Genomic DNA, 72,089 nt, shown 5'->3' on the forward strand with positions numbered 1-72,089 from the left:
TAGGATACCTGGTACATGGTGAACGGTCAGATAATGTTGGCTATTTTTTTTTGCTTATTTATTTTTGAGAGAGAGAGAGAGAGAGAGAGAGAGAGAGAAAAGGGCAGAGAGAGAGGGACAGAGAGAATCCCAAGCAGGCTCCGCCCTGTCAGTACAGATCCCGATGTGGAGCTCGAACTCATGAACTGTGAGACCACGATCCGAGCCGAAACCAAGAGTTGGACGCTTAACCAACTGAGCCACCCAGGCGCCCCAATGTTACCTGTTTTTATTACGTATGGAGGGGAGTGAGGTTCAGTATGAATTAGAGAACAAAGGACATGACAGTAGGGAGAATGGGGCCAAGGAGAACCTTAAGTGCCCAAGTTAGTCTGGACTTAATTAAGGAGATAAAGGCCCATTGCAGGTTCCTGAATGGAGGTTGACACAGATTAATTATAAGTTGAAAATGATAGAATCAAACGAGTTCCTGCCATAGCTTTAAATTACATCAGAAAGGGCTGTTCTTGAATAGTGACTCAAGTCTCCTGTCTCTACCCCTCAAAGATGGTATTCTTTGGAAAAAAGGAGAAGGAAAATGGCAGATCATGTATCTGGTCATTTTGCTGGTCTCTCAATTTACAATCCCATGAAGTCACTTGGTCGGCAGGGAGACTGGCACTTGGGGTGTCCGATCATTCTGACTTCTCAAATTAAGTAGCCATGAGCTACTTTCTGAAGTGACTAGGCTCATTGTTTGGGCTGTCTGTCTCAGCCCACACATCCTGCCCTCACCCCCACCCACACCCACCCACACACAGGCAGGCAAAGTCAACTGGGGATCATTCCGCCAATCTCCACCGTGCTCTGCAAGGGCAATGCTGTAATCCCTAGGATCAGCGGAGAAGTGGCAGGAAGGTGAGTGGGCGTGAACACGATTCCCCACCTCACTTCATTCAGATCTAGGCCTCTAGAGATAGGCAGAATCAGAGGAAACGACTGAGGAAAAGCATTCTGCATTCTAGAGATGGTAATGAGAAGGGCAATTAGCATAAATGCAATTTTGACACGCGTGGAAGTTCTCTGTACAGAGAACTCCAAACGCTGGGTCCAGGACAAAATGGGTGCCCACGATCCTGTGAGTGCTTTGTGACAGGAGAAACCACTCGACCACAAACGGTGTGGAGCCAACTCACGAAAAAAATCCAAATGCACATTTCTTGGCCTTCGGGATCCAGAGAAAACGACCACAGACTCTGACAGATGTAATGGGCAATAATTCCTTTGAATCTATGATTTGCTTAGCAGAAAAAAAAAAAAAAAAAAAGGAAGTCAGGTAATCCTTAACTGACCCCAAGCGGTAAAAATACACCAGCCTAAGCGTTCAGCTCTTTGTGGGTATTCACGGTGTGACACTAGCGCCACCTGCTGCACTTACGGGGAAATGGCAAAGCGCAGACCCACGAGAGCCAGTGTGGGTGGGGCCCTGCTGCGTTCATTCAGGGTCATCTTGGAGGAGAGTATTCTTTTGGTGCTGGGTGCTGAGATGGAAGTGGCAAAGGAAGTGATTTGTGGACAGAAGCCTATGACAGAGTTTGTCATGAGAGCCAAGAGAACTAATATTTTAAGTGAACAAACAGTATTTGATGATAGGGCTATGATCCAATGTCTCCAAACTGCTAGCCTTTTGGGAGCCCAACAAAGTACCTCCAGCTCCCAGCCTGTGTGACTGCAGGTTGGCCAGTTCTGTCCCAAGTACATCTGAGAATTCCTGGGAGTTCTTAGACGCTGCTAAACCTGACTGCCACTAAGCCCGAGTGTCATCTTTCTAAGCTTTGGTGTAGACAACTGTTCCGGAGAGGGTTTTTTTGTCCCCCGCCCCCTGCAATTTGCAACCATTTCCCACCGGATGGGGTCCTAACGAAATCCCGCACCCTCCAACATCACTTTGTCAAAACACGGATAGAGCCTTCCCTTTAATACCCAATTCACACTGACAACAAGGTAGCAAACTTTTGAGGATTTCAAGGGGATCCCCAAGTAGAAAAGAAAACCCCAAACTCATTATCAGACCCCGGTGCTCCCACACTCAACCGACCCCATCCCTGCCGGCTCTCCCCCTCTGCCTCCAACCTCCATCTTGGCGATTCCTATTCTGATCAGGATTTCCCAAGCTGGACTCTCTTCCCGGAGACCCTGACCCACCACACACAAAAAAACAGAGAAGCCCCAAACACCCAGTTTTCCACCTTACAGAGAGACGACCTCAGCTGCCTCTTCAAAGTCCTACTCTGGCAGCAGCCAGTACCTGTCCTTTGACGGGGATTTAAGAAAACACACAGCTAACAGCCAACCAGACCTTCTTCTGGTGGACAGGAGGAGGTACCAGGCGGGGGAACGAGATCTGAGGTAAAATGACGGGTTGAACCAATGATTTTGCAGAAGTCTGTAAGGCAGCTGCAAAGCATTAGAAATGCTGTAAGTAAAAACCAAGTGATGTCAAAAACAAAAACAATTAAAAGGCCAAATGAGTTTTGAAAAATGGAAGCATCCTTCAAAGATTTGCCTGAATTCCCAAAATAACTATTTGGAAGGGAACTGAACTCTTCTGGCTACAAAATTTAATTTTAAAATAATCTTCGTTTCTCAAAACTGACATAGGATACCATTTTTATGAAATGCTTTTTCTACAATAACCTCCTCTCCCTAATACAATAGCAAGGGTTCCCTGAACCGAAACTATATTTAACGTTAAGACTCGTATTAGCTTAGGCATGCGCAGAGGGCACACACGATTTGCAACAGGATCAAGAAATCCCCAGAGTCAGGCTCAGTTTAAAGCAGCAGCTCTCCATCCCGGCAGCGTATTGGCATCACCTGGGCTACCCAGGCCCCACTCCAGAACGATAAAACCAGAATGTCTGGAGGTGAAGGACGGACGTTGGGATTTTCTTGTGAAGCTTCCCAGGTGATCCCAATGTGCAGCCAGCAATGAGAAGCACTAACCTAAGGAAAGGAAACAAGGTATCACTTTTCGTACAAAGGCAGCAGAACACCACTGAATGATGATTCTAGGACCTCAAGCCTCTCTCTCAGATAACAGTTTGAATCAATCTTGCCTGAATCTTAGGGTAAAGGATTGCAGTGAGAATTATAGTTCTAAGAGCGATTTCTCTGTAATAGTGTTTCTTGATCTGTGGTTCAAGGCACATGGGTGTCATCATCTTCTGGGGAATTTGTTAAAATGCCTTTCCTGGGTCCCACCTGCGATCCACTGACCTCTGCGTGTGATTAACTAACTAGAAGAGAGTAATGGCGGCCGGGGTCAGATCCGGGCCTGTCCGGCTCCAGGTTCTTCCAAATCCCCTCAACACTTTTCACCAGTGAAAGTGCAACCCCCGTCAGAGAAACCAGAGCTTTAGATGATCTTAAACGAAAGGTAATTATTTAAAACAAAAGAATGGAAAACAACAGCAAAACTTCCCTTGCACTCCTCCCTCCAAAGGAATCCTCTATCAATTACTGTAGAGTAGAAAATACCATCCCTCCCTTTCCTTCCTGTTCCACTACATTTTTTCCCTTCTAACAAATATCCCTTTCTCCCCCAAATAAGGTCATTTGGAAAAATCCCTGGTAGGTGTCAGCATCTGTAAGAAAATAATAAAATGGCTGCGTAAGGGAACCTGCCCCCAGAGCTCAGGATGTATTTCCCTGCACAGCTCTCGAGTCTCACATCTCCCACACGGGCTGCAGGAAAGTGTGTACTTCCCTCTTACATCAGAATAAGGTGAAAAATATAACTAAATGGTTTCGCCCATTTAGAACTGGCTGGGAACCAACTTTTCTTTTTTTTTTTTTTTTTTAATCTGGGCTGTTCTCAGTCACTGCCACATACACTTCTACCTTAAAAAATAAAAAGAAAAGCTAGAAAGAAAGAAAAGAAGAGTTGCACCTTACTTACAGCAAGCTGGGGCCTTGTTTGTAGAACGAGGATGGCGATGAGGCAGGGGTGGGGCGGGGGCGGGGTCAGTACGGAGTCGTGTGCGAAGAAACCTCATGTGAGATGTGGACAACCTCTGAACCGCACTACCGACTCACGCACCGTACAAAGAGACAGTATGGAACCGGACTTTAAATGCAACAGGTACTATCTGTCCAGAAAATAAATCGTACAGAATTCTTCCTATATGGTCAGTGTGAATGGCACCCAGTACAACCCTTGCAGAAAGTGATCCGCTAATGACCCTGACAGATGTTCATAAGCATCATTCATTTTAATTCAACAATCCGGTTTCCAGGAATCCGGTAGAAAGCAATCCAAAGAGAGAACAAGGATGTTCACAGCAGCAAACAGCATAAACACTAGAAAACATGGTAGGAGTACCTGTTATCTGCTGGACTTCGCTGAATGCTTAACATAATCCTGAATGATGAGAGTTATTTTTGCCATTTCTACACACAAAGAAACTAAATCAGAGAGGCTAAGGAGTTGGCCTTCTGTCATCCAGCTCGCATGGGTTAGGGCTGGATTCACACCCACGTTCACACCCTCCTCAATCCCCTCGGTGTTCAAGGGCAGTCAGAATGCAAGTCACATAAATCACAGCACATTCCATGGACTACACAGCCATTATTTACAATAAGAAAAATACTTAGGTCAAATGAAAATACAAAATTGTATATACAATAGGACCTAACCTGTATACCAAAGACCTCAAAGAAAAAAATGAACCCCAGTGTTATTGAGTGATTCCCTCTGAGAGTGGCAACAGAAGTCAAAAGTATGGAGGGTGGGTACAGCTAACCTGAAATTCCCATTTCTGTTTATAATTGGAAAATAGGTATTAATGAGGAAAGCAAGGTTTGGCCAATCTTATAACTAATGCCGCTGGTCAGAGTCCTTGACAATCAGTTCTCTTTAAAGTGGATACATAAATGGAAATAGAGAAGCTCAGCTCAGTTTATTAAAATTTGAAACAGGAAAAAAAGCTCCCCCCCCCCCCCCCCCCAAAACCAGTCATTTTGAAAGCATAACTCTAGGAATCAAAGCCCGAAGCTAGCTTCCAAGAGAATGGTGAGTGCCAGACGAGGCAGACGATGCGGAGGAATGTGCCAAGACTCCCAAACCCCCAGGCCAGGTCTAGGACACGGGGAAGGTGGGGCAAGTATGCAGGGGGGAGACCAACGGCAGAGCCACAGGCACAGGTCTGCGGGTACATCTCTAATCTCTTACCCTTGCGTAGACAGCGCTGAAGCTGTGAGTCAGAAAGACTAACAGGTGATGGTTAATATTTAACATTTTCTCAGTCCTGTATCAGCTGGGGTGGAGGCCTAACCATAGGGTGGCTCAGAGAAGTCAACGTACTGTACCAGGCCGGCCAGAGAGGGTGCAGGTCCCCTACAAGGTCCTCCAGGTTGTCTGGTGGCCCTGCCGTGCCCTAAGTGTGACACTTTCTTAATGTGGACACTGGCTAATACCACAGCCAAGTTCCACCTTGAGAGAGCAGAGAAAGGGCAGGTAGAGGATGTGACCTAGAAGTTGTACCCATCACTCTGACTCGTACCCCACTGACCAGTACCTGGGAAAGAGAGTCTCCAGCGAGGCGATCTGGGACCGACTCAAACTCAGGAGGTGCTATTTCTAAAAGGAATTAAGGGGCAATCAGCATCTCTCGTGGTTCAGTGACCGTCTCTTCAAGGAGACTTTTAACAGTTGCTTACATTCTCAGCATGAATCCAGAGGCCTGAAGGAAAGGGTTTCTGGAAGCAGGCACGAGGAGGAGTGAAGGGCAGGATTACCGATGTGAGGAGAAAGGGCAGGCCGGGCGTCCAGGCCCGTTTACACACAGCTTGCCCTTTATAACCTCTGCTGCCCAGGTCAGGGCAGCGGGACAGTCGTCTGAGGAGGAAAAGCGCAATCGCCCCTCCCACAGCCTCCCAGCTCTTGGCGGCCGTGCTCGCTGGCTTTACCCGCCTGTCCCGGAGGACCACCTTCCAAAAGCACACAAGGAGTGAAAGTTGAGCCCAGGGAAGCCAGGTTGCAGGTCCAGTGCTGCAAACCGGGCCACGTGGACACGCGCTCCTGCAAACTGTGCGGCTGTGCCTAGAAAACGAGGACACGAGCAAGGTCAGCCCTGCCCCGGCTCGTGTATAAATGGTACGGATCTCAGTTTTTCCTTTGCCATTATACTGGTTAAAACCCCCTTCCTAAAGCAGTGATGCATGTGTGCAGACTATAGAGAGCTGTCACCGCATGGCTCCGAGGTCGGCTGGGGTCGTTCTAGGAAATCGCCAAAGAACGTGGTCAAAACCTAAGCGAGAATGGGACCCCCCTCCTCGTTTCACACAGGCCAACTCAATGTACTGGGCAGCGGTTTTCCACTGTTAACGTCTACACTGAGTCTCACTCAAGATTTTGGCTGAAGAAACTATTTTGGGGCTAAGAGGTTTGAAAACCATCACACAAGAAGAACTTAGAGTAGCCTCTGTGCTTAAGGAATCCTAAGGCAGGAATAACACTTTATGAAGACACAAAATAACAATCCAATTGTACATGTTGAAATGTTCCCCTTTCCTGCTGGTATTTTAGGCAAAAGGGATTGAGGAAATGTCTTCCAGAGAACTGTGTTTAATTTTAAAACCTAGAGGGACAGCAGAATAGTTTTATCTTCATGGGCAACTATCATCTGCAAAGAAAGGTTCTTACGAAGAAGGTAAACTGTCCAAGATACATCTTCACTGTCACCATCACAAATCAGTCCTCAATCCTCAGACACAGAACCTTTCTGCCTCTCTGAAAAACTCCAGGCCCCTAAAACTAAGCAAGCTGTCCTTCTGCCTTGGCATCACCCAATTTTCTTTCCTGTTACGAGTCTCCTCTAGCTTCAACGTCCACCTAGACGGCTATAACCATCTCAAGAACGTCTCCATTTAGAACCACTTCCTGTGAAAAATTCTACTCAAGATACCCAGCTCCTCCAGCAAAGTCACATACCCATAAACCTGACTTCATAAACCCACCGTCTTCTTGAAAAACTATCAAGTTACTTTAAAAATAAGACACAAACCTTCATAAAAATATAGTCATCGAATTTATTATTCTCATTAGGCTGCCATTTTATGAAGAATTCCTAACAGAATGTTTCTTGACATGCAAGACTTAGCATTAATGGCTCATGTTACTATAAATAGTGCTGCTTACAAGCAGTACATGGGTTTTAGAGTTTTAAGACTACAGACTTTTATTATTCAAATCTTACTCAGTTTACGTTAAAATCAGAAGGTTCTGAACAGCTGGTTAGGAAGGTAGCCAAGATGCAGGAAAGATGTCTGCGCCTCCTTTTCAAGGGCAGCCAACTCTTGAACGGTAGGTGCCAAAATATCCACATGGCCTTTATAGTTTCCACCTGCATCACACACACAAATTATAAAGTCATGTAAATGACAGGCTTGAAAAAACTTGTCAGCAATACTTTGGCTCAATCACGTCCGTTTAAACATTGCTTCTAGCAATAAAAATGTACTACTGGGCAAGTTATCTCCAAAAGTGAGTTTTAAAAATGTTAAATCAATATAAATAAATGGCTAGGCCTCACTAATAGTGTCCCAATACCCCTAGCAACCCCTCCCCTCTGCTCTTTTTTGGTTTGGAAAGCACTAGCTTGGTAGTCTGAATTTTTTGAAAAAATTTTCAGGAATGAGCTGAGGGCATTCCAGGCGAAAGGAGTAACAGTGCGCTGGGTTACCACTTGAATTAAATCAAAGGTTTTCAATTTTGTTCAAAATCGCCATTATACTTTTGCTTCCTAATAATTCCATAAATGTTCAACTACTCTTTATGACACGAATACCTCAAGAGACACAGGTAAGCTGCTGTCCTTCACTGGCACACAAATCACATAACCAAAGCATGTGACAAGACAGGTACAGATAAACCGCTGCGAGAGTCATAGGAGGAAATGATTAATCTGCTAAAACAGACACTCAGCATGAGATGAAGTTACTTACTCTCTTCTACACAATGAAGCTCAGAAAGGACACATTCACATTCAGAACAGAAATAAAAGTAACTCAAAGCTTACCACCAGCGGCTCTCTTTTGACCATAGGTAACTTTCCCATCAAATTCGTCCACTGGTACCTTTATATCTGGTTCAACCTGAGAAATGGTGCAATTCAGATGTTCTTCTATCTCAGACAGCAACTACGAAGGGAAAGAAAACAAAAAGCATTTTTGAGGAAAAATCTCATTTTGACGGCGTTGAATTTTAATAGCATCAAATAAACCAGGAAGACTATAATACTTAGAATAAGTGGAAGTTAGATTTCTGAAGAGATAAACTCACAAGTTATAATTTACAAACTCTGACGTTATAACAAATCACTACTTTTCCTCATAACCAACAAACCGATAAACGCCGGGGTATAATTTTTATAATTAAATGCAGTCTATTTTTGCCAATTTCATCACGTTTTTACGCGTCTTACCTGCATCTCATTGTACCATATGGTACAGCCACCATCTTCCTTAAGTCTCGTGTTATAACACCCTTTCCCACGGCTGCTACATACGTGGTACCAAACCTACGTTAAAGATGGAAAAATACTAACATGTAGACACGGAAACACACTAGTTATCTTTACTCTCAATTAGTTTTTGCAGTATTTTCTATCCCCGAGGAACAAGAGAAATTGCAGGCGTGACGTGCGGTCCACTCACTGCTGGCACTCAGGAACGCGTTAACTCAGTCTGCTGAAAGAGTTCTTTTGGAGAAAAATCCTGAGGTTTTCCTAGAATGCATATCAATTATAGAAAGGAATTCTCAGATAAAAACAAGGGCGAACTGAATGCTAGAGAATGCTATATTGAGGTTCTATCAAAAATAAAGTCCACATGTTTTCTATAAGAAAGAAATAAAAAGCAAAACGAACGGCCAGTTTGAACACGGAGTGTGTGGGAGCTCCTTATTCTTGCAACTTTTCTGTAAATTTGTATCAAATTGTGTTTCCAGATAAGTCCCCATCCTCTCCCATAAGAGTTTTCTGTAGCATTATGTCAGAGAGGATTTAAATAGTTTTTGGTGAAATTGAGTATATATATTAAAGCTATTAGTGAAAATCACAGCTTGCATTTTCCTTTCTACACTTCATCTCATTATTGGTCCATTTGAAAATATAGGAAAAAAGATGCCATTAAAAAGTTCAATTATACTCCAGGGGCGCCTGGGTGGCTAGTTGGCTGAGCTTCTGACTTTGGCTCAGGTCATGATCTCACCATTTCCTAGTTCGAGGCCTGCGTCAGGCTCTGCGCTGACAGCTCAGAGCCTGGAGCCTGCTTTGGATTCTGGGTCTTCCTCTTTCTCTGCCCCTCCCCCATTTGTGCTGTCTCTCTCTCTCTCTCTCTCTCTCTCTCTCATAAATAAACACTAAAAAAAATTTTTTTAAATAACAAAAAAAATGTTCAATTATATTCCATATGCAAGTGAATTCACTGTAAATGGAAAAATCAAACTGCTTTTATTGCCAACATCTAAAACAACACAAACAGCGAATATAATACAGCGCTGAAAAGATTACCTTTTCTTTCTCTGTTGCCACCAGGGAAATGGCCAGACCCATCCTGAAAGATTTTAGAGTCCTTATTAGACTTTATTCAAGAAGCAAGCAAATGGTAAAAGAACAAAAGAGAAAGTCCAGCGGCACCTTTCAGCTCTTCCCACTCGGCCAATTCGGTGGACGTAGTTTTGCTTCTCATCAGGCAAAGTGACATTTATAACTGAAAATAAGAACAATTATTACCAGTCGCCATTAGTTCTGCAATTTTCAAACGTATTAGATGTTTGATGTTTTAAATATTTCAAACGTATTAGAGGGTTTACTTTGAATTCCATAAAATGTAAACCGCAGGGATCAGAACTTTCTTCTTACCGTAGGGAACACCATGGATGTCAATTCCTCTGGCGGCTACATCTGTGCAAATCAGGAACCTCACATCCCCTTTCTAGAGAGAACGGAGAAGGAACTTACTGGTACGTATACTGAAAAATCAACACGAACATGGTCATCCACTGGATGAGACAGACTTCTGATAACTACTGTGTTACCATCAGACTAGAGGTCCAGATACTCATCATTCACTGGACCATGTCTTAAATTTTTAAGTCATCATCTGCTAAAATAAGACACTGAATAAATCAATAATTGGATTCGTTTTTTACTTTCTTTTTCCCCACACCAAAAATATTAAACTGCTATAATGTGGCTTTATCTTTAGAAATCCTGACTGGTAATTCAAAAGACAGATAGAACAAAATGTTAAAACGTAAGTATTATCTTTACCCTTGTATTAAAATAAACTCAGAATACTAGGTATTTTCCCTTGAGGTTGCACTTTCTGTGACAACAAAAATCCTAAAGAGATAGGAACCTAGAAGGGGCCCCCGTGCTCTCACCAAAAAAATACAAATTAGCCTTTGGATGTCATTTGTGCTCCAAGGCACAGAGTGAGAGACAGGAAGGGGAAGGACACGCTGACCTGGGGCCCAGGGTAAGGTCCAGGGCGGAGAAGGGCACACACGTGGCTCAAGTGTGGCCACGCAGCGCGCTTTACTACCCACGTCACTTCTGCTCAGCATGGAAGCGGAATCCAAAGTCCCTCACCCAGCACTTGCCACCTTCTACTCACATGACGGGTCTGAGAGAAGAGGATATTCACACTCTGCACTGGGGCAAACACGCTGGTGAGCAGTGACAATGCTGTGGCTGGAGGCTCAAGCCCAGCCCACCTCCACCAAGAGCTACACAACCCGGTCACGGGCTGCAAGCATGGAACTGGGACGGTGTGCCCCAAACCATTACAAATAGTCTTAATTCCACAAAACCGTATTCTGATACCTATCCTGATCAACCTATGAACTCTCTATGGATATTACTACAGACTATTAAAAAAAAAAAAAAGACTCCCAGACACGGTTTAACTATCCCATGATGCTTCTCTTAAAAAGATCTACCTGAAAGAATGTGTCTAAAATTCCTTACGTTGAAAATTCTTATTACAGTGGTGTTGTGCTGACAGAGAACTTACAATTTACCATGTGACTGCTAAAGATGACTAAACCCTGCCACGATAAGGATATACCAACAGGGTAAACATCTTCAGAAATTTCTAGGACAATTGCTTTAACGATATTTACCGGAACTGATTAAAACTGGCTACAATTCCCCTCTGAAGTATTAAAGAAATGCAGTCAGCTAAATATTAGTACCTTAAATCTTTCCAAGTTTTGCTTCCTCTCATGAGGCTTTCTGTCACCATGAAGACAAACACATGAGAACTGGTGTCCTTTTTTATCGGGCCCTAGTGAAAAGCACATTCAACAGTTAGCCCTGGAAAACATGACACCTAAGACCGTGTCAAAAAACCAATAGCATTCAGACTACGCTGTTACCACATAATTCCACAGAAATCCATACCCCAATCTGCCATAAACCATGATTAACACAATTTCTATCGTAGGTGAAATGCCACTGAAATAAAGTCTATGAGCATTAAAACTGATCTGCTTTGAAGGACAGTTTTAGTCACTCTTCCTGATCTACAGAAGTAGATGGAACAGTAATACCAACTAACTGTGTTAGTGAAACTGTGTTCACTAACTGTGTTAGTGAAAGGAAAACATGTGTGTATACCAGGAACCTCACCTACTCCATATAAAGCCAGGAACCAAAAAAGTAGATCAGAGATCAATCTTGGAAGAACCAAAACAGGCTTTATGAAGTTGAGGCCCTTACCAAAAGGTCACTCCCATAACCCTACCCTCCTCAAGGTGTCCTAAGCAGCTTAGTTATCCGGTTCCCTGACCGAAGCAGATTAGAAGAACCAAATTGGTCAGATGAAGAGCAACTACTATAAAGTGCAGTGGTAGCCAATCCCGAAAAGAAACTCAAGCAGATACAGTAACAAAAGCAGTATAGTCCAGACTACAGTAAGAGCAAACAACCTTCCAGAACTTAATAGAATGTACAGGCTCCACTATGAGATAGCCCAGGGTAACAAGTATGCCATTACTACTCTCCATAGTAAATTTTAGGTTCAATACGATATACTTCAGAATTCAAGGAAAAACATATTATGAAGAGCTATCCATCCACCCCAAATGACTCACACAAGAACTAACCATGCAGAGGAGAGAGGACAGCAAATCAGAACTTGCAGGCCAACTTACAGCTGGTCTACCACATTCTGAGCTCGAGGGGCTGAGGAAAGTATCCTAGATACACTCCTCCTCCCCGGTGGAGCTGTGTATAGAGAAGGGAGGGATCCTTCATTTTCCCCTCTCTTCAACCTCTGAAGTCTGGTATACGCTGTGTTATTTTGGTTTTAATCATGGTTTGGGAGAGTTGGTTTTTAAGTAAAAGTATCCAGAATATTTAGGGAAGGAAGGTGAAAGGAACTAGGGAAGAGTACTGCTTGATTAACAGCATTCCCAACCAAATAATCAAATCCTCCATTCAAAACCAACATGGACGGGAAGAAGTATTTACTACAAATCAGTCACTATAACTCAACCAACCAAGCAAGTCTGTTTGCCATGACTTGGGGGAAAAAAAGGTACTGAACTATTCACTGTAAGGAACGATGTAACATGCTCTTTATATGACCATTACTTCAAATTTTTCATATTTTCTATTTTCTTTTAGAGTTTTCTGGTTCCTTGATATACAACAATTATAAAAAGAGATATGTTAGAGTTTTCCCCATTACGAAAACAGGATTTACCTGTTAACTTGTACATCTGTCAAATTTTGCTTTATATATTTTTACATTTATTATATTTCTTAAAAATTTTTTTAACGTTTATTTTTGAGAGACAAAGAGACAGAGCACAAGAGGGGGAGGGACAGAGAGCGAGGGAGACACAGAACCCAAAGCAGGCTCCAGGCTCTGGGCTGTCAGCACAGAGCCCGACATGGGGCTCGAACCCACAAACCACGAGATCATGACCTGAGTCGAAGTCAGACGCTTAACCGACTGAGCCACCCAGGCGCCCCTACTGTATTTCAAACACAGCAACAATGAATGAATTCTAAAAGCGAACAGCTATATTTTCACCTCCTGGATTATACCATTAACATTTACTATATTTGCTTTACTCCATATCTGTCCCTCTGTCCTATCAATTCATTTTTATATTTCTGATGCATTTTACTGTAAACTGCAAATATCTACACACAGTTTAGCACGCATTTCATTAACTAGAATGTAGTTATTTGGTTAGGTTTTACTGTTTTCCTCTAACGTGAAATACTACATACAAGGAAATGTATAAATCTTAAGTGTATATTTGCTGAGTTTTGACAAATGCACGTACCTGTGTAGCCCAAAGCCCTACAAGATAGAGAATATGAATGTCATCCCACAAAGAACCCACATGCTTTCCCAGATAACCCCACTCCCGTTGTCCCAGGGAAAACCACCGTTGCGGGTTTTTTCTCCATTAAAGGCCAGTTCTGACTCTTCCAGAACTTCACATAAGTGGAATCATACAGTATACACATATACACTCTTGTGTAAGAAATCCTTCATTCAGCATCATGTCTGAGATTCACCCAGAGTCGCTGCATCCACCAGAAGTCCATTCTTTTGTACTGCCGGGCAGGACTCCACGGTATAAATAGTTCACATCTGGTTTAAGCCATTCCCCCACTGATGTCCACTTAGTGTATTTTCAGTTTGGGCCTATTATAAATAAAGCTGCTATGACCATTCTTGCCCATATCTTTTCTCACTGTGTCTTGGGTAAATTTTACTTATCTTGGGTAAATATTTAGGAGTTGGATTACTAAGCCATAAGACAGCAATGTTAATTTTATTAAAACATGTAAGACCTTTTACCAAGGTGCCTGGACAACAGCAGCATACGAACACTCCAGCTGCTTCATATCCTTGCCAAAATCGGGTGTCGTATTTGTAAGCTAGCTATTCCAATGAGTGTACGTGGTATTACATTGTGATTTTGCATTTCCCTAATGACAGATCACGTTGGGCATTATCTCATGTTGATTCATATATATCATGTCATAAGGAGCATAATATTAGAATCATCATATAGTCATTGTAGATTAGACTTTTTAGTACACAGTGACCTTCTTTATTTCTAGTTGATATTTTTGTCTTAAATTCTATTGCATCTCTTATTAATACAGCTAGACCAACTTTCTTTTGATTAGTAGTTTAGCTAATACATTTTTTCAGCCCCTTTTGATCTTTCCATGACCTCAGGTTTTAAGTATGTCTTGTAAACAGTATACGGTTAGGTTTTATCCAGTCTAACAATGTATGCCTTTTAACAGAAGGCTTTGGCGCACTGATACATACTAGAGCGAGCGTTCACTCATACAGATTTTTCCAGCAGCCTTCTTACTCTGTAATTTCTAACCATTCTCTTTCCCATTTTTTTTTTCTCTTCCTTTCTTAGCCTTTTTCAGATGAAGGTTTACTCCTCATTTATTGGTTTAGAAGACATACACTCTATTGCTTAATAATTACCCTAAAAATTTTAATATTAAATAATACCATTACCTTTCTTCCAAATGACAGCAGCGCCTCAGAACACTGGAATGAAACCGTGCCCGCGTGGGACGCGGTTTTCCTGGGGCTTATCATATGGAAAAGTACTGGACAAGCACAGACACTGACAACGCACCTCCACCGCTTTAAATTCAGCGCACGCGTTCTGGACCGCACCAGCATGAGACTAATAACCGATTAAGTGAGGAAATAAACACAATTTATTTCAAGTGAGGAAACATTACCTCCTCCTTGTTGCATAAAATATTGCTCCAAGTTATCGCAGTCAATTTTGGTTCTACAGAAAATAATTGCTTGATCCATCTTGTGTTCCTTGATCGCCCGGACAGCATACTCCCCCTTCAGGATTTTAATAGCTTCAGACCACATCTCTTGAATACCACCACCACCACAACAACAACAACAAAAAAAAAGAATTTCAATCTAAAATTGTTATGAACACACATAATTACAGTCACAGACTTACTGCTTTGCCCACCTAAAAAAAACTCTGCTTTAATATAAGTAGGACAGACAAAAATAAGAAATATTAAGATAGGATGAAATGGTGAGAATATCCGTTCGCTCATTTTTCTTTAAGTTTTATTTTTATTTATTTCGAGAGAGAGAGGGTGCATGCGTGAGAGAGGGAGGGGCAGAGAGAGGGGGACAGAGAGAATCCCAAGCAGGCTCTGCACTGTCAGCACAGAGTCCAAAGTGGGGCTCAATCCCACAAATTGGGAGATCGTGACTGGAGCTGAAACCAAGAGTCGGACGCTTAACCCACTGGGCCACTGAGTCACCCCAATTCATTTATTTCTATTTCTGTTAGTGTATGTTTATGCCATTTTATATTTTATAGTGTGCCAAAAACACCTATGCCACACCTCTTATGAAGGAAAACAGACATATAAACACACAAATAAACAGAACTTCATATCCACAACAAAACTTTGCTCTTACCTCTCATGGAGATGTTTACTCAATTATTTTAACCCCTTTTAAAAATAATTAATGGACTTTTTAAATCAATCTAACACCAGAAAGTTCATACTTCTCAACGGAATAAAAACTGTATGTCGAACTCGGTAATTTCTTAGTCGTCATCCTCCCAATCTGTATTTTTCAGTGTGAAGCTACACTACAGTTACTCAACTATCTAATGCAAAACTTTAATTCTGTAATCCACCATATTTCTAAAGGCTCTCCGGTCATACCTAATTGCAGTATAAACTAAGCAAAACATTTATAAGAAAAAATTTATTTCGAAGAAGTAAAAATTTTTATTTTATGACATGCATTCCCTAACAGTGGGAGGATATATTATTTGGAACTAGCAAGGTCCCTGCTCTTCTCCAACGATAAGGCTAGTCGAGCATGCACCTTATAAATTTGGAATTGCACATAAAACTGAATTCAAAGGAACTCTATTTAATCAAGATTTCAGAGAATTCACCTTTTAGATATTGGCCATAAACCTACCAATGAATCCAACCATAAAGTAAATGCAGTCTAACCCTTCCCAATGACCCGCCTGAGACACCTGAATCCTCACATCTGAGACCTACTCTAGGCTGGACGAGCACTATCCTTCCAATGCAGCGTACCTTCGCAGATCTTTAACATATGAGGCACCTGAAATCGTCTCTGCTCTGCACAGAAGCATCTTCAAAGAATTAGATTTAATGTTAGACTTTTTAAAAACTGGTAAATATTTCATGATATGGAGTGTCTGTTTAGGAGGATGAAAAAGTCCTGGAGATGGATGGCGGCAATGACTGCAACGTAGGGATGAACTTTATGCCACTGAACGTGACCACATCAAAATGGTTAAAGTGGGCAATTTTGTGTTGGGAATATTTTACTGCACACAAAAAGAACAGATAAGTGATTCCAAGATAATTTCTGTATCTTTCACAAAGTTGAAAACTAAAGACATTTTTCTTTGTTAATTCCCTGAATGAAGAACCTACGTGACATTTCTCCTGGGATTCAGGGCCAATGTAAAATCTGTTGCCAGAGAAATCTGCTGATATCCTCCAATCAATAAGAATTCCATAATCCCAAATACTTGTGACTTAGATGTCAGGAGACTAACATCTGAAATTCAGTGATTAATACTGCTCTAAGTTGACTGACACCAGTCAATTTTCCCCCATTTCTTTATTATTATTTTTGTTACCTTTATTGTCAAAATTCCTGTTCTAATTTTGTAGGTCACCTCAAATCCTTCATGAGAACAGACAGGGCATAAATTCAGTAAGACAAATCAATTTGTTTTCAAAATCTTTCAACCCCATTCATTCATTCATTCATTCACTCACTCATGCATGCATCTGTTCACTCATTCAACTTACCCGGACTATTAGCACCAGGCCTTGTGTTATCTTTTGCATGTACATCATCAGTCTATGAAAAGAAAAGGAGAAAAACAGGGCGGCAAGTGGGTAAGTAAGGATTCCAAACAGGTATCGTTTTTTTTTCTTAAAGAGAAAAGTGTATCTAACTTTAGATACAGACGTATGTCTTTAAAGTATGTGGGCAAAACCATTCTTCAGATTCAGAAAAACCCTTTATTAACTGTGGGTCTAAGACTAATCAATTTTATTTTATTTTTATTTATTTATTTAAATATATGAAATTTATTGTCAAGTTGGTTTCCATACAACACCCAGTGTTCATCCCAAAAGATGCCCTCTTCAATACCCATCACCCACCCTCCCCTCCCTCCCACCCCCCATCAGCCCTCAGTTTGTTCTCAGTTTTTAAGAGTCTCTTATACTTTGGCTCTCTCCCACTCTAACCTCTTTTTTTTTTTTTTTTTTTTCTTCCCCTCCCCCATGGATTCCTGTTAAGTTTCTCAGGATCCACACAAGAGTGAAAACATATGGTATCTGTCTTTCTCTGTATGGCTTATTTCACTTAGCATAACACTCTCCAGTTCCATCCATGTTGCTACAAAGGGCCATATTTCATTCTTTCTCATTGCCACGTAGTACTCCATTGTGTATATAAACCACAATTTCTTTATCTATTCATCAGTTGATGGACATCTAGGTTCTTTTCATAATTTGGCTATTGTTGAGAGTGCTGCTATAAACATTGGGGTACAAGTGCCCCTATGTATCAGTACTCCTGTATCCCTTGGGTAAATTCCTAGCAGTGCTACTGCTGGGTCCTAGGGTAGGTCTATTTTTCATTTTTTGAGGAACCTCCACACTGTCTTCCAGAGCGGCTGCACCAGTTTGCATTCCCACCAACAGTGCAAGAGGGTTCCCGTTTCTCCACATCTTCTCCAGCATCTATAGTCTCCTGATTTGTTCATTTTGGCCACTCTGACTGGTGTGAGGTGATATCTGAGTGTGGTTTTGATTTGTATTTCCCTAATGAGAAGCGACGCTGAGCATCTTTTCATGTGCCTGTTGGCCATCCGGATGTCTTCTTTAGAGAAGTGTCTATTCATGTTTTCTGCCCATTTCTTCACTGGATTATTTGTTTTTCAGGTGTGGAGTTTGGTGAGCTCTTTATAGATTTTGGATACTAGCCCTTTGTCCGATATGTCATTTGCAAATATCTTTTCCCATTCCATTGGTTGCCTTTTAGTTTTGTTGATTGTTTCCTTTGCTGTGCAGAAGCTTTGTATCTTCATGAGGTAAGACTAATCAATTTTAAATGTAATAATAAGAACGCAAAGGTGGCTCTTAGGATATCGTATATTTACAATATGTAACAAACCCTTATTTTATATAGGTAAATCTACAATCAGTGGGAAAATGACTAAATGGGCGCATTAAATTGATTTTTAGGAAAATAAGGAACCTCAAGAGGACATCAAAACACTACTAAAAACCACTGTATCTGAAATTAGATTTACATACCTACATAATCCTATTTATTTATAAAAATTACATCAAGATGATCATAAAAGTAACTCTCACAGAGAGAAAAAGAAAAGTTGAGCCCATCACTTATTCTGTGCCCTCAAGGCCTGAACTTTTCTGGTCCATGTGCGGGACTCCTCTTTTCTTAGGTATAGTATCTGGCTGTAAGAATCACGAAGAGCCCAAGGTTAAGCTAGTTTATGGATGTTTTATTCCACACAAATGTTAACACTGTAAAGTACTTACTCTAATGTGGTTTTTCCCAAGCCTTTCCCAGAGTCTGTCAGTTTTGGGGTTCACTGGGACAACCACATGGTGCACAGTATCCGGGACAGAATCTTCTCCTTTTAAATCAACCCATGTGGGAAAATGCATTATCTTCTCAGACAGCTTCTTTACATCAAAAGAGTGCAAAGTAGCAGAGCAAACAATCACCTAGGGAAACAAAAAAGTCAAAATTTAGCTAAACTGTTCTAATTACAATTCCACCTAACGTGAGGCCCAAAGTATGTTAACCTGGCATCTAAGCAACAGCTGGTGGCATGACTCTGGGCAGGTCAGTCTCAGAGCCGCAGCCCCTCACCCCTGCGTAAACCACGTCTCTATTCCACAAGGCCCGACAAAAACTAGGTAAGATGAGAAGGTGTTTGAAGATCTAAAATCCTAAATTACTGTGTGTCCCCTTCCCTCCCCTTGAAGCCTCTACACCTCTCAAATTCTTCCTAGGAAAGAAGGGTGAGAAAAGCAAGAGTAACATTTTAAGAAATAATTACAAAGGAAACCACTGTTTTTCAACAGCTCCAGATATTTTCCCCTCAAAGAGGAAGCAGTGCTCAGTCTGGAATATAAACTCTAATGCTCTGTAGGAAAAACCAACTAAGAATGTTTTCCTTATCATCCTCAGCGACCTAATTTCCTCAAGTTCCCTTCTCCTTCATTTCTACAGGCAGCTTTTAAGACTCTTTCTTTGTGTGTGCTATGTAATCAGGTAACAAAGAAAATGTTTTCTACAGTAGTTAATGAGAAGACACTAAGACAAGATGTAAATGTAAAAGAAAATAGGGGCGCCTGGGTGGCTCAGTCGGTTAAGCGTCCAACTTCGGCTCAGGTCATGCTCTCATGGTTCGTGAGTTTAAGCCCCGCGTCGGGCTCTGTGCTGACAGCTCGGAGCCTGGAGCCTGTTTCAGATTCTGTGTCTCCCTCTCTCTCTCTGACCCTCCCCGTTCATGCTTTGTCTCTGTCTCAAAAATAAATAAACATTAAAAAAAAAAAAAATTAAAACAAATTTCAAAAACATTTGCAAACAAATGCTTGAAAATGTTTTGAAAACAAAAAGCATTAACACATAACAACTGTCTGCATGTATTTTAGGATATATCAGTCATTTCATACCTGAAGTCTTTTCCCATCAGAGGTAATCTGAGGAATCTGACTGTGAATCCTATTTATAAAATCAGAGTAACCTTGAGAAAGAAGTCCATCCTGAAGGAGAAGGAAAGAAAGCGTAATTTTTAAGTCAACACCTAGATCTTTCTTTTGTAAATCAAGTGTAGAAAGATAATGGAAACAAATTCATAAGCATACATATCCCCACCATATTACCAAAATGATTATTTTCTAACGGATAAAGACAAATTATAAATTCAGCTTTAAATTCCATGTAACTAAAATATGAAAAAGCTGACAATAAACAACCCAAAATCTATACTCTAGTGTTCTAGAATGAATATGAGAGTTAATAGCTCCTACCACATATCCTTAAACACAGGATTTTAATTTGGAAAAATGAAAACAAAAATCATCTCAGTGTTATAAAACTACTCAACCCATTTTGAAAATACTTTAGAAGTCTGTCAAGACATTAATATCCTTACAGTTCACATTTTGCAACTATAACATAAAGAAATAATTGTACTGTGTAATTTATGTACCAACAAAGACCACTATTTGGAGTAAAAAAAACAAATCTACATATCTAGTAACAAGAGTAGTTAAACAAACCATGAAGTATCCATGTAATAGAGCACTAGTCAGTCTTCAAAACCTATTTACAAGTAAGGATGTGAAATACATATAATACTACATTTAAAGAAAAAAAAAAGAAAAAAAAATAATAAATAAATAAATAAAAAAGATTTCCCAGATCCTACACAGCTTGATTTACTATATAAAATAATATTAACATGAATACAAAGAGTGGATGAAAATATGCCAAATTGGTAACAATGATTATTTCTACATGTTGGGATCATGAATGAACTGTATTTTTCCATCATTCTACATATTTTTACCTCCAAACACATAAGCAAACTTTTTTTTTTTTTTTAAAGCATGACTATAGTCCAACATACAGCTTCATCCAGGACCAGGAATCTAACTTGGGATAAGTTCAGCTTTCCAGTTGACACCAAATCGTCTAGTCTTCCTGGGGTGCCAACGACTATATCTACCTGAAAAATATCAAAAGAAGAACCCAGTGAAAACCGAAGCACTATTATAATCATCATAAAACAGCAACCAATAACGGTCTACTTACCATGAAAACATGCATACTGAAGCAGTGACAGCTCCAAATTCAGAGAAAAGGAGCTATAGATAATGCCCTATTACCAAACCTGTATTTGGCGTGAAATTAACATGAAGATTTTAGTAGCTGATTTTGACATCCTTAACTGATATAGCCTAATACATAAAATAATATATATATATAATCTAACATACAAAATAATTTATAAGACTACAGTCTAATATAAAAAATACATAAATATTTTCCAAGTGAAAACCAGATGAATCTTATGGGAACTCAAATCAAACCAGGACTCGATTCCCAGCTCCGCTGTTAGCCAGCTGGATGACCTCAACTTAATTAATCTCTTCTAGTTTCAATTTTCTCATTTTTGGAATCTGCTTTGCAACATGGCTGTGACAACTGAGAGATGAGATACAGAAGGCACTCGATGCCCAGTTTGTGTGCCAGGTGCTCAATAAATGCAGTTATAATTAATAACGATGATGCTCTGACTACCCAGGAACGCAATCATAATGACTCCTTGTCAAGTGCTTAGAATGAACAGGCACAGTGCTAATGTTTTACAAGTACTGTGTCATCTCATGACCACTACAGAAAACAATACTATCTTTATTCCTATTTTTAAATGAGGAAACTGAAGTTTAGAATACTGAAGTCATGAGAATTTAAACGATACAGCTCCAAAGTACCCAAACTAAATTTCAAACTCAAAGTCCAAACCTGAGTAAAGGTCTAAGTCAAATAAGAACAAGTTTTACTTAACTTTTTATTATAAAAATTTTCAAGTATACACACAGGGAACAGAATAATAATAAGTCCCCACATCAGTACAAATAACAAACATTTTCCATTCACACACACGTCTTTTAATCAAGCTCAAAGGTAAAGTGATCAGGAACATAGACTTTGAAGTAAGGTCTACCGGTGAGACATAAGCTCTTGGGCAAGTGACTTAATATTTACTATCAGCCCTCTTCCTAGTCTGTAACAATGGAGAAGAGCATCATTTCAGAAGGCTACCATGGGAACTGAATAAGACAATGTAGGTAAGCATTTAGCTGGGCTTGGTCCAGTTCTAGAAAGCAGTCAGTAAAGGTAAACTGTTTTAAAGTGTATATATACATCTATGTGTGAGCACAAATATTACATCAAACCATTCAATCAATTAGACAACTCAAAACTTCTACTCGATTAATCGGCATGAAAACTCACTCCTATTCTTCATTTGTTTTCTCCACTGTAGACTAAAAACATAATTTTCTCCTAACAAATTTATCACCGGAGTCTCATTACTTCGATATCTCACAGACACTTGAAGAAGCAGAATCCTGTGTTGGCTTTTAATTTGAACCAACAGAAGGCATTTATAGTCCCATGAAAAATAAAACAGACATTTCTCAAGCGATTGTTTCATCTGTACTGATAACAATAAGCAAATTTCAGTTCAATGTAGAGAATATTGCCTGAAAATCTGAAGATAAAGGCCTGTTTAAGTGTGTTAAGAACAACCATGTGCCAAGCACCGTGACATGGGTTGTACAGGGCAATGAACAAAATATCACTCTCACTCTGTATGTAACATCTCTTTACTATAGGATTCCAACCCACATGTGAATTTCCTCTCTTCTCTATTTCAGTAGCAAAAAAACTCACTTTACATGAAATATAGACATGTAAAGAAAAAAGTTTAAAGAAAAAAAGTCAGTTAAGTTGGAAATATTTACATAACTTGTGTAAGAGCTCCAACCACTCCTCTAGGCCTCAACTGCACAGGCTGCATTACTGTGCAACTCTAAAATATTTTTTAAATTACACAGTTCTACTCTCTTACTCCAAAGCTGACTTCTGGTCCAGCGTAAGATACAACACAGGACTAGGGCTGAGCCACAGGATGACGGGAGACGGAACAAGGAGAGAATACAGGTGGAAAGAAGAGCAGAGAGAGAACATCTGAGATCCGCTAAGTAGAATGGAAGCAAATCTGGTCAAGAAAGCTACAGAATAACACTGTCTTTACCTCTGCCATTGGATTTAGCCAGTACCAATGTTAGATGACTGACAAATCATATAGAATTCCCTAAAAGCTCTGCAGCTGGAAAACAGGAGTTAAGAAGCTTAGTAACTTACGGGGAAAACGGACTGGGGTTTGAGAAACCAAGAATAGGAATGAACATATTAAATCTCTCTCTCTTTTTTAATTTATTCATTTATTTTTCAGAGAGAGAGACAGAGTACGAGCAAGGGAGGGGCAGAGAAAGAGGGAGACACAGGATCTGAAGCTGAGCTGTCGACACAGAGCCCGACGCGGGGCTCGAACCCACAAACCATGAGATCATGACCTGAGCCGAAGTCGGATGCTTAACCCACTGAGCCACCCCGGCACCCTGAACATATTAAATTTCCTACAATCCCTAAAAAATATAACACAGCAAATAAAAACCTATCAAAGCAATATTACTATCTTAGAACAGTATTAACAAGTATAGCAATAGGATTCTTTGCTTTTAATATGTCATACCAGGTCAAATCCAAACCATCTGGCATAAAATTTCATTTGATAGAGACACCAATGGGACTGGAGGAAGTAGACATATTTCCTCACTGTGACTCAGTATCAGGAGGTTTAGATTAAATGATAAAATATTTAGGGAAGGAAATGGAAGAGAAATTTGAAAGGAGCAAGTTATTTCATACACATGAAATATTTTATGAAGTCCTATCTATATCTGGCTTCACAGAATTGATGAGCACAGTTAAGAATATCCCAAGCTTCTTCCCCCATAATGAGGATCACTGTCTTAGCTTTGTCCTTTGTAACCGCCTGCCTGAGCAGTCTGTGAGACTCCCCCCACCCTTATCTAACTTCTCTCCCTCCTTCTGGAGCCACATTGTATCGTTCTTCATCCTTCCTTTGGGTCCCTGTGACAACTTTTACATTCTCTGCAATCCAGCTGATCTCCATTTCTATCCTTAACTCTACTTTCTTCTTTCTCCATTATCCCCAAAAGAAAGGACTCTTAATTCATGAGAAAGCAAGAAGAAAATCCTCAAGTGCTCAAAAGGTAAATGAAGAAACCAAACATCCTGTATGCTGAATTTTGCATGAGGGGTGCAAAGAAACTGCTGTACACTCTTAGGAAAAGAAAAGACACCCCCACAAGGTGTTTCTGAACACATACTTGACCTTGTTCTAATTTCAGCCTCACTTGATTTTTCCTGAAGCACAACAGAACTACACTGCGAAAATGACGACCCATCATGCAACCTCTTAAAAATTAAAAGTACAACTTACCCCATTATCCAAAACAGAGAGCTGATCTCGTGCTGCAACACCTCCAATTATCAGAAGCTCCCTGAAATAAATACCATCATGATAATGAAGAGAAAGATTAAAGCGCTTTATTGTTTGACTTGTATTGTTTGACTCATACATTACTAGTAGGAAAGTAAAACAGTGGTGTCACTTTAGAACACAGCTGGATGGCTCCTGAAAACATCAAATGTGAAGCTACTATGTGATCCAGAAATTCCACTCCTAGGTACAGACCCGGGAGAAATAAAAATGATGTCCACACAAAAACCTGTACACTAATGTTCACAGCACAGTAGCCAAAAAGTGGTAACAACCCAAATGTCCATCAGCTAACAAATGGATAAACAAAAATGTGGCACATGCATCTAATGGGATACTTTGGGGCAATAAAAAAGAACTAAGCACTGATACATGCTGCATCGTGAACAAATCCTGAAAACACTACGCTAAGTGAGAAAAGCCAGTCAGAAATGAGCACATACCACCCAATTCCATTCATGTAAAATGTCCAAAAAAGGCAAATCTATAGTCAGAAAATGAACCAGGGGTTGCCTAGGGATGGGAAGGTTATGAGGACATGGAATGGCTGTCAATGGGTACAGTGCTTCTTTTGAGTGTCATGAAAGGTTTAAAAATTGGTTTTGGTGACAGCTGCACATCTCTGTGAATAGAATAAAAACTAAAAGCAATCTGTACACTTTAAGCAATGGGTTGTATATGTGAATTAGATCTCACTAAAGCTATTTGCAAAAAGTGTTTTTTGTTTAAATATTTATTAACTTTTGAGAGAGAGAGAGAGAGAGAGCGCGCGCGCATATACGCACACACACAAGTGTGGGCCTGGGGCAGGGGCAGGGGCAGAGAGAGAGGGAGAGAGAATCCCAATCCCATGCAGGCTCCACACCCTCAGCACAGGGCCCGAAATGGGGCTAGAGCACACGAACCGTGAGATCATGACCTGAGCCGAAATCAAGAGTCGGATGCTCAACTGATTGAGCCACCCTGGTGCCCCACGACTGTCTTTTTATAAAGCAGACAAAATTACTTTCTGATGCAGCCAGATAACTTTCAATCAGAAGTATCGACCAACCATCTTTATTTTATTCTTATTTGATCAATCTTTTAAAAAAGACTAGAAAACATTAAGGAAATAAATGACAGGGTCTCTGTTCTGCAGGATGAAATTTGTTAAAGTTGTCAAGAATAAGGCTTACCTCAAGAGATACCAAGTGCAATTTAGAAGATGATGAGAGGGTAAAACTGGTTACTATGCTTGGAAACACTTGGAAACTTGGGATAAGAGTAAATACAACACACCTAAATACAGGATGATAGCTCATGTAATCAACAGGGATACCATTTGTGAGATCGCCTGTGCCCTAACAGAAGGAGACGTGATAGTTTGTGCAGCTCATGTTCACAAACTCCCAAAGCATGGTGTGAAGGCTGGCCTGAGAAATTAAGCATACTGTACCGGCCCGCTGCTGGCCTGCAGGCTTCTCAACAGGTTTGATATGGACAAGATCTACGAAGGCCAAGTGGAGGTGACAGAGATGAACACAATGTGGAAAGCATTGATGCTCCACACGGTGCCTTCGCCTGCTATCTGGATAAAGGGCTTGCCACAACTACTACTGGAGATAAAGCTCTGGGGGCCCCCAAGGGAGCTGTGGATGGAGGCTTGTCTATTCCTCACAGTACCAAACGATTCCCTGATTATGATTCAGAGAGCAAGGAATTCAGTGCAGAAGGACATGAGAAGCACATCATAGGTCAGAACATGGCAGACTGTATGTGTTACCCAGTGGAAGAAGATGAAGATACTTATGAGAAGCAATTTTCTGAACACCGAAGAACAATATAACTCCAGATATGATGGAGGAGATGTGTAAGAAAGCTCACAGTGCTACCCAAGAGAATCCAATCTATGAGAAGAAGCCTAAGAAAGTTAAAAAGAGAGGTGGAACCATCCCAAAATGTCTCTTGCCTGGAACAAAGATCAGGTAGCTCAGAAGAAGCAAGCTTCCTTAAGAGCTCAGGAGAGGGCTGCTGAGAGCCAATAAACCAAAACCACAATTTGCTACAAAGTTTTTCAGGTAAAGACAATAATAAAATTATTCCTTAAACCGCTAAAAAAAAAAAAAAAAAATCAAGTAGGTGACCTTAACAGAGTCTTATAATTCTATGGCTGATTAAAGATTGGCTTTATGGTTTCCTATCTGCAACTTGAGCAATTCAGGTAGTAAAAACAAACAACACAAAGAGACTTCTAGCCTATGAACGTGCATGACCTTGGCATATTCCCTAACCTACTACATTAGAGCCATTATGTTCCTAAGTCTGATAACACCAGATGCCAGAAGGTCTCTAAAAGGATCACCCAGAGGAGCTGCCATTCTTCCTCAAGAAAACAAAAAAGTTCTAATACCTCTTCCCTGGAAATTCTGACTCAGTGCATTCAGGAGAGGACCAACAAATCTATCTGTATCGTTAAAAAAGGCCCCAGAGTTCCCAGGTTTGGAAACTATGGTCCTAGATGCATCATTTCATCTCCTACAATGCTTGACTCTTATCCATAATCCCAATCAGACATATTTATCCCTATAAGTTTAGCAGAAGATACACACACACACACCAATCTATGCTGGTGTGCAAAGCACTGTAGGCTTGAGGAATATAAAAGAACACCCCCTGCCTCAAGCAGTGTAAAACTAGTAAGCGAGGATGAGCAACGCCGTACGTATTTAAAACAAGGACCGCTAGCACATGACAGTGTGTAAGGGTTAAGGCAAGGCACACAGTCAGTGGTATCTAAGGAAGGAGAAAGGACTGGGCTGGTACGATTCGGTTAGTTTCACAGACGGGAACTTGAGCCGGGTTTTCAAGGAAGCCTTGTTTACACAGAATACTAATGAGTATTCTCACAATTTTACCATCTTAATAAACAAACTGATTTTACCAGTCATCTTCCCTTCCAGTCCTTGTCCATAGGCATGTTAACCTTTACACCTAACTGTAGCACAAAAATCAATTCACAATAGCATTTTACTTCTTCCAAAAACACTGTCTTACAAATTCCAAGTCCCTTACACGAAGCAGATACCCTGGTTGTGTCCCCCGACCTCATCCCCCACGCATTTTACCCAACTCGTTCTGCTGTTTCTCTCCCCTTCACACCATCCCCACATCCCCACACTTAATTCTGGGAATGCAAAAACTTTCTCATTATTATGCTCCTGACACCGAGCTGAAGACTTCACACATGGTAGGTATTCAAATAGTTCCCAAGTGAGTGACATCATCAATGCCAAAACAAAATTAGAACTATTTTACCTAAAAAGTTTGTGTCAAGGTCTAATCTATCCCTGAACAGGTTCACTTGTAAGAAAACTCAGCATTGCGGAGACGGTCCCGCGTGACGTCAACAATCCCAGGTTTCTGAAATTGGACAGTGGTGACCGTGGCACAACCTGACTGTGCCAAGAACCACTGCACCGGACACCTGAAGTGGGGAATTTCATGGTGTGTGAACTGTTTCAATGAAGAAGGCACTAAAGGCAAAATTAACAACAATCAAGTGAGTGACAACTCACAGACTAGTTTATAAGGTAGAGCCTCCCTCAAAACGGCAAAAGGGACCACCACTGAGCGAGAGGCTCCACCGGACCACTGAACTCATGGTCTCCCTCCAACGCAGGAAGCGCCTTCTGCCTGGAGAGGGAGCGGTCCGAGGGCCCGAATGGAAAGTTCTCATCCCCGGGAGACAGGCTGGACTCAGCCGCCCCAAGCTGTTTACCAACATGCCAGAAATAGTGATGCACCTTCTATGCAAATGAAGTGACGCATCCTAGCACCAAATGAAACGCTCCCTTAAAAAAGTGTGTAGGGCACCTGGGTGGCTCAGCCAGTTAAGCGTCCCAACTCTGGATTTCAGCTCAGGTCATGATCCCAGGGATGTGGGAGGGAGCCCCACATCAGGCTCTGCACTGAGCATGGAGCCTACTGGAGATTTTCTCTGCTTCTCTCTCCCTCTCTCTCTGCCCGCTCTCTCTCTCCAAATATATAAACATTTTTTAAAAATTTAATTTTTATTCTGATATTGTTTTGCGAACCATGACACTTCACGGAAGAGCAAAATCTCAATTTACTTTTTTTTTTAATGTTTATTTATTTATTTTTGAGAGAGAGAGAGACAGAGCACGAGCAGGGGAGGAGCAGAGAGAGAAGGGAGACACAGAATCTGAAACAGGCTCCGGGCTCCGAGCTGTCAGCACAGAGCCCAACGTGGGGCTCAAACTCACAAACCGTGAGATCGTGACCTGAGCCGAAGCTGGACACTCGATGCTCAACTGACTGAGCCATCCAGGCACCCCCAATTTACTTTCTATTGAACTTATCAAACAGGAGTTTTATATAAAAAATAATTGCTGGGAATGCAAGCTGGTGCAGCCACTCTGGAAAACAGTATGGAGGCTCCTCAAAAAACTAAAAATAGAACTCCCCTAAGACCCAGCAACTGCACTACTAGGCATTTACCCAAGGGATACAGGTGTGCTGTTTCGAAGGGGTGCGTGCACCCCCAAGTTTACAGCAGCATTATCAACAATAGCCAAAGTATGGAAAGAGTCCAAATGTCCATCAATGGACGAATGGATAAAGAAGATGTGGTATATATACATATATATATATATATATACACATAAACTTGTATATAAACAAGTATGTATATACATATATGTATATATATATACATACATATATGTATGTATATACATATGTATATATATGTTATGTATAGATATATACATAAACTTGTATACATAAACACGTATATATACATACATAAACTTATGTACATATGTACATATATATAATGGGGTATTACTCGGCAATCAAAAAGAATGAAATCTTGCCATTTGCAACAACTACGTGGATGGAACTGGAGGGTATTATGCTAAGCAAAATTAGTCAGAGAAAGGCAAATATCATATGACTTCACTCATATGAGGACTTTAAGATACAAAACAGATGAACATAAGGGAAGGGAAGCAAAAATAACATGAAAACAGGGAGGGGGATAAAACATAAGAGACTCTTAAACACAGAGAACAAACAGAGGGTTACTGGAGGGGTTGTGGGAGGGGGGATGGGCTAAATGGGTAAGGGGCACTGAGAAATCTACTCCTGAAATCATTGTTGCTCTATATGCGAACTAATTTGGATGTAAATTAAAAAAAATAAAAAAATAAGTTAAAAAAAAAAAAAAACAATGAAATAACATGGGATGCTAAATAGCCACACGCTCAGGATTAGAAATAAAGTGTAATACACGGGATGTTCATAAAATTTTAGGGATGAATGAAAATTTAAACATTTTGAGCATGGAGAAATGGTCCAGTATTATTTGCCTAATGTTTGTATAGTATGTAAACATATTGGAAGAAACTTACAAAACTAAATGGTGTATATTCAGAACATTATTTTGTGTAATAAAAATTTTCAAAGAGAAAAAAATAATTACTACTATGTATCAAAGTTAAATCGTTACACACTCCCACCGGTGCATTTGAATGCATACTGAATTTCTACCTCATTTTTTTTTTTCTATCTCACTCTTCTTCCAAAACACCTCAAACCTAAAAACAACAGGCATATGAGCACAAAAGGAAGCTTTACCTTAATTTAGGATTATCAATATATTTCTTAAACTGCTTGACGTTATTCAAAGTTTGTTCAGCTAACTCTCGGGAGGGCTCGACGATGAGAGCTTTCGGAGCATTGGGGAGAAACTTTGTTTGTGCCACCTGCGCATTACCTTAAGAAAACAGAAACGATTGGAACACGTTCAAATCACACCTCAATACTTTTACTTGTAAAGCACCAGCGCAAATATTCCAATATCAGAATTTTCAATAACTGTCGAAAAGTATAGGAGGTGGTCATAAAACAAAATAAAGCTAAGATTCCTAAAATGAACTATGGCTTCTTTAAATTTACTTGCAATAAATGCAATTGATTATATATTTTGTGATAAAGTAAACAAGCTATGAAATGTATTTACTTTAAATAATATAGTGGTCTAAGAGTACGAGCTCTGGGCTCGAACTGCTTGGGTTTAAATTCAGTTCTCCCACTTGCTGTGTGTGACCGTGGGCAAGTTACGTCAAGTCCCTGCTCCTCGAGGTCTTTGTACAGTGGGAAGAGGGCTACCTTACAGGGTAGTGAACACCGATCCATGTAAAGCACTTGACACAGTGCCCATGGCGCTGAATACGCACAAGTTCAGAAACGCTAGACATCATCATCATGATCAGGTTCCCCAAAAGGCCTACGCTGACACTGAATACTCAAGAGTTTATGAATTGGGTTTTGAAACTGGATTTTACTGACATGGTACGTAAAGATGTGTGACTAAACCAGCAAAGGGAGCATATGGAACTCACTTACTATGAGAAGCCTCCTTACTGGAGTTTTCGCCAGTACCCCATTCCTGAAATTGCTACCCTCTCAGGGGCATACCTGTGTGCTGTGATTTGACAACATAACCATCCGCTGCCTTGGAAAGAGCAACAAAACCATCTTTTGGTGGAAACTTAAATTCTTCTTCACCGAAGTTAAATTTTAGTTCAGCATTCTAGCATTGAAAAAGAAAAGGAAAATTCTTAACCTACTAGCACACTAACTAATACAAAATGGTGAAGATCAGAGTAGCTTAGAATCATAGCAACATTTTTCTAATTACCTTCAAAACACAAGCAGGAAAGAGGGCTTGGTTCTTCATATGTGGTGGTATTTCAAATGCCAGACCAAGGTCTTTTCCTTAAAAAGAGAGAGAAACCGAAACTATCAGAAAAGAACCTCCCCACACTCGCACCATCACCACTATCAACCCAACTGCATTCATGCTTTCGTGTCCTGTTCCCATGGATAAATTGTCCTGCTCAATGCCAGACCTTTCACTTTTTCACTTTTTTACTTTACTCCTAGAAGTGCCCTTTCTGCCCCCTACATTTCTAAACATTCCCTACCTACTGGATCACTTCCATTAGACGCTTCAACTAGACTTTCCGTGGCATACAAGCACGCTGCAATAGCTCCCATATTAAAACACAGACAACCTCCTTGAATCCACATCTTCCTCCATTCACCTTCTATTTTTTTTCTCTTCTGTAGTAAAACTCCCTGATCTCCATTTTCACCATGTCACTTCATTTCATCTCATTCTCTATTCAAGTGATCCCCCACCAGGCTCCCCCAACTCACCCATCACGCTCACTAAAAGAGGTCCTTCTCAAGCTCATCAGTGATACCTTCTTGCCAAACCCGGTGGCAAATCTCATCCGTCACCTTCCCAAGTTACACCCATCAGCAGCACTGGACACAATCTGACTATTCCCTCCTCCTTCAAATACTTTCCTCACATGGACCGCAGGACCTCAACCGCTCTTGCTTCTCCTGCTGGCTCTCCTCCTCATTCGCCTCTGCTGCATTCTCCTCCATCTAACCACCTCTAACCACAGGAACACCCCAGGCCTCAGATCTCTCCTATTCCTCATCTATTCTCCTTCCCTAAGGGATCTCATCCAGTCTTCCAGCTTTAAACTCATCGTTAAGCCAATGTCTCCCAAAGATGTATCTCCAACCCTGACCTCCTGACTTACACACTTAACCAGTTACTTGGCTTTACCACTTAGATGTGTAGGAAGTACCTCCAATTTAATACACCCCAAATAGAAACCCCAGCATCCAAATGGCTCCCTATCTACTGCCACCACCCTCACCACTCTGTTTTTAACACAGAAGCCATAATGATACGGTTAAAGATGCCAATTCTCTACTCAAAACCAATCAGGCTTCCAATCTCACTCAGAAAGTTTGTATCATGGCCTATAAGGCCCTATCCTACAAGGCCTGGCCTCACTACCTCAACTGACCTAACATTCTACCACCCCTCTCCACGCCCAGTGTTCTCCAGCTCCATTGGCCTCCTCGCTGTTACTCAAATACCTCAAGCACACTTTCCTCCCGAGACCGTTGCGTTTACTGTTCCCTCTGCTTGAAACACTTGGAAGATTTTTGCACGGCTCACCACCCGACGCGTTCGGATTGCTACTCAGATGTCACCTTATCAGAGAAGGCTTTTCTGACAACCTTGTGAAAGTAGCACAGCCCTAGACTGCTATCACCCTCCATCCCCTTACCCTGCTTACAATCTCCTTCGGGGCACTGGTTCCCACCTGGCCCATTGTGACTCTGTCTCCCCCCACCGGTAGGTAAGCCCCACAAGACTAAACGTGTTTGTCTATTCCATCTTCTACTCATCTTTGGCACCTCCCGGTGTGCCTGGCATACAGGAAATGCTCAGTAAGTATTGGTTCAAAGGTAAGACAGGGAGGGAGAAATGAAGAAGAGGGTAAGGGAATTATAAGTTATAAATATTTGTTATCATGTATTTTCTCTAATAAGACAATCCACAGAAAGCTCACCATTTTTGGAGAACTTGACATGCCCTTTATCTATATCTAGGTAACATCCAATGGTATCGTGCATAGTGAATTCCTAGAAAAGCACAAAGTCAAGTGCTGTTAACAGGAAGCAAAATCATAAAGTCACAAGTTCACATACAGCTACATCAAAAGTACACATCAGTTCTTTAAAATAATTCCTTGAGGCCCTAATGTAGGTGTTTAAAACTGCCATTATTTCAGACGCCTGACTGGCTCAGTCAGTGGAGCGTGCGACTCTTGATCTTGAGGTCGTGAGTTTGAGTCCCATGTTGGGGATAGAGATTACTTAAAAATAAAGTCTTTAAAAACAAAACAAACAAAAATGCCTATTACAGCATATCATATGTAACAACAGAGGCATCTTGACAGGCTTTTTAGAATCAACAGGATACTCGGGCTCATCCACATTAAAAACTACGTTTAGATTCATGATTAGATTTTCATGATCAAAAACAAGAAATGAGAAGAACATAATGCATTCAAGTCAAAGCCAAAATCAAAATGGATGAAAACAAAACAAAGTAGTATATTTGGAAAGGCTAATAAATGGCCACAGGGAAAAATATTTAGCTCATTTTGTAACATTTCTTCACTGAAGTCCAAATCTGAACTTTCTGTGGAATACACTCAGAAAATCCACTTGAATCTGAGAGTCACTTTTATATCCTCAGTCATGTCACAAGTGATCAAGTAAGTACGCAAGAGAACTTAGTAATGCCACAATTAGGTCGAGAATACAACTTACCTCTCCGTAATTATCAAACTGTTTATTATGGGATTTCTTTCCTGTTCCACCAAAGCCAAATCCAAACTTGTCAGTACCTAGATATTAAAATACACGTTATTTATTGGTTAAGAGTAAACGTAAAACTAAACACTCCGCCCATAAAAGAAGTTCACAAATCTACAATAACTTGAAGCACCTATGCTACGCTGTGTGGTACATATTTATTCATACTGACTTTACTCTTTTTCTTAACTTTGTTCCTCCTCATTTTATACTGTTACAGTATGTACTTCTTAACACTTCAAATCCTTTTGGAACACAGTGAGTATACATACATTTATGTCCAAGTTTCTAAAATATAAACTTTATATGGTTATGCTTATTTATTTTGCTCCCCACTGTAATAAATGTCAACAATCCACAAATATAAATCCGTAAATTCAGTTTATCTTAGAAATGCTTACCTAGGTCTAAGGAAGCCTGCATGGAAGACCAGCCAACCCTGCACAATCCTTGGTCGTGACAGGATACTTCATAGTAGTGCTTTCCTGTAAGGGCAAATACTCCGAGGTTTATACACACCTAGGATTCATTTGCCATGTAGCCACTTTCCCATTGTTTCTGAATTACAATTTGTATGTTCCAAATGAAGAACGGTCTGTCTTTTTGTAACATTAGAAATCTTCTCAGATCCTTACTTAAAGCTACAGAAAGCAAGCTCATGTATTAATACATTACTTCACAAGCTGAGACAAGTACAAATGCTATTTAAATACCTTTCGTCAACCCTTTAGTGGCTCTGCATCCGTGCCACTCCTTCACTTCTCTGCTTTGACAACAAAGACCATCTGACCCAATTGCTGGATTTGAGAAAAACGCAAAACAACATGTCAGTACAATTATATAAATTAAGCATTCAGTCTCACCAATAAAATAATTCTTTCACTTGTTGCAATGTTCCAGACGCTGAGACTTACTGATCCTGAGTAACAAGATCTTCCCTACAGGTAATCACCCTTATTCATCCCCTGGAAGGCCCTGGCCATGTGGCGGACTAGTTTCTATACTGTTATCTATACTGTCATCTATTAACTCAGGTGAGACCTTACTGCATCAAGTCTGGAAAGGAGTCACCACGGCACCTAATCTCACTCACACCGATAACTCAGCTGCATCACCAACACAAATGTGTTCAGACAATCCTTGTCTAGAGTCTTTTAAAGAAATGGATACTACGAGGTGATGCAGCACTCACTCATCAATACCTATTGCTCTGACTTTATGCTTAAATTAGAGCTTGAGCAAATACGACACTAAAAGGAAAATGGGAACTATCTCTGGCTCGTTCCCCAATCCACGGATCCAGAAACCACAGAGAAAGCGGGGAAAAGCACAAATAAATAAACCTGTGGTTATTCGCTAATATTAGGACCCTACTAAACGATGTTCTGTATTATACCTCATGGGCAGTCACAGTGCTTGTCAGCGCTTACTGGCTCTAAGTAAAGCATACAGCCTTCGTTTGTCCTGGAAAGAAACTGTAACTTCTGTCCCGGCTCAGGCTTACGACCCCAGTTCCCTACCTGAACGTACAACAAACCCTCAAGAAAAGCATCTCATCACACATTTTACTTCACTCATCAGAAATTAAATTATTTATTCAAAGTATAAATTCTTATTCGTATGGGTACTATGTTCCATAAAACTTTACAAACTCTTTAAAAAGTTATCTAAGCAATGGCAAATCCTTAAAATTTCTATATTTAAAATTCTTTACGCATGCATACAGATAGAAACTTCATACAAACTAGAAGTCACGTGGTGGAGAGCAGCAGTTTACATGTTCTGTTGGTCTGTCTGGGGCGTGATTACTCACACTCCTTCTACTTCTTTGTATCCTGCTTCCGTTCTCACCCACACCTGGCGAAAATCCTTCAAGTCAACACTACAGTTCTGCCTCATTCTCTATAAAGGCCACACAATGGTCCTCGGATACACCCTAATCTCTGTTAACCAATCTCTGGGCAGTAATGGGATTCATCCTCTCGTCAGTTTTTACCATTTACAGGTGACGCCACATCTAACAGCTCTGTATGTATATCCTCACATACGGGCACTCATACTACAACGGGCTAGACCTTCCAGAAGTATAGACATATTTTTAACCAGCAATGCCAAACTGCTTTCCAGAAAGGCAGTAATTTGATAGGCTGGTTATCACTCTGTTCGACTGCTGCCAATCAAATGGGTATAAAACGACACCTTACTGCAACTTTAATTTCCACTTAGCTGCTATCTGTAAACATTGTCTCTGAACGACTGTTGTCATTTGGATCTGCTCTCGTGGGCACTGCTGATTCACATCCTTCAGCCACTTTCTTTACGGGTTATCTTTCTTACCAAACAGGTAACTTGTTATCTACATGAGACCCCTTGCCATTTTATATGGTTTCTGCATCCGTCATCAACACTGCAAGTGTTCTTTCTGCACTTTTTTGTTTTTGTCTACTGACGTTCTTCTGTGGTATCTCTTACACATATGTTTTTAAATATTAAACAAATACACCTCTATCTTTTGCAATTTCCAAGTTTCCTATTTGGGTCAGGAAAAATCTATCCACTTACCAAAAGCAGATCCTCTATCATATGGGTTCATTTGCCATTTGTTGAGCACTAAAAATAAGTTACAAACATATGAAATTGAAAACTCTCTAAAAAACAAGCCAAACATTTTATATTTTACATACCTTAATTCCTCTGGATTTAATATGGCTTTATACATTATTTGGAATGTACAAGTAAAAGCTCTGCCGTTTTTATTCAAGGCAAAATTGAAAGTGAAAACTGAAACAGGTCAAAGGCAATAATCACGGGCCTTCTGGGCTAAAATCTTATCTCCTCACTTCCTTCACTGCACTTTGTAGTAGAAGGCACTGATCCCTGTAAGAACTATGAAGGCACTGATAAATGAAGTTTTGGTAACTAAATAACCTGATTACAATCATAATGGAAATAAATGACCAACATATCAAGATCTAGTTAAGTATCACTATCATTTTTAAAAGAAAAGTTCTTTATTTTAATTAAGTCCATATCACATTCAAAAGTCACAATTTTTTTTTTCCTCCTCCCTTGCATGGGATCAGCATTTTCCTTTTCTAAAACACCTTAATAGTCTATGGATAACCAAAGAATTGTAATAGCTAGAGAACTCTACATGTTTTCCGGCCCAGTTTCCTGACCAACGTAGAAATCTTTCCTAGATTACTTGTGGTCAAGTGATATCTATCGTCGGCTTAAACACTCTGATGGAGAAGTAACTTCCTCTGAGGCTCTCTCTTTCATTGTGGGCTCAATCGAGCTAATTAGTAAGTATTTACACAGAAATCTTCATTAGGTTATTTCTAATTAGTCCTGCTCCTTTCTAGAACAAGTATTTTCTCTCCAGATCCCTTCAATGATTTCAATGATTTAACAATTATCCCAACACTTTTTTTTACTTATTTCTCTATGTTTACACATCTAGTTTCTTGATCTCCCAGTTTAAGGTGTCAAGACCCGACTAGGCTCCCATGCTGATAGGGCAGGGCCTGCTTGGGATTCTCTCTCCCCCTCTCACTCTGCCTCTCCCCAACTCGCACGCTTTCTCTCTAAATAAATAAATAAATATTTTAAATCAATAAATATCTAATTTATTTCTCACAGGCCACGATATTCAAAACTACTACCATTCTGGTTATCCTCCTTTGGAAGGATGCTCCTGTATCACCATCTCTCATAAACGATGGTTTACTGTTGTTACAAGTTCTGAAACTACTTTCAAGTAGGCCAACAGTCTAAAGACTTCATATCCATTACCTCGCAATTCCTCTACAAATGAGTTCATTCTATGGACTATGCAACATTGTATCTTTAAATTACTGAGAAGAAAAATGTTGATATACCCAGTTCACTCCACTTAAGCTTGCAATTTTGCCACAATGCTGTTTTGTATCATGAAACAAATAGGACTTAAAACATAAAAATTTTTTAAATAAAAATTTAAAATTTAAATTTAAAATTTAAAATAAATTTTGTCAAAGTATTAACAAAACCATAAATTATTCAAGGTAGAATGGAATTCAGAACCATTTAACAAAAGCAACACAATTTACAGATGAGGAAATTGATGTAAGATTGTTCATGGCACAGATAGGACCAGAAATCCTAATAAAAGACCAGTCTCAAAGTAAATGGGACTAAAACTGAGTTTAAAATTTATACTTTACATTTTAACTTCCTGGACCCCTTTCTTATCTTAAAGGGAAAATGCATGCCTCTTTTCCCTGTGGAAGGCAATACTTCCCACCATCATGGATTTTTACTCCATCAATTTTTTAATAAAATCCTTAATACCTTTGTAAAATACTGCACCAACGTATCTTCAATATTAGACATAAGGGTATTATTCTCTCAAAGAGAGCACCACTAGTATTTTAGGAGACAATCTTTTTTTTAATGTTTACTTTTCGGGGAGACAGAGACAGCAAGTGAGCGAGCGTGGGGGAGGGGCAGAGAGAGAGGGAGACACAGAATCTGAAGCAGATTCCAGGCTCTGAGCTATCAGCACAGAGCCTGACGCAGGGCGCGAACCCACGAACCAGGACATGAGCCAAAGTCTGATGCTTAACCGACTGAGCCACCCAGGCACCCCTAGGAGGGACAATCTTTCACTGTTTATGCTGTAAATGACATTCAGTATCCCTGGTTTCCAAGGCACCAAATGCCATTACCCCTCCCCTCAGATATCGACAATAAAAATGCACACTCTGACCTCCCGTCTGTCAATGCCAAGAATGAGAATTACTATTTTTATGCAAAAGGTAAATATTACTATGCAAAAATTACCTGAAGCACCGGTCTTAATTGTTGTTTTTCCTTTTTTGCCTTCCTGTTGGTCTTTCAGAGTCTCATAAACTATCTGGATAACTGGAATACTGAAAGCCTATCAAAGAAACAATTGTTCTCTACATTAGCATTCAGATATTAATGACGGTTTGACAACAGACATTACAGAAGCTATGCATGCACACTCAATAATTACATATTCCAGACTCCTACTCTAATTTCATTTGTCCAAACCCAAAACATGAGCAAGGTAATAAGAGAGTTGATTAAATGAAGGCAAGAGGAGACAGCTGATAGCCCAAAACAATACACAAAGGGGACCTGCATAATGAGCCTAAACTAAAGCAGGAAACTACTTTCCAGGCTGACACACTACTTCTCTGGTCCAGGCCAACAGGAGAGCAACCCCTACTGTCAGCCTGTTTATTATAGAGCCATTGCACTAAAATTCAGAAATAAGTATAAATACAGAAGATACTACAACTCTTTATACAAGACCAGTTTAAAACTTCACTATTCTTAAAGGTATACTCTTGTAGACCCTATTTCAGAATTAGGGGGCAACAAGAATATCACCCTCGGAGGCAATCAATTCCTTACATTTTTTTTAAGTGTTTATTCATTTTTGAGAGACAGCGTGAGCGTGGGGGAGGGGCACAGAGAGGGAGACAGCATCCCAAGCAGGCCAGAACTCATGACTTGAGCCAAAGTCGCAAGCCCAACCGACTGAGCCACCCAGGTGCCCCTCAATTCCTTACATTTTGGAAAAGGTTGTTTTATTAAATACTTCAAAGCAGAAGCTACGTTCAAACTTACTTTAAAAATTAACTCTTACAGGGGCGCCTGGGTGGCTCAGTCCTGATTTCAGCTCAGGTCATTATCTCACAGTCGTGAGAGCCACATGGAGTATGGAGCCTGCTTGAGATTCTCTCTCCCTCTCTCTCTGCCCCTCCCCTGCTCTTGTGCATGTGAGCTCGCACTCTCTCTCTCAAAATAAATAAATAAGCTTAAAACAAAATAACTCTTACAAAGTAAATCAATTTAAGTTCATTACTTACACCAGTTTTTCCACTTCCTGTTTCTGCAGCCTAAATGGAAAAAAAAGTTGATTTTATCATTTAAGTTGCCAATTAGGAAAGCCAAATTAACATGATACTACGTAGAAATCTTTAAGACTTGACTAGCTACCTTTATTGTCACAGTGCCTCCAGATGACTCAGGTTTCTGCAGTCAACTCTATTGCCAATCTTGTCACTTCTCTCCCATCGCTCAAGAATCTGCTCTCCCGTTCTTTTCCCACTGCTACCATTCAAATCCAAGCCCTCATCATTCTAACCTAGATCATTACAGAAGTATCCTACCAGTATCTAAACTCTGAGCTATACTACAAGCTGCTACCAAATCAGTCTTCATCAACATGGTTACAACTATATAACACATCCCCACTTAAAAATGTCCAATGAGCCCCACTGCCAACAAATATCAATTTTTTAACATGATACTTGAGAAAGAGCCCAAGTAATTTGACCCACTATGTACTTCCCATCTTACCCCAAGTTACACGCCCCGCCCCCAACACACACATTTTATGCTACCATCTAATTGAATTACTCAGGGGTCAACTCCTGCATCCTCCTGCTCGCTGCTTTTGTTGATACGCTCTCTACATATAAGGTTTTCTCTTTCAGCTTTCCTTTGTCCAAAATTTACTTACCCCAAGTAGAGCCTCTTGTACAACACTTACCTGTGTACCTGTCTTACTGTGCCACAGGGTTTCAGCTTCTCAAGAGTAAAGAGCGTATCTAATCCACCTTTGTGTTCCCTACAACTTCTACCTCAGTACTTTGAATACGGTATGAATAAAAGTAATTTGGTGAAAGTATCATTTTCAAGCCTGGGGAGCTCTTAAAGTGGTCACAAACAGTCCCAGAACTGTGTGTCCTCAACCCAGAAAGACCTCACCAAATGTAAACATACCATAAGTACATCACCACCTCCTAGGATCAGTGGAATAGATTCAGCCTGGATATCAGTTGGGAGACTGAAAGAATCATATTTCGAAGAATTCGAGTTAGTAAAAAAGCTAAATAAGTCATGCTAAACTATAAATCTAAAAGAGAATTTTATTTGGTAAACAGTACCCATCTTTTCCAACTAAAAATATTATCAAAGTATAAAAGGGAAGCTTTCTAGAGAATAAGAGAATCCTAAGAAAAACTGAATTTTACTTACCAACTAGACTCCAAAATTTTTGATAGAATCTCTAGCAACTCCTTAAATTACTGAACATTGTTGTCACAGGTGCATTTAAGTTTTATGTACTTACAGCCAATCCATCTCCTCTACAGCTTGAGCAATCTCAGGCATGACACCCATCTCTGAAAACAAAAATCAATTGTAAGAAGTTGAGCACACTAAATTGAAATCATACTGCTCTTAAAAGGACTGTTCAGAGAACAGGGAAAAGGCTTTGAAGCACAGCCGTTCTTTAGTACCTCCTGCGTACGGCACCATTAAAAGAGTATAGTTTTGGAGAAAGACTTGAGTTCATGAATAAACTCTCACTTACTAGCAATGTGACCTTGGCAAGCTCTACAGCTTGCAAAACTACACACCTATTTTCTCCACATAAAATCAGACTGATAGTATCTGCGTTGTAGAGCTATGGAAGATTATAGATGAAAATATGTGATACATGGTCGTCACTCGATACACAGTAGCCACCAGTCCTTCCTTCCCAGGGCTAGTGAAGAAAAATCTACCAGACTTGGAGAGAAGGTTCTATCTTGACCAACGTTTTGGTTGTTTCATCTAGAAATAATGTGGAAGTTATGTGCCTTCACTATTTGAGAACCATGTGATTAGCCTCAGCGACCTGAGAAAAGTGAACAGACAAGTGCAGAGAGAGGCCCACTTATTGGCAGCCAGGATCAAACTCCGACTAACTGAAAAGGGAGGGGCCAGTTGTGAAAAGCTGGATACTTAGAAATCACAGCTGAAGAACTACTGTTCTTAATTTTTCTCATATTTAAATAATTCACTTTGAAGCCAGTCCTAAATGAATAGATTGGGTTATTTCTGATTGAATCTTGTCATTTTTGTCATTTCTCAAATGAACTGTAGTAGCTGGCACACATGGAGTAGTTAGTTGGATTGTGTAAACCTCCCTTCCAAATAAGTGATTTTTAAGTCTCCATTTACACAAATGCAGCTTTTATTACTATTACAAAAACATATATTCTTATGAAAAATTTAATAATACTCAAACATTCCTAAACCCCAGGGATAACCAATTTGGATTTTTTTAATTTTTAAGGGAACTTTTTTATTTCTTATAATTGTGAAATGGCATAAATCTGTAAATTGAATATATCCAGTGCGAAAACTGCTTTTTCTTTGCACTTGGTGAGAAGTATCACCCTAGCAAGTAACACAGCAAAACAGGTAGAACACTAAAATTTTAGTACATAGTAAACTAGTTCATATAAGTACTAATGACATAGGAAAGTATGAAAATCATTTCCAAAAAAGGTTCTCCTACCTCTAAATCTCCCCAGGAAAATCCACAAATCAAAAAAGTAATCAAGATCTAAAGCTGTATATCCAAGCAGAGCTTTCTAAGAATTGTTCCCATTAGGGTCTAGCTGTATTCTCTCTAAAATGCAAACTGCTAGAAAAAAGGAGACAGTCTTAAATACGCTGCACTGAGTATAATGCAAGCTGAGGCTGTCGGTGAAATTGTTACACAAGTAGTAACTAGAGACTGCTTTCAGCAAGTTCCAAACTTTCTTTTTTTTTTTTTTTCTTTTTTTAGCTTATCTACTTTTTGAGAGAGAGAGAGCAAGAGGGAGCAGGGGAGGGGCAGAGGGAGCGAGGGGGAGAATCCCAAGCAGGCTCCACACCGTCAGCGCAGAGCAGGATAAGGAGGCTCAAACTCATCAACCCTGAAATCATGACCTGGGCCGGGTAACCCCGGACAACTTCTTGTTTCATTCTGGTCATGTTCTCTGCATGTTTGCTTTGAAACCATGTTTTCTATAAAGATAACACTTAAATATTTAAGGGAACAATAGGAATATTCATGTTCTGTAATCCTACTTGTCTTTATTTCATATCACACACTCTTCTAGTCCTTCACCCTAACATCACTGAAATTTGCGCATGACTTCCAAAGAAGTGAACCTAATAAAATGACAATCTGAAACTGCTCTGCGCACCTTGGCTCTAACATCTTGTTCTAGGAGAGTTGGGCGAAGAAGAACAGCTACCAGTCTAAGTACATTTCCCCTTGCCTCCTATTATAAGATGCAACTAAAACAAATCAGAAATCGCGTCTCATGACTAAAGGCGTGGAATTCCTAATCTTGTAGGTGTAAGCCGAAGAAAGTACAGTATTGTGTTATATCTGAAGTCATCTTCATAGGTTAAGTGCATCAAAAGACAGTAGGCCTCACTTGATACGTATATGGCTACATAAATTCTCCACCTTTCGTATACATAAGGCTTATGGCAGCTTCTAAAACTGGATGTAAAAAGGAGGACAGAGAAGACGGGAAAACGACAACTTTGGGGTTAGATCAGCCACCTCAAATCACTGTTTGGAATAAAGGAGGGCATCGTACCGCCAACTAAGAACAAATGAGTTTCCAAAATGTATGCTGGGCTGGTGTGTCTGCGAATATGCTTCAACATAGAACGTTAATGTTGCTACAGCAGCGTTTGGCAACAAATAATGATCAGAGGTGTGCCTGCGACTTTTCGTTTTAGGAAGGCCTGAAAAGACTGGACAGAGGCAGGACGGGCATTTCCGACTGACCCTTCCCCACTCCCCGCTGCTTCTCGGCCTGGCCAGGCCCGGAACCGGCGCGGGCAGAAGAGGGCTCCCGAGCGCCACTGCCACGTACGACAGGCCGGAGGCCTAGCGCTACGCCGCCGCGTCGTTTTCGCTGCCGCGGGTGCCCGGGCAGGCCGGCCGACGGCGGGGAAGAAAGGCGAGAGGGTGCAGGGGGAGGCCCGGCGGGCAGCACCTGCAGAGAAAGGCACTCGCCAACACCGAGGCGGAGGCCGCCACTGGTCCCCCCCGCAGTTCGGGGACCGCTGCGGACAGCTCCCTCCCGGAGCGCGCCGCACTTGTCCCCACCGCCCCCATCGCCCCCACCGCCCCAATGGCTTCCCGCCCGCTTGCCGGCGCCGCGGCGTGGATGGAGCCGCCTGCACCAGCCCCCGCTCCAAAGACGCACCAGAAAAGGCCGCCATCTTCGCCCCGTCCTGCGCGGCTCCGCTCGCTCTCCCTCCCTCCGCACTGACACGCTTCTTGGCAGCGCGCGCTTCCGGCTCTCGGCCTGCAGCTTTCCCAGTCCGGGTAGGACCTCAGGCCGGGGAGAACGGTTCCGGCAGAAACAAAGGCCCGGCCTGGCCCCCGCAGCGCGTTGACCAGGTTCAGCCGGACCTCGCCTTCGTAGGTAGCCAGGACCCGTCGTCATTAGCCGCGATAATAGTTATCTGTTGTTTAGAGCATGCCATGTGTCATCGGAACCACTTTTCCACATGTGAGGAAGCAGACGTTATGTGATGAAGGTCACACAATGGTCCTGGGTGATCAGAGGGTAAGACGTTGCCCTCTCCGCTGCCTCACTCAGCACCCCGACTTCTGAAAAAGCAGGGCCTTGTGGTGTGTGAACGATGGAAAGGATGCACTGCGCTCATTGCCCGCAAAACCTATACCAGTGAGGGTCTGCACCCAGTAGGCATTCACGTAATACTTTTGATTTAGGTTTCCCAACGTCCGTTTTGTTGTTTGATGTAGTACTGATGATATCAAGTTTATTTGACTTCCATACAGTTTTGACTCCTTTCTCTTTGCAGAGAGATGGGAAAAGTAGATCAATGTTTAATCCTCCCTCTACGCACAGGAAGTATCAGTATCTTTCCTTGAGGACACAGAGATTCAGGGAAGTTAAGTAACTCATGTAAAGCCGCCTGCAGCTACTAAACGGCAGCGGGGGATCCGAGCCACATCTGCTTAACTCCAGGGTGCATGCTGGACCATCTTTAGCTGACCACAGACCGCCCTGGAGAAGAGGAAACTCCTTAGGCAAAGTGTATGGGTGGAGTTAGACGTCCAGCTTCAGGATCCCTACTTCCTTGAGTAACCTGTGTAACCTTAGCAAGCCTGGGCTTCAGTTTACTCATCTGTAAACTATCCATGAATAATTGTCCCTGTCTTATAGGATTGTTGGGAGAATTAAGTAGGTAAAGCAAAGCACATGTAGCAATATATAAGTGTTAGCTCTATTACTGTTACATGTAACGGGATTCTCTTGAAGCTCCAACAGCCAGGGACAATACATTCAGGCCTGCAGCTTCACACCTCCAGGGGGCACCATTTCCCTTATATTCTATGTTGTCATACGTTTTATATACATTTCTACAAATGATACCCCTGAGAGTTATGCAGTGTGGCAATTCTAAATAGATGCCACATTCCAAAGACAGACAGAAGTTCCCATATCATGCAACGTTTGCAAAAGGGAAATCTGAAATCTGCTTTTTGGTCCTTTAGCCATTCCCTACCTATTATGTATGAGAGGATTGAAGGTATAAGAAAAAAGGTCTCTCTGAAGAGAACCGTTGACACCCTATGGCATTTTTCCTCTCTCAAGAGTGAAAGTATTTTTTCCGGGCACTACTCAGAGACCTTTTGCTCTCTGGGGTTTGGGAAGCATAAGGCATGCTGTGAGAAGATGTGGCAGGAAAGGACAAAGCGGAAGACCAGGCTGCTGAGGGAGCGGGCCACATTTCTAACACCTGAGGCAGAAACATAAGATTTTTCTCCCAAGGGCTAACCGGACCTCTGGGAACAGACTTGAAGCTATCTTTAAAGGCAATGTGCTCAAGAGAGCTGCCTGGAGAGCTAAAAGACACAGCAGAGGGACTCCCAAAGAACCCTGTTGTACATGCCTTCTAACCAGAGGAGAGAGATCACCTGCCTTATGTGAGTTAGACCTGGAAGATACCAGCAAAAGAATCTCCAAAACACCTACAGAAAGTACCCCCTCAGAGAAAAAAATCAGAGAGCACCAGAACCAGATCACTATGACGCCAGCCGGATGGAGGTAGGTACCTTCCCCACCACATGTGACTTTATCTCTCGCCAGACACCAGAAACAACAGCTAATGGGAGAGGGGAGAGCAGAGACTGACCACACTCCACCCTATGGCCAACCCGGGGAGGAAGGAAGCTATAATTTTGGTTAAAGTTGTGAATTTTGATCATGACCGTGGACTTGATAGTTAAAATTTTTTAATGTTTATTTATTTTTGAGAGAGAGAGAGAGAGAGAGAGTGGGGGAGGGGCAGAGAGAGAGGGAGACACCGAATCCAAAGCAGGCTCCAGGCTCTGAGCTGTCAGCACAGAGCCCGACACGGGGCTCAGACTCACAAACCGTGAGATCATGACCTGAGCAGAAGTCAGAATGCTTGACTGACTGAGCCACCCAGGTGCCCCTGGACTTGATAGTTTAATTACAGAAATGAGGCTATAATTGTGATGAAAGTAACCAGACAACTTTTCATTATTTGAGAGTAACCAGAAAAGCTTTAGAAGATGCCAGAGGCATCTACCTAGGTCAGGAAAAGAGCCCATGGAGAGGGTTTCAAGGTGATGAATGATGTTTTCTCCTTATGCCTTATCAAGTTTATCTCATTTAATATACCATTTTAATAAATATCGTGTGTGTGTGTGTGTGTGTGTGTGTGTGTGTGTGTGTTTGCGTGTGGTAATACCCTCAATAATGTGAGTTAGGATAAAATGCGATTGGCTACCCACCTTGGCAGGTAAGGACAAGGCCAGGCAAAGAAGTGGCAGGCAATTCCTTCACTAAACCAAGAAATAGAGGATGGGTGCTCCCAGTCCAGCATCCTGCTGGTCTACCCTTCCCAGAACAATCTGATAAAATGGAGGTCTACTATTAGGAAACAGTGCTAGAATCCCGGCCTACTTCCAGAAATCCAGCTACCAGGAGATAATTAGGCGGGAGGACAGCCACCACTAGGTGGCCCCAAACTGCCGCTGAGCCTAGTACAGTTTGCACTGGATTTAAAACTACCAGCTGGGACTGCCCCCCACCCCCTGGGGATTTATTTCTATAACCTTACATAGAACCCCACATTCTATGTACTTGGGTATTATGTAACATGACCCTGCTAATCATGTTATGGTGGAATGTTACCACATTACCCATGCACCCAGAAAGATTGTGCTGTGTGTTTTCAAGTAAGCTATTCTTCTCCATGGGAAAACACCTGGTTGATTTTGCAAGTAAGACAGACATGAGAAATAATGTCTTTCAGATAGCCAGGACAGCATAAAGAGCAAGGGCCCAGGGAAGGACTCTGTAGACTGGCCACCCAAAAGCCATACGCTGTCCTCTTCCTCCTTGCCTTTCTGTGTTATACAGACTGGGAAAAACGAAACAAAACAATCACTTTGCAGACTCCTTTGTAGAGAGAGAGATCCATGAGCCCCAGTTCTGCCTGGAAAGGTGTAAGTGGAAACCCCACGTAAGGGCTCTTTAAAACAGAATATCCGGACTGGCATGTGACCTTCTTCCTCCTGGCACATGGACACGGGACCTGTACAGGCGGCAATGCGTCATGAAGATGGAAGCTTCGTCCTATGGCTATTGAAACATGAAACGGGAGAAGATTGGGTCCTTGGTGACAATGTAATACAAGTTGCCAGCCCAGATCCGTCTACCTCTAGACCTCTTGTGGTTTGAGAATGCCTTATGTAGTTAAGCCACTGATAATTCTCTCTGGTTTGCAGCCCAACACATTCCTAACAGGTACAGAAAAGAACGGAGATGAAGCATTCATCGGGATGGATTTCGTGTAATGAATCCTTCAGAAATTTTTTTCAAGTGATCTAGAATACAGCGATAAGCAACCAACAGTGACTCTAAGGAGGAGGAGACATTTTGGCCTGGATGGTGAAGGCACCATCGAAAACAATGTTTGAATGTATGGTCATTTCCTTACAACCAAAAATAAGAATGAAATGTGTCGTACATGGTGGAGGAAGTGACCCTGAAACCAGGCTAGGAAATAGAAGTCAAATCAGATAGTTTACTTTGTCCTTTCATTGGCACCCATCCCCCTCCAAGACTCCATTCTGGCTCTTGATAAAGATAAATCAAGCTGCCTAGTTCCTAAGGATCCAGCCTCCAAGAAGAAGGAAGCAGTAAGGGAGAGAAGTTATTTTAATGTAAAAGAAGTTGATCAGATAAGGTGATAAATTCAGTATATAAACCCAAGTCCTTCCTCATATGATACAAACCCACCCATCATTCCACACAAGAAACCACAAGCTTCTGCCTCTTCAAATGCTACCCAGGGAGTTTGCCTTCACATCCCCAGGGAGAGGGGAGGACTCTAGAGTACTTGGCTCTGGATCCTGAATCCCACTCTCAGTAAACCTGATGTGACCAACCTTCACCAGGAAGCTCCCTTTCCTCTGATACAGCTCATAGTCGTTAAGGGTCCCGCATCCACTCTCCTTAGGATGCCACACACCAAACCCTCCATGCCCAGCCTCCTGCTTACTTCTGGCTTATTAACCTGGGGTCATTTCACCCTCTAGTGTATTAAATTATGTAGGATTCCTTGCATACACCAGATTGCCTCTTACCGCTGTGTATTTTCTTATGTTGTTTCCTCTCCTTAGAAGAGCCTTTCCTTTTAAGTTTCAGTTATCTGTTGCTGTGTAGCATCCACTCCAAAACTCATACAACAACCAGTTTATTTGCTTATGATTCTGTGAGTCAGGAGTTGGGGCAAGGCTTAGCTGGCTGGTCCTTCTGCTCCAATGGCACGACCTGGGGTCATTCACTCACATGCCATCAGCTAGAGTCTGGCTGGGCTGGAAGATCTGAGAAGACTTCACAGCCATGTGTGAGGCCACAGTGCTCCTATACATGGACTCACTCTCTCCACAGGCCAGCTTGGATCTTCTCACAGCAAAGTTAGTCCCAGGGAAGAAAGACTTCTCAGGTGCCAGTGGGGTTCCAAGAGGATGTGTTCTAAAAATAGAAAGCAGATGTTGCATATTTCGTAAATCTGCCTGGGAAATAGTAAATGTCACTTTTGTCAAATTCTATTGGTCAACACAAATCACATGACCAACCTAGACTCATAAAAAGGGGAAATAAGCCCCTTCTTTTGATGCAGTAATTGGCAAAGAGTTTGAGGACATCAGTGGCATAACCACACCTATCTTCCTGGCACATTCCTGGTTATTACGGAGACTTAGCTAAGCTAGCACCTAGCAGCAAATCCTGTTTAACGCCAATCCCTAGCTAGCAAATATTGCTAGTTTGCTCTGAGGTTTATTTCTTTTTTTTTTTCTTAAATTTCTGACTCTTAGGTGGACATCTGGCTGCCCAGAATAAGGACTTCCCAGCCTCCCTGGGACTGGCCTGTGTTCTGGCCAATGGCATATACGCAAAAGCGTCCTTAAGGGAGGTGGTAGATCCTTCCTCCTCCTCGTTCCTGTTGGCTGGCCTGGAGTTTGAGCAGCCATACTGAACCACGAAAAGAGAGCCATATACAGAGTATGGCAGAACAAAAGGAGAGAAGTAGCTTGGGTTCCTAGTGAGAAGCACCATACTAGCCAAAACTGTGACTCTAGATTTCTTACATGGGGGAGAAATAAACATCTATCTTGTTTGTTTTGGGTTCTTTGTCCCACACAGCCAAATCTAATCCCAATTTATATATCCCCGTTAGGTATCTCTTGCTGCAAACCAAATTGCCCCACAATCTAGTGACTTAAAACAGTGAACATTTATTGTCACTAACAGTTTCTGTGGGACAGGACTTCAGGAGCAGCATGGCTGAGTACTTCCACTGGGAGTCATTCAGGCTGTTGAAGTCGGTCTGCTGGCCGGGACTGCCGTCATCTGGGGCTAGGGAGGGAGGCTCAGCTTATAAAGGTGGCTTGCTGTCATGACTGTGTGGCAGTTAGCAGGAGGCTTCTGTTCTTCTCCACATAGACCTCTTCCTCAGCTGCTTGAAAGTTCTCATGATATGGCTGCTGGTACCCCGCCAACCCACTCCCTTGTCACCAGAACAAGTGGTCCTAGAAAACAAGGCAGAGTGAGTGATATCTTTCATGGGCTAGCCATCAAAACCACACAGTCACTTCTGCAATAGCTTATTGGTCACAAAGGCCTATTCAGTGTGGAAACACACAAAGGTGTGAATACCAGTTAGATAAGGATCATTTGGGGGCCATCTTCCAGGCCAGCTACCACCGCCCCCCCCCACCCCTTGCTTCCCTAACAGACCTCTGATTTGTTCATGTAGCAGGTGGTAATCCCTCAAAATCAGGAAACAGTATGTTTTTACAGCATCCTCTGGGATAAATCATGTTCCTTCTAGACCAGCCATTGTTGTCATTAAATTTGTTGGCTTAGCTTACCTGGTTTTTCTCAATTTTCCTGACTCAGAAAGCAGTTTGGAGAGAGGGAGGTTCACATTTAAACATCCTCTTTTTTTCCTTCTGAATTTCCTGCAGCTTCTAAGCCAAGCAACAATCATTGAATTTTTATGCTTTTGTCAAAATAAGCTGTCAGAAACTGGTCCAGATCTATTAGAATGCAACATCATTCTCGCTGCCCCAGCATTCACCTTATGGTGCAGAGACCAGAGGGGGCCTGGAAAACAGACATAAATCCAGAGATCTATAATTCTCTATCCCCTGAAGAAGTGGCCATAAAATCCATCACTCCAGATATATGAGGAGAGGGAGACAAAGGACAACCCAGATGAGTTTCAGAGGGACTGTAAAACAGAAAAAGAGATCTCACTAACTGTGTCGGTCTCATTATAAGCAAGCCAGGCAAGGACATGATTTATGGGTGGGTGCTGACTGGCCGGCAGGCATGAATGTTACTCTCTCTCCCACGCCCGCCATCTTGAGTGCTCATCAGCCCCGGTGAGTGATGCCGGTGGCTCTTGGGGAGATAGCGCTGTACTTGGAGCCTGAGCAAGAGAACATGGCCTGGAGGTTGTGGGTGTTTAAGAACAGACTATGCACCAGAAAAATGTTCTGAGTCCAGCTGCCCAGAATCTGCTAGGACTCCCGAGTTCCATTACCTACGGAAGAGAGCTATCCTTGCATCTGCACACAGGCTTCAGGCTTGCTTTCTTAGCCTCCTTCCTAGTGTCCTCACTTCCGTGTACCTCCTTCCTGTCTCTGAAGCCGATCACAGGTTTTCTTGTTAATAAGGTCTGTGATTTTTATTTAAACTTGGCTGCAACAATACAACTTTCTATATTGAAAAAACAAAAAGCAGGGCCAATAAGAAAGATGGCCAAGAATTCTTCAAAATGCCTGGAGAAAATAATTCTGAACATGGAAATTTATACTACCTGGTCATAGGTTCCTATGATGTTACAATAATGGGACTGGGAATTCATGGAGGCTGCTTCAAGCATAGCTCTGAATAGTGATGTTCCAGTTACTTTGGCTGCATAACAAATTACTCCAAAATGTGGTGGCATAAAATATCCATTTATGATGCTCATAGATTTTGTGGGTGAGAAGCCTGTGCAGGGCACAGCAGGAATGACTTACCTCTGTTCTTCAATATCTGTCGACTCAACTGAGAGACTCAAAGAGTAGGTGTTGGGATCACTTGAAGGTTCCTTCACTCACACACCCTAATTGATGCTCTCATGTCACTGACGCCCTGGCTGGGGCTGTTGGCCAGCGGTGGCCTCTCCATGTGGACTTCCTCACAACATAATGGTTCTATTCCAAAGGCAGCATCCCAAGGACCAGGTAATCCTTAATGACCAAGCTTCCGAAGTCGAGCAGTATCCCTTCCTCCCCATTCTGTTAATTGGGGCACTTACAAAGGTCTGTCCAGGTTCAAGGGGATTCTAGATAGTAGCATTTGAAGTATGAGTGGCAACATTTCATTACAAGAAAAGCACGTGGGACAGGGTATAAATTTGTGTGGCCATGTATTAGAGTTCTCCAGAGAACAAACCAATAGAATGTGTATATATGAAGAAAGAGATTTAAGAAATTGACTCATGCAATTACAGAGGCTGGCAAGTTCAAAATCTACAAGGATGGGTTATCAGCCTGGAGAACCAGGAAATGCTGATAATGTAGTTCGGGTCTGAAGGTTGTCTGCTGGCAAAATTTCCTCTTGCTTGAGGGAGGTCAGCATCGTGTTCTGTCAAGGCCTTCCACTGTTTGGATGAGGCCCAACTTTACCCAGACCGGTTGACGCATAAAGTTAAGCATCGCAAATCCACCTTGTCAACTTGGCACCCATATGTATCTTCCTAAACTATGCTTAATCTCCTAAGACAATGACAAGGTCACGCTCCTGCCTAACATGGCACAACCGTCCTGTGTATAACTATTGGTAACTCACTGACCCTTTCCCCAGGTGAGGATGCAAAGTCCTTACATGACGTTTACTGTTCTTGATATCATGTAATTTGAATATCGTGATGTAAAGTTAGCAATTCTTAAATACTATGACATGAAGTAAGTACATCTTATGTTACATGACAAAGGGATAAGAGAGGAAAGGATATAAAGATATTAGCTTAGTGTGTGCGTATATATAGCATACACACACTCATAACAAAATAAGGGAGAAATACTCATGGCAGTTGTAGTCCACAGTTCTGAAACTGATCATGTGGTCATAGCTATTATTTACAACTACGTTCTTCGACTACCCACTCCCTGTTTCCCTGCCTTGTGCTTCATGCCATCATTGCCACAACATCCTACTGGTTACATGGACGAGCTACAAAGGGCTAGAAAAAAGGAGGCTGGGATTGTAGGAGGACAGTTTTGGAGATGAGCTCCTACACCGGAAAATAACTACTATTTCTCCATTCTTTAGATGTCAAGTACAAATCATAAAATGGATACAAAGAAGCCTAAAGCATTTGGACCTAGACTGGATCAGGGAGGACTACGTATATCAAATGAAGAAGATTGGTTTAATACGGTAAATTAGTGGTTCCCAGCCCTCACTGTGCATCAGAATCGCCTGTGGGACTGGCTAAAATGCAGACATGGGGCCCTCCTCCCTCAGAGTTTCTGATTTCGGTAGGTCTGAGGTTAGCAGACCTATCATTTGCATTTCTCACAAGTTCCCAAATGATGCCGATGTTGCTGGTCTGGGAACTACCATTTGAGAACCACTGTTGTGGATGAAGCAGATTTTAAGCAAGCAAGAGAGTGATCTGATCAGATTTTTATTTTCTATAACTCTTTCTGGTGGTTTTGTGAAGAATGCATTTGTGGAGGTAAACCACTAATAGGTTATCACAGTAGCACATGTAAGTTGTAACTGAAACTTGAACCAGGACAACGAAAGAATGTCAGACAGGAAGGGACAGGTAGGGGCAATATCATTAAGCTGGCAGAGTTGGATTTGACTGGGGGCAGGTAGAGGGCGGTAGGTAGAGGAAGAGGAGTAAATGAGAGAGGAAGGAAGGCATTGGTACCACTCTGTTTCTAGTGGGGATCGCTGGGTGAATGGTGTTAGCATCAGCTGAGGAAGAAGATTACAGGAGGGGCAGCAAGGTGATGAATAAGTCCATTCCTTTGGGATGCTGCCGGTCACTTCACTTTGGAGCTTCTCCGCTGGGCCTCTCTCTCCAGTAGCCTAGCAGGGACTTCTTGGCAGCTCCAGAGTCTAAGAGGAAGGAAACAGAAGCTGCTAGGCCCTGAAGTCTGGGCTCTGATGTAAGAACAGTCATGCATAGACCCAGTGCAGATTCAAGAAGAGGGGACATGTATGCTTCATGCATTTATCCAAGGGACCGTATCCCCCCATGGAAGGACTGGAAGACTTGAGGTGCTTTGAGGTTCTGATGGAAAATGGGCATAATTCCATACCTGATCCCTTTTCACCCCCCCCACCCCCAGTTTTATATGAGATATCTTACCTAATAAGTGCTAAGGCCAACAGAATATGTACTATGCCCTATCTGCTCGTTTAGAAGAAATTTTTCACCTGTACATTTCTACTTAATCAATTAGACCACTGATCTCCAAACTTAAGTAGATCAGAATTACTCCAGGGAGCTCTTTCAACTGCAGATTCCTGGGTCCAGCCATCAGGGATTTTGATTGCTCACATTTGAAATGTAGTCCAGGAATGTGCATTTAAAAACAATTTGAGTCTCTATTCTATTCCATTGGTCTGTGTGTCCTTTTTGTGCCAATACCATGCTGTCTTGATGATTACAGCTTTATAGTAGAGGCTAAAGTCTGGGATTGTGATGCCTCCTGCTTTGGTTTTCTTCTTCAATATTACTTTGGCTATTCGGGGTCTTTTGTGGTTCCATACAAATTTTAGGATTGCTTGTTCCAGTTTCAAGAAGAATGCTGGTGCAATTTTGATTGGGATTGCATTGAATGTGTAGATCGCTTTGGGTAGTATTGATATTTTAACAATAATGGAATAGAAGAGAGACTCCAGATTTGGACCCACAAAAGTATGGCCAACTAATCTTTGACAAAGCAGGAAAGAGTATCCAATGGAAAAAAGATAGTCTCTTCAGCAAATGGTGCTGGGAGAACTGGACAGCAACATGCAGAAGATTGAAAATAGACCACTTTCTCACACCATTCACAAAAATAAACTCAAAATGGATAAAGGACCTGAATGTGAGACAGGAAACTTCAAAACCCTGGAAGAGAAAGCAGGAAAAAACCTCTCTGAACTCAGCCTCAACAATTTCTTACTTGACACATCCCCAAAGGCAAGGGAATTAAAAACAAAAATGAACTATTGGGACCTCATGAAGATAAAAAGCTTCTGCACAGCAAAGGAAACAACCAACAAAACTAAAAGGCAACCGACGGAATGGGAGAAGATATTTGCAAATGACATATCGTACAAAGGGCTAGTATCCAAAATCTATAAAGAGCTCACCAAACTCCACACCCGAAAAACAAATAATCCAGTGAAGAAATGGGCAGAAGACATGAATACACACTTCTCTAAAGAAGACATCCGGATGGCCAACAGGTACATGAAAAGATGCTCAACGTCGCTCCTTACCAGGGAAATACAAATCAAAACCACACTCAGATATCACCTCACGCCAGTCAGAGTGGCTAAAATGAACAAATCAGGAGACAATAGATGATGGTGAGGATGTGGAGAAACGGGAACCCTCTTGCACTGTTGGTGGGAATGCAAACTGGTGCAGCCACTCTGGAAAACAGTGTGGAGGTTCCTCAAAAAATTAAAAGTAGAGTTACCCTAGGACCCAGCAATAGCACTGCTAGGAATTTACCCAAGGGATACAGGAGTGCTGATGCATAGGGGCACTTGTACCCCAATGTTTATAGCGGCACTTTCAACCATAGCCAAAGTATGGAAAGAGCCTAAATGTCCATCAACTGATGAATGGATAAAGAAATTGTGTTTTATATACACAATGGAGTACTACGTGGCAATGAGAAAGAATGAAATCTGGCCTTTTGTAGCAATGTGGATGGAACTGGAGAGTGTGATGCTAAGTGAAATAAGTCCTACAGAGAAAGACAGATACCATATGTTTTCACTCTTATGTGGATCCTGAGAAACTCAACAAAAGACCATGGGGGAGGGGAAGGGGAAAAAAGAAGTTAGAGAGGGAGGGAGGCAAACCATAAGAGACTCTTACAAACTGAGAATAAACTGAGGGGTTTTTTTTGTTTTTTTGTTTTTTTGTTTTTTTTTAATTTTTTTTATTTTTTATTTTTTAATATATGAAATTTACTGTCAAATTGGTTTCCATACAACACCCAGTGCTCATCCCAAAAGGTGCCCTCCTCAATACCCATCACCCACCCTGCCCTCCCTCCCACCCCCCATCAACCCTCAATTTGTTCTCAGTTTTTAACAGTCTCTTATGCTTTGGCTCTCTCCCACTCTAACCTCTTTTTTTTTTTTTTTTTTTTCCTTCCCCTCCCCCATGGGTTTCTGTTATGTTTCTCAGGATCCACATAAGAGTGAAACCATATGGTATCTGTCTTTCTCTGTATGGCTTATTTCACTTAGCATCACACTCTCCATAAACTGAGGGTTAATAGGGGGTGGGAGGGAGGGGAAAGTGGGTGGTGGGCATTGAGGAGGGCACCTGTTGGGATGAGCACTGGGTGTTGTATGGAAGCCAATTTGACAATAAATTTCATATTAAAATAATAATAATAATAAATAAAAACATTTTGATGGGGGCGCCTGGGTGGCTCAGTCCATTGAGCATCCAGCTCTTGGTTTGGGCTCAGGTCATGATCCCAGGGTCATGGGATTGAGCCCTTTGTCAGGCTCTGTGCTGAGCATGAAGCCAGCTTAATATTCTCTCTCTCTTTCTCTCTCTCTGTTTCCGCCCCCCTGCTCCTCTTCCCTGCCTGCATGCACCCAGGCATGCTCTCTCTCACAAAATAAGTCTTTAAAAAAATTAAAAATAAAAACGTTTTGATGTGTGAAGGCATCCCTGGACCACATATGTAGAAAGATTATTTTAGAATTCATTTTTCTGTTGTTATTTTTAGAGCTTACCTGCTCGGTCATGTTGATTTCATGGCATTATTCTTAGATGTCTACTTTATTATTTTACTTACTTCATTTTATGTTTTATTTTACTAAATTTCTTCTCACATCTTGAACTGTCAAAGATAAAAAAAAACAAAAACAAAAACAGGCACTGAAGTGGTAAGGACAGGTTTTAATCAGTAATAGACTGTTGCATTAGAGAAGAGGGTCCTGCATGAACTAGACCAAACTTTGACTTATGCAGAGGTGGTTGGGCATTTTAAAGGGCAAATGAGAGGATAGGGAAGGGCAGAGGTGGAAGCTTGAGAAAAGTCAGGGCAGTGCAAAGGTTGGTCAGTGGAGATGCACATCAGGTCATCTGTGTCAGTTAGCTGGCCAGTTATCAGAAGTTAGGATTCTATCTTGCACAGAGATTGGGAGACAGAGGCCCTGTCCTTGCTGAGGATTACATTTCAAAGGGAAGCTTTCGGGTCCTTGAGAAAGAGTTGCAGGAGCTACATATATGTGCCAAAGGGACAGAGGGAGGATTCCCAATTGTAAGCTCATTTTAGAGAATGAGAGAGTGGTTGGGACCTACCCAGGCGTTGGCCGGCTGTCTCAAACAGGCACGTTGGGGTGGGGGAGGGGTGGGTTAGGACCATCTTAGGGATGTGTCTGGAGCTGTTAGCAACTTTTAGTGTTTAAGTCTTTTAATGGCAGGGGAAGGTGGTTGACAAGATCATTTGTGCTGAGAATCTACCGATTTTAATAGACTGAGGTTGAGGCTCAGTCAAGAAGACTCAGACAGCCCATCTAGAGTTTGGTCAAGGAGAAAATTTTTGTGGGAACAATGCCTTACGTTAGGTCTTCCTACTTTAGGACACCAGGCCACAGATAGATTAAATGAAATGTGCAAAGCAATAGTAAAACTATTCCATAACAAAGCTGTGATTCAAAAGGAGGTTTTCCAGACTCTAGAGTTTATGCCAGAGGGAGGGAAGGAATTGGAAGATTGTACAAGATCCACTGGGTCGAAGAAATGACATTCTATAAATGTGCATTCACTACAAAACTATTGAGTTTTATCTCTTGGGTTCAATGTTAATTCTAGAGCAATTTCTAGCATATCAGTACATTTGATTTTAACATACTATTTTCTTACTTGGTGACCTAAATTTGGTAAAGATTTGTGTCTCCTCTAAAATGCCTTTAATTTTTCTCTTCATTAATTCCTTTAGGACTTAATTAGGTTGGAAAGCTTCTTTTTAAAATCATTAATCTCATGTCTGTATCAGAATATAACAATTTAAACTTAAAAAAAACTTTAGAGTTTAACATCTGGTATACATTTTTCTTTAAAGAGAAACCTAAAATGATAAGGACTTCCAGGAAACAGTTGACTGTGAAATTCCACTGAAGAGCTAACGTCATTAAAATTGAGAGACATTTAATAATTCTACCTCAAATGGTTCTTAATCCTCGGTGTTTAATTTAGCTTTGTAGAGAGTGTCTGATCCCGGTGTAATAGCTTCTACATTTTCAGTTCATACTTTGCCCTACCAAACACATTATTAATTTCTCGTCAGCTTCATTGAATCCTTGTTCTGTTGGTTAATATCTCCATTGTAGGTTTTCATTAGTGGAAACTCAAGGATAAACTGGACTTATCCGTAATTTCAATACAACCATAGGGGAAAAAAATTATAGCTCACGAAAGGGCTATTTATCCAGAGAATTTTTCCTTGAGAAAATTACTATTTTGTTGGAGAAAATAAGCTGCAGTCTCTCTTTTAAGCAAAAAAGGGTTAATCCGTAACAGTGACAAACACAATCATGAATAATTCAGGCAGTCAAGAAAAATGCATTCAGGGCCAACCCTCAAGCTGGGTTTATGGAGATTAAAAAACCATTGTTCCTGTCCACAAAAATTATAGTATTTTGGTTTTGTAGTTGCCTTTTGAATTCTTGAATTATTGGTGTTATTTGAGACTCCCTAGGTGTCCCCAGTCTGAGGACATGAATGGTAATCATCATCGTAACATGAAACACCATAATTTCACTGGTCTTGCCCCCAGTTGGTGACGTAGGACCCCCAGCCATTTTGTAAACACCCCTACCAGATACTTCTGGGGAGCCCCAGAGGTGTCTTATGCATGTTGGCAAACAACACCATTTCTTTTAGATGCTGCCAGTTGGCTCCCTTTGGAGCCACTGTTGATCCCCTCTGTGTGGTGTGCACATCTGAGCCACGTGGCTGTTTGTGGCAAAGCTGGGGAGAATGCTTTCCCCCATGTGTGTCCCTCTGTAACATTCAGAGAGTTTCATTTCAGAGAATTTGTCAGACAAGACACCCCGAAAGACTCTTACAAACACCAAGAGTGCTAGCTGAAATATAAAAGCAAAAACACAACTTTTAAAATAAATGGGTGATGGGGTGCCTGGATGGCTCAGTCGGCTGAGCATCAGACTTTGGCTCAGGTCATGATCTCACAGTTTGTGAGTTCGAGCCCCATGTCGGGCTCTGTGCTGACAGCTCAGGGCCTGGAGCCTGCTTCGGATTCTGTGTCTCCCTCTCTCTGACCCTCCCCCATTCATGCTCTGTCTCATAAATAAATAAATGTTAAAAAAAATTTTAATAAAAAATAAATAAACAAAATAAATGGGTGAGTTTGTCAGAAAGCGGAAGAAACCCTGAATCTTGGCAACAGACAGGAGAATTTGTGGAAGAAGCAGTGAGGTCATCAGCTGCTTTAAGGATGAGTTTTGACTTCAGGGCAGATGATAGAGGTGTGGTGGGATAGAGAAGCTGGGGTCAAAGCCTCAGGCCCGTGAGGGGAGGGGATATGGAGTATCCATCCGTCTACATGACCTGTGATTAGCAACACTATTACAATAAAATCTCCTAAACCAGAGGCAGAAAGCAAATGAACTTGTCCACTCAGCCTGGAATCTGAGTGGATATAAAAGTTTCCTTTGAGAATTTGTGGTCACAGTTGGCCTGAACTTACAGTATTTGTAACATCTGAAATAATTCAGAATCTTAATTTAAAGTGGACCCAAGTCCCACAGGCGCCTTGCAAAAGTGAAGGCAAGTCTTCCCAGGGGAAGGCACCATCCAACCCAGGTTTCAGAAAATGCTCACAGAATGGATTCCAAAGCATATGAGCAAACAGTAACACACACACACACACACACACACACACACACACACACACGCATGCACGCACGCACACACGATGCATAAAGAACCAAGTCACCATGAGCAAGAGTCAGCAGGAAATTTTAAAAAGGTCCTTAAAGACTTTAGGTATTAGAAATATCAGGTAGAGAATACAAATTATGTTTGATGTATTTCTAAAGGTAGGATTTGGAACATAAGAAGTAACAAACTAACAAAATGGCCAGCATACTTGATTTTTAAAAGACAATGAGTTCCAGAAATAAGATATCAGTAGTAATTGAGATTAAAAACCTGGTTGGGGCGTGCCTGGGTGGCTCAGTCGGTTAAGCATCCAACTTCAGCTCAGGTCACGATCTCCCAGTTCATGAGTTCGAGCCCCACGTCAGGCTCTGTGCTGACAGCTCAGAGCCTGGAGATGGATTGGGATTCTGTGTCTCCCTCTCTCTGCCCCTCCCCCACTCATGCTCTGTCTCTCTCCCTCTCTCTCTCTCTCTCAAAAATAAATAAAAAAATTTAAAAACCTGGTGGGATGGTTACACATAGATTAACCTGGAAAGTGAACTACAGTGGACTGGATGAGAGATAGAAATTATACTGAATTCAGAACAGAAACACAAAAAAGAGATACAAGGTGGGAGAGGGAAGTTGTGACAAACAGAGGCTATAAAAGTCCATCATGCACATAGACCAATGGAATAGAATAGAAACCCCAGAACTAGACCCACAAACGTATGGCCAACTAATCTTTGACAAAGCAGGAAAGAACATCCAATGGAAAAAAGACAGTCTCTTTAACAAATGGTGCTGGGAAAACTGGACAGCAACATGCAGAAGATTGAAAATAGACCACTTTCTCACACCATTCACAAAAATAAACTCAAAATGGATAAAGGACCTGAATGTGAGACAGGAAACCATCGAAACCCTAGAGGAGAAAGCAGGAAAAGACCTCTCTGACCTCAGCCGTAGCAATTTCTTATTTGACACATCCCCAAAGGCAAGGGAATTAAAAGCAAAAATGAACTATTGGGACCTCATGAAGATAAAAAGCTTCTGCACAGCAAAGGAAACAACCAACAAAACTAAAAGGCAACCGACGGAATGGGAGAAGATATTTGCAAATGACATATTGGACAAAGGGCTAGTATCCAAAATCTATAAAGAGCTCACCAAACTCCACACCCGAAAAACAAATAACCCAGTGAAGAAATGGGCAGAAAACATGAATAGACACTTCTCTAAAGAAGACATCCGGATGGCCAACAGGCACATGGAAAGATGCTCAACGTCGCTCCTTACCAGGGAAATACAAATCAAAACCACACTCAGATATCACCTCACGCCAGTCAGAGTGGCCAAAATGAACAAATCAGGAGACTATAGATGCTGGAGAAGATGTGGAGAAACGGGAGCCCTCTTGCACTGTTGGTGGGAATGCAAACTGGTGCAGCCGCTCTGGAAGACAGTGTGGAGGTTCCTCAAAAAATTAAAAATAGACCTACCCTAGGACCCAGCAATAGCACTGCTAGGAATTTACCCAAGGGATACAGGAGTACTGATGCATAGGGGCACTTGCACCCCAACGTTTATAGCAGCACTCTCAACAATAGCCAAAGTATGGCAAGAGCCTAAATGTCCATCAACTGATGAATGGATAAAGAAATTGTGGTTTATATACACAATGGAGTACTACGTGGCAATGAGAAAGAATGAAATATGGCCCTGTGTAGCAACGTGGATGGAACTGGAGAGTGTGATGCTAAGTGAAGTAAGTCCTACAGAGAAAGACAGATACCATATGTTTTCACTCTTATGTGGATCCTGAGAAACTTAACAGAAACCCATGGGGGAGGGGAAGGAAAAAAAAAAAGAGGTTAGAGTGGGAGAGAGCCAAAGCATAAGAGACTCTTAAAAACTGAGAACAAACTGAGGGTTGATGGGGGGTGGGAGGGAGGGGAGGGTGGGTGATGGGTATTGAGGAGGGCACCTTTTGGGTTGAGCACTGGGTGTTGTATAGAAACCAACTTGACAATAAATTCCATATATTGAAAAAAAATAAAAGTCCATCATGGCTCTCATGACAATGGTGAACAGGCAATATTTGAAGATGTGATGACCGAGAAATTTCCTATATGTGATTAAAACAAATGAATGGATCAGGGAAGAAATGATATCCCAAACTTCTGAAATTACTCTTCATGAGACAAAGTGAGATAGGAACTCAGTATGTAGTGTGTGTGTGGCATACATGTGGATGGATGTGTGTGTGTGAGTGGCATTAGCTAAATGATTATTGTACCATTTTATTCAAGTGGGAGGATTTTCTCTTTATTCTGGTCTATGTTTTCTTACTATTCTGTTCTTCCCTGCCTCAAAATGATAGTTTTTAAAATTTCCTTTATTCCATTTTCTAGTTTGGAAGATATGGGTCTTCTTTCTTTTTTTTTAAATTATTTTTTTAAAAGTTCATCGACTTATTTTGAGAGAGACAGAGACAGTGCAAGTGGGGGAGGGGCAGAGAGAGGGAATCCCAAGCAGAGTCTGCCCTGCCAGTGCAGAGCCCGAGGTGGGGCTCCAACCCACAAACCCGTGAGACCATGACCTGAGTCAAAACCAAGAGCCTGATTCTTACCTGACTGAGCCACCCAGGTGCCCAACTTTTTAAGAAAATATATAATATTTTAATATATTATTAATATTTTAATATAATAAATCTAAAGTTATTTAGTATTAAATCCTGCTCCCAAATTGGAAAGAACTTTTCCACACTGTTTATTGGACTTCCTTTTCCCATTTCCCTTGGTCGAAAATTGCAAACTTACGTTTCTCAACTTTTATTATAAAAGTTTTCATACATAGAAAGTTGAAAGAATTTTACAGTGAGCATTCATATTCCTACCACTGAGATTCTATCATTAATATTTCCACAATTGTGTTATTACATCTCTCCATTTATTTAGCTTCAATCCATCCATCACTTTATCTTATTTTTTGATGCTTCCGAGTATATTACAGATCATCTACCTTTGTTTTTAAAGTTTCTTTATTTTGAGAGAGAAAGTGTGGGTGGGGGAGGGGCAGAGAGAGAGGGAAAGAGAATCCCAAGCAGGGTCCACGCTGTCAACAAGGAGCCTGGCACAGGGCTCAATCCCACAAATTGTGAGATCATGACCTTAGCTGAAACCAAGAGTTAGATGCTTTAATTGACTGAACCACCCAGGCTCCCCTACCTTTGTTTTTAAACCAAATAAAAGAAAATAGCTCGTCCTACTAGTAAGTCAATATTGACTTATTTACTAATATAAATTAATTTATCTAAATTAAATACATTTAATGTATCTTTTTTGTTTTACCAATTTATTTGCTCACCTCTCACACTTGCTGCTTATGTTTGTGTTTGTCACTGTATGTGGGTCTGAAAGGCCTCTTCCCAAGTTGTCGTTCCATATGATTTGTGAGCAAGGAAAATGGGGGTGGGGGGGAATGGCCTGTGTGAATTGTGTAGCAAATTGGAGTAAAGGATCTTTAACTAAAGGGCTGGAGAGTTTTTCTTAACTGATACCATTTATGAACTTTATGATGTCTATTTGGCTGCCAAGAGATGTTATGGCAGACTTAGAATAGTTTTAGAAGAGTAAACTGGGTTTCTGCAAGTTTTCTGGAGGAAATAGAATGTCTTGAGTTGCACTCAATATTATTTTATTATTACGACTACAATTCTCTTCATAAAGAGCTAGTTTACCATTCAGTCAAGCACAAATGTATGACACCTATTACAGGTTAGCATTTAAGTGTCTAAATTCAATTCTATGCAATTTCAAATTAAAAATGGAAGCAACTTCATGTGATGTATTAATCTGTTTGATTTTTAATATGCAGAAGCATAAAGGGTTAAATGCTGAATCGTTAATGGCTTTTGGAATAATAGGCTTTTCAGCTGATAGAAACTACAAAATGAATCTATCAGTTAATGATCGCTCTACATGGAAAAATTAATAGGAAAAAAATGATTCCTTTACATAAGATATTGTTACATAACTTTTGTCTGGTTCTAAGGTAGAAATGTCTATGGCTATCAGCATAGTGAAGGGGAATTATATTTTAGTTCATCTGAGGTGTAATGATATGATGTGAGGGTAGGAAGAAACAAAAAAAAAATTTTTTTAAGTAGGGTTCATATCCAGGGTGGCACCCAATGCAGAGCTTGACCTTATGACCCTGAGATCAAGACCTGAGCTGAGTCAGATGCTTAACCAACTGAGCTACCCAGGCACCTCAGAATGAAAAATTATTTCCTGTTTTTTACCTTCCCCTCAACAAAGGCTTATAAAAACATCAGATTGCTTCTTTTTAAAATGCCTATCTTGGAATTGTCTCAATTTTTATTTCAATCTTACTTCTTAGCAGCTCACAGAGTTACTATCTGTGTTAGTTATTTGGAAAACATAATGTGCTTTGAGAATAAATTATTCATGATTTAAACCATCTTCAAACCAGGCCTGGACTCTCAGCTAAATGAAGAAGTGTTGGATGATCATGGTAGCATTTGGCAAACAAAGTCTAATACACAATATATTTACTTTCCCTAGCGACAGAACAGGTTGACAATATTCCCATTCCACATGTTAGTACTTGTCATCCAAAACAACGCATTTCCACTTTCAACCATCTAAGGGCTCCATCTATACCCTGGGTGATGTGCTATGGTGTGGGGAAAAGTGCACAGGATCAAGACCTGATGAAGTGTGTTTGAATTTTGGATCTGTTGTGATCTAGGATTGCTCTGACCTTCAGTTTTTCATGAGGATGAGAGTTTTATAAGCCATGAATACTATCAATGTATTCATGCAGTAATACCATGTATATATTATTAATAACTCAGAAGCAGCATTGCAGATATCCATATAGTAAATATAGATTCTAAATTAGATAAATCTGCAAGTTCAGTTGGTAGAAATGTTGAAAGACGTGATTTTAATGTGTTGAAATTCAACTCAAATTAACTTAAGACGAATGCACTGGCTCACTTAGCTAGGAAGACAGGAGTACACAGATGTCACTTGTTTCAGGCATGTTAATATCAAATGAAGTCTTTATCTCTTTTGTTTTGTTTTGTTTTGTTTTGTTTTCATTCTCATTGGCTTCATTGTCTTTCCATGCAGATAGGGTTTTGTGTGTGGTAAGATGACTGCTAAAACTCCCAATTTGTGTCCTTCAAACTCTGTGATCCAAAAAAGAAAGGTGCTTTTTCCTCCATTTCCATTTTAAATTCTTCCTTCCATCCATCCATCCATCCATCCATCCATCCATCCCAGGGAAGAATTCTCCACCCAATGCTTGAGGTCAGAGGAATGGGGCTCTCTGAGATATGGATTGAAGAGGCAGAGTTTGGGGATCGGCAGCCCCACTAGAATTACATGACTTGAGTGAAGGGAGAGCAATTGAAACAATTATCCAAAAGCTAAAAGCTGGGCAGACGTTCTGGAGAACAGTATGGCGGTTCCTCGACAAACTAAAAATAGAACTACCCTACTATCCAGCAATTGCATTATTAGGTATTTACCTCAAGGATACAAAAATACAGATTCAAAGGGGTACATGCACCCCAATGTATATAGCAGTATATAGCAGCATTATCAATAATAGCCAAACTATGGAGAGAAACTAAATGTCCATTGACTGATGAATGGATAAAGAGGAGGTGATACACACACACACACACACACACACACACACACACACACAATGGAATATTATATTACTTGGCGATCAAAAAGAATGAAATCTTGCTATTTGCAACAATGTGGGTGGAGCTAGAATGTATTATATGCTAAATGAAAAGAGTCAATCAGAGAAAGACAAATACCACATGATTTCACTCATATGCGGAATTTAAGAAACAAAACATATGGGAAGGGGGGCAAGAGGAGGAAGGGAAACTAACAAGAGACTCTTAAAGGTGGAGAACAAAATGAGGTTTGATGGAGGGAGGAGGGAGAGGGATGGGCTAGATGGGTGACAGGGATTAAGAAGGGCACTTGTTATGATGAGCACTGGGTGTTGTATGTAAACAATGAACCACTGAATTCTACTCCTGAAACCAATACCATACCATATGTTAACTAAAATTAAAAACAAAAAAAGAATGGTCGCTGTCACTACGTCAGTCACACTAAGAGAATCAGGAAAAGAGTCTTGCTGTGCTTATGAAATACACACACCCTCTTCACTCTATCACAACTCTCTTGCTCTAAATTAGTGTGCCCATCATCTTAGTTTGCCCAGGACAGTCCTGTTTCATGCCTGTTTTCCTAATAGAATTATTAAAATTATATCTTTTCATTCTCGAAGTGTCTCAGTTTGGACAATCAACCAGACAGTTACTGAAAATCAATTAGCAATTCGGCTCGAGCCCCCCATCTGTCTTAAATCATCCTGATCCTTAGACTCAGCTGAACTTTGATTTGAACTTTGATCACTTCTCTGCCTTTCTTGTCCACCCCAGTGTCTGATGCTCTACACTTGGAGCTCTTCTCAGGACATACAGGACATATTCGTTCCATTTTCTTTCCTTTTAGTGGTCACCTCACTTTCTCTTTCCTGGGCTTTTCCAGATATTAAGTAGTGATGAAGAGGGCTTCATAACCTGCCTATCTATCTGCTCAGAGCATCTCTGGGAGCGGAATTTCCCCTCTGGAAATTGCTCCGAGTTAAATGTACAGTCAAATAATGTAGTTTCAGCCCATGCTCTTTGTTTCTTCAGAATAGAGGCTTGCATGGATCACTTAGGCATGGCCTTATGTTTCCTGTTCTGTTGTATATGCTCGGGCAAGTGGGGTCGGGGTGACGATGGATAATGCAATTAATACAGTGCGATGGTGCCAAAAGAAACACATTTTCTTGGTGATATGTTTGCACTTGTTCTCTTCACACACCAGCTGAGAAGGAAGCACCTGTGTCAGCTTGGCCAGGAGCCCCCTGGCTGCTTGTGTGCTGGATCAGGTGGAGGTCGTGAAGGGCATGGATGAGACAGAAAGCAATCTCATTCTCTGTCCAAAATACTCGGATTCGATAGGGAGGAGTGGATAGCCCTGGTGCGCAGACTTGGGAGAGGGCAGGACCGAGGCCGTGCAAGTTCAGGGACCACCCTCACTATGCGTTCTGAATAAATGGAGCTCCTACCCCTTTGTATTCTATTGCATACAACATCTGCATGCACATGTCTGGTGTCTGCTGCTCTGAAGAAAAGTACTTAGGGGGAAACAACATGTAAAAAAAGGTTTGGGGGGAAGTTTTTCACTTATTCAACAAGTAATGTGTATTTTGTCTTGCGCTCTGTGCCAGGTGCTGTTAACATATTCTGGGGGATGTAGCAGGGATGTGTATAGTGTGTGTGAGATGACAGAAAATACATGTATTGATCTCTGCCCCTGGTTCCTAGCACAGAGCTCCTAACATCCTTATAATTTCTTAAATGATAATACTAGGAGTATCTCTTGTTCTAATATTTGTCTTTGACTCTGTCCCTAATCCAGGCCTCCTAAAACTTTGTAAATTCCTAAGTGATAAGAGCACGAGGAGTGTCTTTTGTTCTAACAAAAGTAAGTCTGAGTGGGCCCCTGGATGACTCCTCAATGGCAGCTGGTCACGAGAAAGACCAAGCTATGATTAGAAACTTGGAATTTTCGGCCCCATCCTCCATTCTTCAGAGAGAGGAGAGGAGCCGGAAATTGAATTGAATTAATAATTGATCATGCCTCATGAGGAAACCTCTGTAAAAATCTCAGTAGTCAGGGGATTGGAGAGTTTCCAGGCTGATGAATACAACCACACTGGGGGGGGGCGGTGATGTACCCCAACTCCAGGGGAACAGAAGCTCCTGCACTCAGAACCCTCTGAGATCTCGCCCTATGTGTCTCTTCATCTGACTGTTCATCTGTATCCTTTATCATATGCTTTAACAATCTGGTAAACCGAGGTGTTTTCCTGAGTTCTGTGAATTGTTCTAGCAAATTAATTGGACCTGAGGTCTTTGGAGTCTCTGATCTATAGCTGGTTGGTCAGAAGCACAAGTGATAAGGTGCTCCAATGGCATAATTGGTTAGCATGCAGTACTTACACAGAAGCACAGGTGATACCTTGGGCTTGCAACTGGCATCTGAAGTGTATGTTTGGGAGTGTGTGTGTGTGTGTGTGTGTGTGTGTGTGTGTGTGTGTTGGACAGGGGTAAGTCTTGTGAGATTGAGCCCTTAACCTGTGGAATCTGATTCTATCTCTGGTTTGATAGTGTTGAATTCTTGGAGACTTTGCTGGTCTGAGAATTGCTTGATGGTGTGGGGAAAAACCTCTGCACATTTAGTAACCAGAAGTGTTGTGTGTGAGTAGGAGGCTCGCAGGGAAGACACACGTAGTAGGGAAGAACTGGATTTTCCCTACACAAGTGAAAAGCTGAGTTTTTTCCATTTTAACATCTTTATGCATATAGTAGTGCACTCTGTTATGGCGGAGTCTACATTTTAGTGAATGGGGACAGACAATAAACAAATACAATAAAACATACAGCATATAGCGTTTTGGGTGATAAGTGTTATGGAAAAAAGCAGAGAAGGTTAAGGGAGATCTACAGTTCAGAGCAGGTGGTTGCAAATTTAAAAACAAGCAATCAGAATAGGCTTCAGAGATAAGGTGACATTTGAGCAAAAACTTAGAAATAAGGGAGAGACACAGACAAATATCTGGGAGAAAACCTTCTAAATAGAGGGGACAGCCCATGTAAAGTCCCTGAAGAGGAAATGTGCCTGGTGTGTTCAGAAGGAGTAAGGCCCCTGTGGCTGAAGGTGGTGGGAGGAGGGGGGAGGAGCAGGAGAGGAGAGGAGAGGCAAGGGGAGCTGGTAGGTGAAATAGGGCAGGCTTTAAGGTCATTTAACTTGGAAATAAATGGGAGGCCTAGGCTTCCCAGCTGAGGCTTTTAATTGCATTATTGCCTAACGCATCTTGATGGATATTGTGCAATTTAATTCCTGCAGGAAATGTTCAGTATTTGTGTTTCTTTTGAATGTGAGACAGGCTAATTCCTTGCACACTGTACATTCATTAGGTTTACAATAAGCTCTGCTTTCAAGTACAGGGCTTTCCACATAGAGGCACTTGTTAAATGAATAAATGAACAAATGAGGCTGGCATTTTAGCTCCCTCCAAGTAGGTTCTCGATGTATTATTGCAAGTTTCTTGCCTCCATGCCCTTTTCTCACTCGGGCTCTATTCAGCTGCCTGTGCTCTTTCAACTGTATATTTTTCTGCCTGTCTTTGCCCATCCCATTTCCGCTTGCTTGAGATGCTCTCCCCAAACCTTCTTAATTCTGCCTAATATTAAAGACCCAGGACAAGCTCCACTTCCTCCGGGAAGCCGCTCCAGACTCTCTGAACTTTGTTGCCTTTTCTGAGCTCCTACAGCATTATTCGTCTGACAGCAATCATTGGTTTAGTATCTACCGAGTTGCATCATTTTTGGTGTTTATTAAAAAAAAACCAGTTTGCACTCTTTCTATGCATTTGCCAACAAATACACAAATGAATGTTAGCATCTTAGGAAGATACTTTCACCATTTTTGTTTTATAGAAGCTGGCTGGATACGAGGGGCTCAGACTTGGCGCATCTGACGCAGATTAATAAAGAAGCAGTGCACCGGGACCAGGACCTAAATCGTACTCCAGACAAGCCAAAGTCACCGTCCTTCCTGTTCATTAAAGGGTTAATCTAGCACTTCCTTTCCACGCCCAGCTCCACGCCCAGCTAACTCCACCCCTCCCAGGGAGTCTTAAGCAGCCGCGGTGCAGGAAGCTTGTCCTTGGCGGGATGCCGTAGTGGCCCTGGCCCGGTGGCTCAGTTGCCCCGCGAACATGGCGGCCTCCGAGTCAGCGCCGGCGGTGAATCCAGGCACCGCGGAGGCTGAGGAGGAGACGATTCTCTATGACTTGTTGGTCAACACCGAGTGGCCCTCGGAGACAGAAGTGCAGGTGAACCAGGCCCCTCCAGAGCTGCGGCCAGCATGGCGCGGACGCTGTCCGGGCAGAGCCACGTAAACTAGAGCCACGTAGGGGAGTGGAGCTGGGTGGGAGGGGGAGCAAGGTTCCGCCGCTTGTACCGTCGCCTTGGCAACGGCACCGCGGGCTAGCTGGGGTCTGGTTCCGCTAAAGCAGGGGTACCTGAGATCCCTCCTGGGCTCCCAGTTCTGTTGTCGGGATAGAACCTCGGGCTCTGGGTCTCAGTTTCATTGTATTTGGAGGGGAGGCACAGCGTTGGGACTCCAGGGTCCTGCTGTCTGGACTCTGGGTGGTCCTTTCAGGAAGGCGAGGCAAGAGCTGACCAGGGCTGAGCCTCATCTGCAGCGGGAGAACTTTCCAGGACCCTACAGTCATCTCAGCAGCTGGAGGGCCGCCACTGAAACCTTTACTCCTCCGTGGGGCTGAATTGCGCCCATTCTTGTGTACTTCAGTAAAGAAGCATTTACTGTGCTTGTATGTCCGTCCGTGTCCCAAATACTGTGTTGGGCGCTGGGCGTAGGAAGGTGAATAACTTTTGTGGTGCCTGCAGTCTAGACTGGGGCCAGTCCAGTAAACCTTTTTCATCACTTAGCGTAATTGCGCTGTGCTGGTGGTGTGAACAGAATGCTGCCAGAGGGAAAAGTGAGGAGGTGCTGATCCGCAGTTAGGTTTCCTGCTAAAGAAGGGGTTCTAGAGGTTGGTAACCTGCATTGGACCTTAGGGTCTGCAGTCATTCCTTAGAGAGGGGCCTCTCAGCGCAAGGTGAATAGTAGGGGCCAGGAACCCACATTTATTCAACACATTTTTTGAGTGCCTAACTTGTGCCAGTCATTGTTTTCGACTCAGAGGATGCAGCAAGGGCCAAAAGGACTTTTATTAAAATCAGGCAGTCCCACCATATGAATTCTTTTTTCACACCTTTCCTGGGTGTTTCTTTACTAGAGAAACTACTCATTTTCTTATAAAGTTTGTAGTTTTTCTTTAACCTCCTTCCCCCTTGCAGTTTCTGCTTGTCTTGAATAATGTATTTTTTAGGCTGGCAGAGATCTGCATACATACTACTGTTTTTCGAGTACAGTATTTACTTAGTTGATGTTTGTCTTGAACAAAGTGAATATTGTAGGTCCTGCAGCTAGGATGTTGTTGCTGCTGCTATTGGTTGAACAAATACTGGTTTTCACTGCGTAGCACCCAGTGGTTAATTACAGGAATGTTTCAGAATGCTTAACATTTTAAATTGATTAAAAAAAGCACAGTATCAGCTTCCATTGAAACCTCTGAGCACTTTTTTTTTTTTTTTTTTTTTTTTTTTTTGGTTCTATTGATTTCAGCTAACTTCAAGCTCTTGGAAGGGCAATTGCATCTGATTCATCTTTATAACCCTCCCCGGGACCAAATTGTGTCTTAACTGCAAAGCGGATAATCGGTTCATGTTTGTGGAATGGAATCATTTTTCTGTGCTTTTAAGACCTATCTGTCTGCCCTTACTGCTCCTTCCTTAACAGTACATGAGTGCGTTTTATTCATTATTTGTTGCTTCTGCTATTGTTTACCCTACTCGGTTTAGTCTATACTTAAGGAACTATTTAATACAGCAATTGTATATCCGTGTGTTAGTGGGATTTCCTCTGTGGGCCTGCAACAAATAATAAGCTTGCCTCCAAGATACGAGTTTATTAATCCGTATGACCACTTTTCCAAGCAAAACTTAGGCCACTGTAACCCACCCAAATAGCCCGTGCTGGACTGGCAGCTAGTATGGTCTTGGGCTGGTGTTTTGATGTTTGGTGTTTGAGGGGCACTTGGGTGGCTCAGTTGGTTAAAGGTCCGACTTCAGCTCAGGTCATGATCTTGCAGTCTGAGTTTGAGCCCTTCATCGGGCTCTGTGCTGACGAGTCAGAGCCTGGAGCCTGCTTCAGATTCTGTGTTTCCCTCGCTCTCTGCCCTTCCCCAACTCATGCTCTGTCTCTGTCTTTCAAAAATGTATAAATGTTAAAGAGAAATTAATTACGTGATGTTTGGTATTTGACTTTCCATCTTGAATCTTTGTATTCCCTAGCAAAGTTTGTGCTGACAAATGCCTATAACTCCACTGTGCTCAGTTTTGCTCCCACTGTTTTCAGTCCTGCTTTTCCTTCTTTTGTCTCTGAATAGTAGTTTTTAAATACTGGTAGCTGTACCCTGTACTGAGCATTAGCAAAAGAATATAATTTTACATGTTGTGTCAGTATCACAAGAAAATTCTCAAACGTAATACATTTTTCTTTCCAATTGCAGTCTAGAGGCAACAGAAAACATGGTGCATACTTTATCATCACCAAAGCAATTAGAGGTAATGTAGCTTATTTATTTTTCTCTATATAATGATAAGAGCAGATGATTTTTTTCCCATTTCATTTGTAACTTTATTGTTTTTGAAACTTTAGGAGTTTTAAAAATGTTCTTTAGACTTATAACGGAAAGCCTGATAAAAGTGAATAGCATACATGTTACCTGAATTTAATTTTTTATATGTATGCATATTAATTACGTATGATATATGGGTATATAGGTGTATATGCCGATATATGTGTGCATACACACATTTTTAATGCAGTTGAGAGCTAAAATATGGCTTAACTTTAACCCTTATGAATGTATTCTAGAAGAAATGAAGAAAATCAAATCCAGTATGGGTCCCAGAGAGTCTAGACATTGAAAGTGAAAAGACAATGACCAGCTGTTTTAAGTGGTTTACACGATATTTCTGCTACATCTGGCCAGAGTTCTTCAGATTAAATATTTTATCAACCAGAGCATTCATGTAACTGCTGACAGAGTTTATGTATACATACGAGCTCACGGTATCAGAGCAAGTCTTCAGCACTTGTTTCTAAGCTGGTGCTATGGGGACTTTATGTAC

General features: G+C 41.5%; 2 protein-coding genes and 1 pseudogene across 4 annotated transcripts in view; 2 read left to right on the forward strand and 1 right to left on the reverse strand.

The window, feature by feature from the left end:
• Positions 1–7,057: 7,057 nt before the first annotated feature.
• On the reverse strand, positions 7,058–43,738 carry DDX1 (DEAD-box helicase 1). Its single transcript, XM_049652504.1, has 26 exons — positions 43,633–43,738; positions 40,719–40,770; positions 40,370–40,433; positions 39,451–39,480; positions 38,393–38,489; positions 36,131–36,178; positions 34,282–34,365; positions 33,970–34,053; positions 33,524–33,600; positions 32,758–32,830; positions 31,014–31,090; positions 30,791–30,905; positions 29,948–30,086; positions 24,251–24,311; positions 20,780–20,878; positions 19,821–19,910; positions 18,675–18,863; positions 16,905–16,956; positions 14,793–14,939; positions 11,243–11,334; positions 9,906–9,978; positions 9,681–9,753; positions 9,555–9,597; positions 8,466–8,561; positions 8,061–8,181; positions 7,058–7,385 (listed from the first exon to the last, which is right to left on the reverse strand). Exons 1-26 carry the CDS (start codon positions 43,646–43,648, stop codon positions 7,255–7,257), a joined length of 2,223 nt encoding a protein of 740 aa, XP_049508461.1. The 5' UTR covers positions 43,649–43,738; the 3' UTR covers positions 7,058–7,254.
• Positions 25,313–26,430, forward strand: LOC125937660 (60S ribosomal protein L5-like; annotated as a pseudogene).
• A 25,227-nt stretch (positions 43,739–68,965) lies between the features above and the next one.
• NBAS (NBAS subunit of NRZ tethering complex) overlaps positions 68,966–72,089 on the forward strand; it is a 328,333-nt gene continuing 325,209 nt past the window's right edge. For 2 of the 3 annotated variants that reach the window (XM_049652501.1, XM_049652502.1), the window contains exons 1-2: positions 68,967–69,160; positions 71,465–71,519. In XM_049652501.1, coding sequence (XP_049508458.1) covers positions 69,044–69,160; positions 71,465–71,519 — 172 coding nt within the window. In that variant the 5' untranslated portion in view covers positions 68,967–69,043. Of the gene's footprint in view, positions 69,161–71,464; positions 71,520–72,089 lie in introns of all 3 variants that reach the window. The other variant, XM_049652503.1, reaches the window with a different exon arrangement.

The sequence above is a fragment of the Panthera uncia genome, assembly GCF_023721935.1.
Source record: "Panthera uncia isolate 11264 chromosome A3 unlocalized genomic scaffold, Puncia_PCG_1.0 HiC_scaffold_12, whole genome shotgun sequence".
Classification (NCBI taxonomy): Eukaryota; Metazoa; Chordata; class Mammalia; order Carnivora; family Felidae; genus Panthera; species Panthera uncia.

What these genes read in the sequence shown, in the direction of transcription:
- DDX1 (XM_049652504.1), bottom strand. An exon ending in TCCTGGTCCTGGATGAAGCT is followed by an intron (nt 19,911 to 20,779) that starts GTATGTTGGACT and finishes CTTCTCCTTCAG; the next exon opens with GATGGACTTCTTTCTCAAGG. An exon ending in TCAAAAGAGAGCCGCTGGTG is followed by an intron (nt 7,386 to 8,060) that starts GTAAGCTTTGAG and finishes TGTGTGATGCAG; the next exon opens with GTGGAAACTATAAAGGCCAT.